Source organism: Carcharhinus amblyrhynchos, chromosome 13 (assembly GCF_965287045.1).
Source record: "Carcharhinus amblyrhynchos chromosome 13, sCarAmb.v2.hapA, whole genome shotgun sequence".
Taxonomy (NCBI): domain Eukaryota; kingdom Metazoa; phylum Chordata; class Chondrichthyes; order Carcharhiniformes; family Carcharhinidae; genus Carcharhinus; species Carcharhinus amblyrhynchos.
Genome location: NC_137336.1, coordinates 79,715,700 through 79,787,788, shown reverse-complemented (window position 1 = coordinate 79,787,788; position 72,089 = coordinate 79,715,700). Strand labels below are relative to the sequence as shown.

The 72,089-nt window shown below is 43.5% G+C and overlaps 4 protein-coding genes across 6 annotated transcripts in view; 2 read left to right on the top strand and 2 right to left on the bottom strand.

Moving 5' to 3' along the window:
• LOC145352014 (uncharacterized) overlaps nucleotides 1-1,302 on the top strand; it is a gene marked incomplete at its 5' end in the record, with an annotated part of 3,098 nt that extends 1,796 nt beyond the window's left edge. Inside the window, one exon of the mRNA XM_080201889.1 lies at nucleotides 1-1,302. This exon is cut by the window's left edge and continues 1,796 nt beyond it.
• Nucleotides 1,303-4,572: 3,270 nt separating this feature from the next.
• LOC145352010 (uncharacterized) lies at nucleotides 4,573-13,321 on the bottom strand. 2 transcript variants are annotated; one of them, XM_080201880.1, is made up of 3 exons: nucleotides 13,236-13,321; nucleotides 7,878-8,034; nucleotides 4,573-7,323 (listed from the first exon to the last, which is right to left on the bottom strand). In XM_080201880.1, the coding sequence occupies exon 3, from the start codon at nucleotides 6,971-6,973 to the stop codon at nucleotides 5,567-5,569; it is 1,407 nt and encodes a 468-aa protein (XP_080058006.1). In that variant the 5' UTR covers nucleotides 6,974-7,323; nucleotides 7,878-8,034; nucleotides 13,236-13,321; the 3' UTR covers nucleotides 4,573-5,566. The 2 variants fall into 2 exon arrangements, with proteins under 2 accessions (XP_080058006.1, XP_080058007.1); XM_080201881.1 differs by lacking the exon at nucleotides 7,878-8,034 and having other exon boundaries at nucleotides 13,236-13,307.
• A 23,807-nt stretch (nucleotides 13,322-37,128) lies between these two features.
• On the top strand, nucleotides 37,129-65,297 carry LOC145351390 (uncharacterized). Its single transcript, XM_080201000.1, is given in 4 exon segments — nucleotides 37,129-38,868; nucleotides 47,343-47,391; nucleotides 59,719-59,846; nucleotides 61,170-65,297. Coding segments are annotated over 4 exon segments (2,037 nt in total). The 5' UTR covers nucleotides 37,129-37,945; the 3' UTR covers nucleotides 62,107-65,297.
• On the bottom strand, nucleotides 51,570-59,825 carry LOC145352012 (uncharacterized). 2 transcript variants are annotated; one of them, XM_080201883.1, is made up of 3 exons: nucleotides 59,717-59,825; nucleotides 59,501-59,597; nucleotides 51,570-56,504 (listed from the first exon to the last, which is right to left on the bottom strand). In XM_080201883.1, exon 3 carries the CDS (start codon nucleotides 56,152-56,154, stop codon nucleotides 55,252-55,254), a length of 903 nt encoding a protein of 300 aa, XP_080058009.1. In that variant the 5' UTR covers nucleotides 56,155-56,504; nucleotides 59,501-59,597; nucleotides 59,717-59,825; the 3' UTR covers nucleotides 51,570-55,251. The 2 variants fall into 2 exon arrangements, with proteins under 2 accessions (XP_080058009.1, XP_080058010.1); XM_080201884.1 differs by lacking the exon at nucleotides 59,501-59,597.
• Nucleotides 65,298-72,089: the final 6,792 nt, after the last annotated feature.

Genomic DNA, 72,089 nt, shown 5'->3' with positions numbered 1-72,089 from the left:
TGGAATCAAACCGGCATTTAGTCCACCAAAGTTTGCCTCCCTGAAGTTGGCAGATGCTGAAGTTTTGTTTTTATTCCTTCATGGGACATGGGTGTCACTGGCTGGCCAGCATTTGCCCATCCCACATTGCCTGAGGGCATTGAGATTCAACCATATTACTGTGGATCTGGAGTCACATGTAAGAACATAAGAACATAAGAAATAGGAGCAGGAGTAGGCCATCCAGCCCTTCGAGCCTGCCCCGCCATTCAATAAGATCATGGCTGATCTATCACTGCTCAGTTCCACTTTCCCGCCCTCTCCCCATTATTATTTCCTTCCCTAAATGACATTACTGAACCCAGATGGGTTTTTCCGACAATTGATGATGGTTTCATGGTCATCAGTAGATTCTTAATTCCAGCTATTTTTTATTGAATTTGAAGTCCATCGTCTGCTATAGTCCCCAGAATATTAGTTGAGTTTTTGGATTAATAGTCTAGCTGCTAGGCCACTGCCTCCCCACAATGTTGAAGTACTCACCAACAGAACAGAAGGGTCGAACATTACTGTGAACTGCACTTACAGGGGACAGACATCTCCCAGATGCTCTCTCTCAGCTTCCTGTCATCGTTGTGTTACATAAGGAAATCTGATCACTCGAGCTTGAAAGGCCGCGGATTGTTTAGCAAACAGAAGGACTCCCAGCATGGATGGAATTCCAGCTGAATTGCTCAAGCAGACCTTCAGGACATCCTGCTCCTCTGGGCGATAGGATCCATTTCACCGGGCATGCATGATGCAAAGATCATCAGCGTATTATAAACCAAGGTGACACAGGAGATTACAACAATTACAGAGGCATCTCACACTCGAGCATCACAGGGAAGAGCTTCACTGTGGCAATGCTAAATGAGTTCATCCACTTGGACACAGAATGTATCTAGAAACAAAGTGGGGTATCTGTGCTCACAGATCTACAGTGGACATGACCTTGATACACCAGCTGCAAGAGAGTTGTACAGTTGTTATTTAATCTAAATGCTGACTACTTCTCCAGAGGAAAGTATAATTACTGGACAAAAGCAATTTTTTATGAATTACAATGTATTTATATGATTGTTAGTGATAATGAAAAGTTTGATTCCCTGAATGTAAGCTTCAGCATTGAACTTATGATTCAGAGATCACAACCTATTAGAAGCTCCATCCACTTTAACTCTTCCATTGAGAAGATTAAAACTTATCTGTAAAAGTTCACCTTTTTTTGTTTTATTATAGTCATTTGGAAAGATACCTGAAGGGAGTGAAAAAAAACAAAAATTGGACCAAGCGGAGAAAAATGTCATAAGATCTGGAAAAAACAATGTTTAAAATGGTGTTTAAAAACTGGGGAACCTTTGAAATTCAGACATGAATTTACAACATGTATTTACAACATGCTGATAATTTCAAATTGTGTGAAATCATCTGCAGTGAGGAGTTGGTGGGGAGGGGAGGGGCGGTGCAGACTGCTGGTGGGAGGAGGGTGATGATCAGTGGTCATGGAAATGATCCAGAGGGGGATGATCCACTGTAGGAAGAATGATGTTTTGTGGGGGGTGTAATCTGTTTATAGCTACCATACTTACTGGAAATGTCTTTACGTGTATTCTTAGGGACTGCTCAAAGGTTCATGTTGCTAATTCTGACAATTTTGTTAGCTCTAATTATGGACATAATGTAAACAAGGCATTGGGCAAACAAGCTGCTAGCTGGGTCAACAAGAGATCAGTTTGTCATAAGTCAATCGGAACATTCCTTTCCTAAGGTTGGGAGATCTGTAAGAAATAAGGTCCAATAATCTTGTAAAATCTTCAGAAATTTATTGAATATTATAGGAATTTCTCTCTCTGGGTTGACAAACATTTCTGCCAATCACAAATCTATAACACAGACTCTGAGACAAGAAAAAGCTTATCGGATGATGGATTTCATGACCCTGTATGTAAACCAGTTATCTGAATAAAGGTTAAACAGAATGTCCCAACAAGTAATAAACTTGGAAATTAATTCATAGATTTTTGATGGAAATAGGAAGGATTACTTTGAATGCCTGTCCCTTGCTAATGAACAATTGAATAAGTGATAGTGATTGACGCAAGACCCCCCAAAATAAAGTATCTGATAGGGCTTTTGAGACAGAAAATCATTTCAAAGACCTTTTCACAGTGATCTATGCTGGCTTCAGCCAAACATGGTGGCCCAAGGAGACTGAGAAAAGTTAAAGCTGCCATGCCCAGCCTCGGAGATAATCTTTATATTTCTATTTTTCCGATCTGGGTCCAGTAAACCATTCCAAGGAGACAGAAAACTCCATCCAGGGAGATTGAGATCCCTTCCCTCTGTCCAGTTATCCAATCAGGGACCAGTGAACTGTGTGTGCGTGTTCTGGGTCATATGTCTTTTCTCACTATTTAACTGACGTCTGATAATCGAAACTGCAGCTTCTTAATAAAATTCTTTCAAATTATCAATGAATTGAAACCTCTTTTTGCTCCCACACTAAAATCTAATACTTGTCTATGAACAAATTGTAGGCATGAAAATCAAAATAATGTTGAGGTGCTAGTTGTGGCTCAATTGGCACATTTCTATCTCTGTGTCCGGAGATTGTGTGTTTAAATCCACATCCAGAAACATGAGTGTTTCATCCAGGTTGATATTCCGATGCAATACTGAGGGAGCACTGCACTGTCACAGGTCCCATCTTCCAACTGAAACTTTCAACTTTGGCCCCAGTCTCCCCACAGTTGAGTGTAAAGTTTCCTGTGAGTTATTACAAAGAGCAGAGAAGTTCTGTGTGTCCTGCTCAGTACTTATCCCTCAACAAACATCACTGAACAGATTCTCTGGTCACAATCACATTTCTATTTGTGGGAATTTGCTGCATTATTTGATGACTGCATTTTCTACATTACAACAGTGACTAACTTCAAATGAGTCTCACTGGCTGTGAAGCACTTTGGGATATCCTGAAAGGCTCCACATAAATACAAGTCTTCCATTCACAAAGGAGAAAAGACCCAAAAAATGGAACAATCAGTATTAGGATATCAGTCAGTCTCCTCTCAGACACAAAATGATTTCATCAACCGTCAAAATGAACATGGTTCAGTCCTGAATGTGATTAACAGCAACAAAAGCAGCACAGTGAAACTCCTGCAGTCACTTGTGAAGTCACTGGTCCCTCATCAGGGTAGATGTTAGGTTAAATCACTTTTCACACACTGAGCACATAATCATTCTCTGTGTGAGTGCACTGGTGTTTCAGCAGATCAGTTAAACTTTTTTTCAGTGTGAACAAGCTGATACAAAATGAGTGCACTTAAACGAGTGAATCCCTTGCCACACACACAGCAACTGAATAGCCTATTTTTATTAATTAAAGGATGTGAGTTTCACTGGCAAGGCCAGTATTTATTACTCATCCCTAATTGGCTTGGGAAGGTGGTGGTGATCTGCCTTCATCAATCGCTGCTGTCCATGTGCTGCAGGTACACCTAGCAGGCTGCAGGAAGAAAAGATTTCCAAGATCTTGACCCAGTGATAGTGAAGGGACAGTAATATATTTTCAAATCCGGCTTGGAGGGGAGCTTCCAGGTGTATTTCAATGCATCTTCCACGCTTGTTCTTTTAGTTGGTTGTGGGTTTGGGAGATGCTGTAAGAGCCTTGGTGAGTTGCTGTATTGTGTGTTGTAGATGGAACACTCTGCTGCTAGTGTGTGTTGGTGGAGGGAGTGAATGTTTGTGTAAGGGACACAGTCAAGTGGGCTGCTTTGCCCTAGATGGTAACAAGCAAATAGAGAATATTCCATCACACTTCTGACATATGCCTTGCAGATGATAGAAAAGCTTTGGGAGTGAGGACATTACTCAGCACAGGATTCAAATGCTCTGACCTACTCATGTAGACAGATTTTTTAGCGCAGCGGGACGGGAGATTATCACATTAGCTGATTCGGGGGGGTTCATTCATGCATTCCCGCCACGAAAGCATCTCCCATCACCAGATTTCCAGAGGCATCAACTCCATGCCGGAAATTGGCGGAAATTATTTACATACTCATTTGAATTTCATTTATATGAAATTAGCAGGCCTGGGACTAAAATCTCCAGCCCCACTAGCATCACACCCTTATCAGAGTGGCTCAGTCCAGCAGGTTTTTACAGTAGCTTCCTACTAACACAAAACAAGCACCCCGACTCTCCTGGAGTGAAAAAGGGGGGCAATCGAGGCCCCGCAGAGAGTTGGTTAGCAAGGGGGGTGCCCCTGGATATTGGCAACCTGGCAATGCCCTTCTGGGCCCACTGACACACCCCAAGGGGTAAAATGCCAATGCCCAAGGGACACCTTGGCACTACCCAATGAACATGGGGCAGTGCCAAGGGGTGGTGCCAATAGAGGAGTGGGATCCATGGGGTGGAGCCTAATGGGGTGATCGATGTGACTGGGGGTTCCCACTGACCTAGAAATGGTCAGGGTGAGAGGAGGGGGGGGGTTGGGGGGAGACGGGAATGGAGGGGGACAGCGGGAAGGGGGGGGGGCAGCAAACAGGTCGTGGGGAAGCTTGGAGGGTCAGCAATGCGAGCATTGCGGGGCTGGCCAGCATTTGGGCAGCCAGCAGTGCGGGGCCACTGCACAAGTGCTGATCCCTATGCTGTCAGACTTCTGAATGGGAATAGTCCTGGCCCACAGCTTTATTATGATATACACACTCATGACCTTTGGAGTGCAGAGTGTGGGAGATTCTTCTCTGAACTCCCACTGAAAAAAAAAGCGTGAATTACCACATGGTTTTCACGCAAATTAGACACTTAGAATTTTTTTTGAGAGAATTCCAGCCATTATTTTTTACAACTATTCCCGTTCAGTCTCTGGTGAGTCGTAACTCATAGGATATTGATAACCTGTCCTGAGTATGAGTTGGTTTATGGCTCAGCAGATTCCCTGTACTTTTCAAACACTTCCCACAGTCAGAGCATTGAAACTGTCTCTTATCAGTGTGAAGAAGTTGATGTTTACAGAGCCGCAACAATTGACTGAATCCCTTCCATCTATATGGAGCTGGTGAACGGCTTCTTCTCAGTGTGAATACGCTGGTGTGTCATCAGTTCATTTCTGTTTGTAAATGTCTTCTCACAGTTTGAACATTTACATGGTCTCTTAGCAGAATGAATAGTTTTGAGACTTCTCAGATACCACAGAAAGCAGTTCAGGCCAAAACATGTTTTCATGGAGATAGATGTAGCTCTTGGGACAAAAAAGATCAAAGGGTATGGGGGCGGGGAAGGCAGGATCAGGTATTCAATTGGATGACCAGCCATGATTATTACGAATGGTAGAGCAGTCTTGAGGCCTATTTCTTCTCCTATTTCTATGTTTCTATGATAGAATAGCATGTAAATCCCTTCCTACACGCAGAGCAGGTGAATGGACCCTCCTGAGTGTGAATACTTTGGTGTTGACTGAGGTGAGACAAAGCAATGATTTCCTTCCCACACAGAGTAACTCAACAGTTTTTCTCCAGTGTGAACATGCTTGTGTTCAGTGGGGGTGGAAAACTGCTTGAACCTCTTGCCACACTGAAAGAAGATGAATGATCTCCCCAGTGTGAACGCGTAGATGTTCAGTGAGGTGGGAAGCACATGTGAATCCCTTCCCACACATGGAGCAGGTGAAGGGTCTTTCCCCAGTGTGAACACGTAGATGCTCAGTGAGGTGGAAGGCACAAGTGAATCCCCTCCCACATACGGGGCAAGTAAAGGGCCTCTCCCCAGTGTGAACACGCTTGTGTTCAGTGAGGTGGGAAGCACAAGTGAATGCCTTCCCACACATGGAGCAGGTGAAGGGCCTCTCCCCAGTGTGAAGACGTAGATGTTCTGTGAGGTGGGAAGCACAAGTGAATTCCTTCCCACACACAGGGCAAGTAAAGGGCCTCTCCCCAGTGTGAACGCGTAAATGTTCGGTGAGGTGGGATAATTGCCTGAAATTTTTCTCGCACTGAGAGCAACTGAATGGTCTCTCCTCAATGTGAACTTGTTGGTGTTGAATTAAACCCTCATTGCTCTTGAAACACTTCCCACAGACAAAGCATTTAAAAGGTCTCTCCTCAGAGTGGACTTGTTGGTGTTGAGTTAAACCCTCGTTGCTCTTAAAACACTTCCCACAGAGAGAGCATTTAAAAGGTCTCTCTTCAGAGTGAACTTGTTGATGTTGAATCAAACCCTCACAGTTCTTAAAGCTCTTCTCACACTGAGAGCAACTGAATGGTCTCTCCTCAGAGTGAACCTGTTGATGTTGAATTAAACCTGCATTGCTCTTAAAACACTTTACACAAAGAGAGCATTTAAAAGGTCTCTCTTCACTGTGAACTTGCTGGTGTTGGATCAAACCTCCAGAACTCTTAAAGCTCTCCCTACAGACAGAGCATTTGAAAGGTCTTTCCTCAGTGTGGACTTGCTGGTGTTGAATTAAACCCCCAGAACTCTTAAAACTCTCCCTACACACATAGCACTTGAAAGGTCTGTCCTCAGTGTGAACGTGCTGGTGTTGAATTAAACCCCCAGAACTCTTAAAACCCTTCCCACAGACAGAGCATTGAAAAGGTCTCTCCTCAGAATGAACTTGCTGGTGTTGAACGAAACCCTCATTACTCTTAAAGCTCTTTTCACAATCAGAACATTTGAAAGGTCTCTCCTCGGTGTGAACTTGCTGGTGTTGAATTAGCCCCCCATTGCTCTTAAAGCTTTTCTCACAGTCAGAGCATTTGAAAGGCCTCTCCTCAGTGTGAACTTGCTGGTGTGACACTAGGTTAAATGACCGAGCAAATCCTTTACCACACACAGAGCAGGTAAATGGTTTCTCTACAGTGTGAGTGCGTCGATGCATTTTCAGTCGAGATGGGGACCTGAATCCCTTCCCACAGTCCCAACATTTCCATGGTTTCTCCATGGTGTGGGTGATCTTGTGTTTCTCCAGGTCTGATGATCAATTGAATCCTTGTCCACACAAAAACGTTGGTATGATTTCACCAGGCTGTGAGTGGTTTCAGGCTAACTGGTAGAAGTGCTTTCCAAAGTCACTGCTCTGGAACAGTCTGTGTGTGTGTGTGTGTGTGTGTGTGTGTGTGTGTCAGACTTTTTCAATCACGCTGATGTTGGAAAACCTCTTGCAGATAAAATACTCTCCTTCCACATTTAAAGGTTGATGACATTCTGGTGCTGATGGACCAAGAAACACTGTCAGATCTTGATGTGCTTTTCGTTTGAGTTTGCGATCTGGAATTCCTCTCATTCCACAACCTGGAAAGGAAATTTACACAAGTTTTCACTGTCAGTACAGGATAGAAATTCAAAACAGACAATTCTAGCTCCTATGGAATATTGTTTCCCTCTTAAAACTGGAAATGAGAAAATGGCTGAGGCATTGAACAGGTATTTTGTGTCCGTCTTCATACTGGAAGACACAAATAACATGCCAAAAAGTGATGACATGAATGCTATGGCAGGTGAGAACCTAGAAACTATCATTATCACGAAAGAGGTAGTGTTGGGCAAGTTAATGGGGCTAAAGGTAGATAAGTCTCCTGGTCCTGATGGAATGCATCCCAAGGTACTAAAAGAGTTGGCGGGAGAAATAGCAAATGCACGAGTGGTAAGTTACCAAAATTCACTGGACTCTGGGGTGGTTCCCGCAGATTGGAAAACAGCAAATGTGACGCCACTGTTTTAAAAATGGAGGTAGACAAAAAGGCAGGTAACTTTAGGCCAGTTAGCTTAACTTCAGTAGTAGGGAAAATGCTTCAATCTATTGTCAAGGAAGAAATAGCGAGACATCTGGATGTAAATTGTCTTACCGGTAAGACGCAGCACAGGTTCATGAAGGAAAGGTCATGTTTGACTAACTTGGTGGAATTCTTTGAGAACATATGTGCAGCGGACAATGGGGAACCTGTGGAAGTGGTGTATCTGGATTTCCAGAAGGCATTTGACAAGGTGCCGCATCAAAGACTGCTGCATAACATAAAGGTGCACAGTGTTACAGGTAATGTATTTGCATGGATTGGTTAACCTCCAGAAGACAAAGAGTACGGGTAAATGGGTGTTTTTCTGGTTGGCGATCAGTGACTACTAGTGTGCCTCCAGGATTAGTGTTGGGACTGCAATTGTTTATGATTTACATAGATGATTTGGATTTGGGGACCAAGCGTAGTGTGTCAAAAATCGCAGAGCAAAATGTGCAGAGGATGCTGAAAGTCTACAAAGGATATAGATAGTCTAAGTGAGTGGGTGAGGGTCTGGCAGATGGAATACAATGTTGGTAAATGTGAGGTCATCCATTTTGGTAAGAATAACAGCAAAATGCACTATTATTTAAATGGTAAAAAATTGCAGCATGTTGCTGTGTAGAGAAACCTGGGTGTCCTTGTGCAGGAATCACAAGGAGTTGGTTTGCAGGTACAGCAGGAAATTAAAAAGACAAATGGAATTTTTTCCTTTATTGCTTGAGGGATGGAGTTTGAAAACAATGAGATTATATTGCAGCTGCATAAGGTGCTGGTGAGGCCACACCTGGAGTACTGTGTACAGTTTTGGTCTCCTTACCTGAGAAAGGATATACTGGCACAGGAGGAGGTTCAGAGGAGATTCACTAGATTGATTCTGGAGTTGAGAGGGTTGGTTTATGAGGAGAGACTAAGTGGACTGGGGCTATACTCATTGGAATTCAGAAGAATGAGGGGTGATCTTATAGAAACATATAAGATTATTATGGGAATAGATAAGATAGAAGCAGGGAAATTGTTTCCACTGGGGGCACAGCCTCAAAACATGGGGAAGCAGACTTAGGACTGAGTTGAGGGGGAACTTCTTCACACAAAGGGCTGTGAATCTATGGAATTCCGTGCCCAGTGAAACAGTTGAGGCTACCTCATTGAATGTTTTTAAGGCAAGGATAGATACATTTTTGAACAGTAAAGGAATGAACGGTTACGGTGAGCAGGTGGGTAAGTGGAGCTGAGTCCACGAAAAGATCAGCAATGGTCTTGTTGAATGGCGGCACAAGCTCGAGAGACCAGATGGCCGACTCCTGCTACTAGTTCTTATGTTCTAAGATGCATGGGGTTCATGGTGACTTGGCCACTTGGATTCAGAATTGGCTTGCGCATAGTAGAGTGCGGTGGTGGAAGGGTGTTTTTCTGGTTGGAGGTCTGTGGCTAGTGGTGTTCTGCAGGGATCCATACTGGGACCTCTGCTGTTTCTGATATACATAAATGACCTGGGATGAAAACATAAATGGGTGGATTAGTAAATTTGCAGATGACACAAAGATAGGTGTAGTTATGGATAGTGTAGAAGGTTGTCAAAGGATACAGCAGGATATAGATCAGATGCAGATATAGCTGGAGAAATGGCAGATAGAGTTTAATCTGTGCAAATGTGAGGTGTTGCACTTTGGGAGATCAAATGTCAGGAACCTGAACAGCACTGATGTACTGAAGGGTCGTGCGGTTCCTCAAATAGAAGTAGATGGGGTGGTAAAGAGGGCATATGGCATGCTTGTCTTTATTGGTTGGGCAGTGGGTCAGGATGTCATGTCGCAGTTTTATACAACTTTGATTAGCCCACACTTAAGATTATTGCATTCAATTCTGGTCGCCACATTGCAGGAAGGATGTGGAGGCTTCAGAGGGGGTGCAGAAGAAGTTTACTAGGATGCTGTCTGGATTAGAGGAACGAGCCATAAGGAGAGGCTGGACAAACTAGGATTGTTTTCTCTGGAGCAGTGGAGGCTGAGGGGAGACCTGATTTAAGTTTATAAAATTATGAGAGGCACAGATAGGGTTGACAGTCAGAATTTCTTTCCCAGAGTTGAAAGGTCTAGTTCTAGGGGACGTGCACTTAAGGCAAGTGGGGGAAGGTTCAAAGGAGATGTGAGGGACCAGTTTTTTTACACAAAGGGTGGTAAATATCTGGAATGCACTGCCAGGGATGGTGGTGGAGACAGATACAATGGGGACATTTAAGGAGCTTTTAGATAAGCATATGAATAGGCAAGGAACAGAGGGATATGATGTGAACTAGTGGATCCACTCTGTCTGCCGCTCCCTCTGAAAATTCGAGGATGGAAGGTCAGAGGCTCTAGAGGAGTAACAACATAGAACAGTACAACACAGGAACAGGCTTTCTTGCCCACAATATTGTGCCAAACATGACGCCAAATGGTGGATTGTTTATCCAGAAATGCACAAAGTCCACTATCAATGACAGGCAGAAGGGATTAATTTAATTTGTCATCATCGTTGGCACAACATCGTGGGCCAAAGGGCCTGCTGCTGTGCTGTACTATTCAATATTCAAACTCCCCTACAGCCTGGCCTTGCATCCGGGGATTTTCAGACGGAGCTGCAGGCAGAGTGGATCCATTGGTTCACATCATTCAAAATTCCAGAGACACATGAGACTCTGAAACCCTGCTCACTCCCTCTTCCCTCACCAAGATGGCCACCCATGTGACCCGCTCACTGAATTAGCCGAGCCTTCCTCTCGCAAGATGGCGGCGAGTTGCTTGGGTAACCCTGGCCCACAACACCAGGTTAAAGTCCAACAGGTTTATTTGGTAGCAGAAGCTACTCGCTTTCGGAGTGCAGCCCCTTCATCAAGTAAGTGGGAGTTCTGTTCACAAACAGGGCATATATAGATACAAACTCAATTTACAAAATAATGGTTGGAATGTGAGTCTTTACAGATAATCAAGTCTTAAAGATACAGGCGATGTGAATGGAGAGAGGGATAAGCACAGGTTAAAGACATGTGTATTGTCTCCAGCTTGGACAGTTAGTGAGATGTTGAGAGCCCAGGCAAGTTGTGGGGGTTACAGATAGTGTGACATGAACCCAAGATCCCGGTTGAGGTTGCCCTCTTGTGTGCAAAACTTGGCTATCGGTCTCTGCTCAGTGACTCTGTGTTGTCGTGTGTCGTGAAGGCCGCCTTGGAGAACGCTTACCCGAAGGTCAGAGACCGAATGCCCATGACTGCTGAAGAGTTCCCCAACAGGAAGAGAACACTCTTGCCTGGTGATTGTTGAGTGGTGTTCATTCATCCATTGTTGTAGCATCTGCATGGTCTCCTCAAGGTACTATGCATCAGGTAGACAATATCCTGAGACGCTGCAGGAAACAATGTTGGCCGAGTTGCAAGACTATGTACTGTGTAATTGGTGGATGGTGTTCTCAACTGAGATGATGGCATCCGTGTTGATGATCCAGCATTTCTTGCAGAGATTGCTGTGGCAGGGTTGTGTGGTGTCATGGTCACTGTTCTCCTGAAGGCTGGGTAGTTTTCTGCGGACAATTGTTTGTTTGAGGTTGTGCGGTTGTTTGAAGACAAGAAGTGGGGTGTGGGGATGACCTTAGCGAGACATTTCTCTTCGTCAATGACATGTTGAAAGCTCCGGAGAAGATGTCGGAGCCTCTCCGCTCCGGGGAAGTACTGGACAACGAAGGGTACTCTGTCCATCGTGTCCCCTGCTAATCTTCTGAGGAGGTCGGTGCGGTTTTTTGCTGTGCCATGTCGGAACTGTCGATCAATAAGTCGAGCTCCATATTCTGTTCTCATGAGGGTATCTTTCAGTGTCTGGAGGTGTCTGTTGCAATCCTCCTCATCTGAGCAGATCCTCTGCTTATGGAGGGCTTGTCCGTAGGGGATGGCTTCTTTAACATGGTTCAAACAAGACCTCTTCACCGCACAGGACCTTCAACCAATGCTATACACTCGATACATCAATGACATTTTCTTCCTTTGGACTCATGGTGAACAATCACTGAAACAACTACATCAACAAGTTCCATCCCACCTTCAGACTCACCATGGACTACTCTCTGGAATTGTTTGCATTCTTGAACATATGCATCTCCATCAAGGGCAGTTGCATCAGCATTTCACTGTACCAGAATCCCACGGATAAACTCATGATACTCCACTTCTCCAGCATCCACCCTAAACACGTTAAAAGAAGCCATCCCCTATAGACAAGCTCTCCGTATATACAGGATCTGCTCAGATGAGGATGATCGTAACAGACACTGAAAGATGCCCTCATAAGAAGAGAATATGGCACCTGACTCATCAACCTCCTCAAAAGACAAACACGGGACACAGCGAACAGAGTACCCTTCATCATCCAGTGCTTCCCCAGAGCAGAGAAGCTACGACATCTTCTCCAGAGCCTTCAACATGTCATTGATGAAGACAAACATCTCGCCAAGGCCATTCCCACACCGCCACTTCTTGCCTTCAGGTGAACAGTGACTATGACACCACACAACTCTGCCACAGCAACCTCTGCAGGACGTGCCATATCATTGACACGGATACTATCATCTCACACGAGAAACCATCTACCAGGTACACGGTCCATATGCTTGCAACTCGGCCAACATTGTCTCCCTGATACGCTGCAGAAAAGCATGTCCTGAGGCATGGTATATTGGGGAGACCATACAGACACTACAACAACGGATGAATGAACACCGCTTGTCAATCACCAGTCAACAGTGTTGTCTTGTTGAAGAAGACTTCAGCAGTCACGGGCATTTAGCCTCTGATGTTCAGGTAAGCGTGCTCCAAAGCGGCTTTCACGACACACAACAACGCGGAGTCACTGAGCAGAGGCTGATAGCCAAGTTCCGCACACACGAAGGCGACCTCGACCGGGATCTGGGGCTCATGTCTCACTATCTGTAAACCCCCACGACTTGCGTGGGCTTGCAAAATCTCGCTGGCTGGAGACCGTACACATCTCTTTCACCTGTCTCTCCACTCACATTGTCTGTACCTTTAAGACTTGATGAGCTGCAAAGACTTGCCTTCCAATCGTTATTTTGTAAATTGAGTTTGGGTCCTTACATGCCCTGTTTGTGAACTGAAAACCCACTCGCTTGATGAAGGAGCAGCGCTCCCAAAGCTTGTGCTACCGAATAAACCTGTTGGACTTCAACCTGGTGCTGTGAGACTTCTTGCTGGGTTCACCCCCCCCAGTCCAACACCGGCATCTCCACATCAGCCCCCGGCCCATCAGGGAGAAGAGGCCCCGCCTCTCCGGTTCTCCCTGATTCCCAGCCGCAAAATGGCGGACAATGAGTCCGCTCCCCGGGACCTGTCACCGCGGGGGTAAACGCGGAGCCTACAGCCTCTTATTCGGAGCCTCGGCTTACCCCAGAAGTTTGTAAAGTTCCCGGGACGCCCGCCGTTTCCATCCCTACCCCGGGCTCACAATCAGCTCCCGCCTCCCGAACCGTCCGCTCGCCTCCAATTTCCAACATCAATGACACTGCGCATGGTCAGAGCGCACACCGCGTCCGCACCTGCGCACTGGCGTCCTGTGTTCACTGATAGGGGGCTTTCTGCAGCGCCGAGTATTCTGGGTAAATAATCCACCATTGGTGACATAAAATTTACTGGCGTCACAATCGCCATCAGGGCCGGAGCATAAATAGATAGATCATGTATAAATTCGAAAAAGGTTACCTTCATCTCTGATGCAATCTGTGCAATTCACTATCCATCCCCAATCGGAATCATGCCCAGTAAGATGATCCACAAGAAACAGCCTTTGTACCACTGGTATTCATAAATTAGAGTCGCAACCTGTCCTAGGGAATAAGTAACTGTCAAATTTTGCAGCTGATAGCATAAGATTCAAAATGGCGCCAAAGATTGCCAACTCCTTGTGAGCTGTCCCTAGCATGCTGTCTAGATCTATCTTGTTCTACGCTTTGAAAACTGAACTATAACTCTTTGAAAATCTTCTAATAATGTTTTATTTAAATTTCTTCTTCACCCAAGATATGACTGTAACACTATATTCTGCACCCTGTCATTTCGTTCTCCCATATGTGCTCTACGAACAGTATGTTTTGTCTATATAACGTACAAAAAAATCAATATTTTTTCACTGTATTCCAATACATGCGACACTAATAAATCAAATCAAATAATAGTGTATGGTTAATGAATGATGCGGAGGAATGATATTAATCGTCAAGCATTGTCACCTGACGATTAATCCAGAGACCCAGAGCAATGTCCTGAGGACCCAGGTTCCAGTATCACCTTGGCAGATGGTGGCGTTTTTATTCAAATCAGCCTTATGATGACTATGTTGATGTCCTATAACCGATAAAATTAGAGGTGCAAACGAAATAAATTTTTGAAATACAGCAAGACTGTATGTCTGGTCAGTGATTTGGCAAATGATAACGTGCAAAATGATGCCCTTTGGTAGGAAAGGTACAAAAATACAACAAGAAAGTTAACAAGAATTTAGAAATAGTGAAATTATACAATTTGTATAGTTCTGTTCTATAAAAAAGGACAGAGAAGACTGGGTGAAATTGTGGAAAATATTTGCAAGGGTGATATCAGAATTGAGAGTTTGTTCTTATTCTGAAAGATTGGAGTTTCGTTTAAGATTTCAAAAATTGATTTTTCTTATAATTTCCACTAATGAGAAAATCAAGAGGTAGGATTATATGATCGTAACCAATAAATCCAAAAGGGAACTAAGGAGAAAATTCTGTACTCTGAGACTTGCTAGAATGGCTGCAGCTTTCGTCTAACATCGAATACTGGATAGGCAGAACTTTCTTCCAATTAAATATTGGGAAGAGGGAAACAACTGTCTTAGACCCTGCTACAGATTCAATCCCTAATTGTAATAGCGTGGCACTTCAGTCTTCATCAAGGCACTTAAGGCTCAATTAGGAACAAGAAGTACTTATTAATAAAGGTAAATTTATTACAGTGGGATGCACCCAGTCTGGCTACTCTGGTCCTTACAGGCTTACTGCGTGGTTTTGGATGTATTCTGCCCCAGAGAAGACTCCACCCTCTGGGGTGATCACCAGCTCTCGGTCCCCATTGATCTCTCGAATCAGGTAGCCCACTTCTGCTGTGCTGCCTTAAAGAGACAGACAGAACAATTACTATATCCCTCTCTTCGTTTTTGTACAGTCTTCGAAATCAATTTATTCAAAGCCACATACGAAATAAAACATTATACGCACAAGTTAGACATTTGTAAATCGATGTAGTGATTGTTCAATTGAGGCTCATTTTTATAATAAAACTTCTACTAGTAGACTTAACTACGCACAGCTGTAAATATAGTCTTGCATGGCCTCTTCAACTATTCATATATAGTCTTGTATTGTCCTTTCCAAATTCTGTACTGGACTGTGCACTGACCATGGGCTGCAAACTTCACTATGTGGACGGTGCCCCTTCTAATCCTTAATCCTTTTCTCTGTTGAGCATCTTACTCTACCATGCATGCATGCACCATTATCACATGCAACACAGTCAAATACCTTGGCAGATCACTCACAATCTCGGTCTGCCACTAAATGGTTGTGGTACTCTATTTCTGTTACTTAGGTCATAAACTACACTACAGTACAGAAGGAGGCTATTCGAGTCTGCAGCACAACAATCTCACCCAGGTCCTATCCCTGCAACCCACATATTTGTCACGTTAATTCCTCTGGCCTACACATCCCAGGACACTAACGGCCAATGCACCCAACCTGCACATTTTTGGACTGTGGAAGGAAATTGGAACAACTGGAGGAAACCTAAGCAGACACAGGGAGAACGTGCAGACTCCACACAGACAATAACCCAAGCCTAGATTCAAACCCTGGTTCCTGGAGCAGCAGTGCTAACCACTGTAGCACCGTGCCTCCCCACCACATGCCAACATTCCTTCTCTTAGACTAGGGTCGCAAACATTTACCTCATTTTTTAACTTCTGTAGCTCTCAGTTAAGTTTATCCAACTCTTTTGTCAGAAACAATACCAGATAGAGGGAGACTCAAAGTTGGATCCGTGAGCAATGCGAGACCTCAGCAGAGGAAATTAAGCCCTCAAAGAGGAGGCAATACTAGAACTCAGAGGAGGTAATGAGCCCAAAAGGAAGAGGCAACACCAGCCTCTGAGTAGGGCATAAAATACCCGGGAGGTGGGGATGGAAGGGGGAAGCACTACTTCTGGTGCGGCTTATCTTATTTTCTGACTGATTAAAACTTGATTGTTCACTGATAGTTTACGGTTAAAACTGCGAAGGAACTTCTCATTGCACTACAAAATTATGACCGAAACAAAATCTTGCTGCCTTTAGCCCTTCATTTAGTCATCCAGAGTCTTTTGTTGCACTCTTCCTGGGTTCCCTCCATGCACTTCCCCTCACACCCTCTCTCCTCCACTACATGCCAATATTCCCCCCTTATCCGGGTTTTTAGTGCTCCATCCTATCCTGGGTGTTTCAATGCTGCCCCCCACCCCCAACCCCCCGGGTATTTTATGCCCTACTCAGAGGCTGGTGTTGCCTCTTCCTTTCGGGCTAATTACCTCCTCGGAGTTCCAGCATTGCCTCCTCCTTGAGGGCTTAATTTCCTCTGTTGAGGTCTCGCATTGCTCACGGATCCAACTTTGAGTCTCCCTCTATCTGGTATTGTTTCTGATTTTCCTGTTCTTTGTCCTTTGTTACTTCTTGTGGATTTTGCATTAAATGCTCTGCAACATAAAATGCATTATTGCTTTAAGATTCGCAACTGCCACAACTGCTGCCTCTCTCTTTCTCGCTGTGCTTCCCCTAGACTTCAGCAGTTTTGATGGAAAGTACAGCTCCTCTTTCTCCAAATCTCTTTTAAACTGTTCACTTTTTTTTAGCTGGTTGAAATCTACTACACTAATTTCTGCAGTTTTCCGATTGTTGTTTCTTGTTGACTAGAGAGTATGTTTCCCCCTTCTTCTTCAAATGTCCATCTTGGTCACATTCAGCAGAAAGTATCCAGTTGGAACCATTATCTTCTTTTAAAAACCTCTGAACTTATTTTCTTTCTCTAAAGCAGGCAAACGATGTCTCTTGTTCCAGAACTTTATCTTTACTGCCTGCAGTCCCTCAGTCACTTCATATGCTCCTCTGGTTGTATACAATGTTCTGGAAATTGGCTGTTTTTGACCCAAGAAGTTTGATTTGGATCTTCAGTAGACACTTCTTCTCTTGGAACTAATTCTGCATCATTCTCACGTGGTATAGTAGCACAGGTACAATCAGTTGGCAACTGAGATTCAACTAAGTCTTCCATAGTAGTCTTCACATCACTAGAGACTAAAGAAGCTGGTACTCTGGAGATTCTGAGAAACCATTTCGGGATTACAACAATTGGTCAGCATGGCATGCCAAATGAGCATAAGAAATGGAATCTGTTTTTGCTAGTACCCATTTCTCACTCATGGCATAATTACATGATAATACTCAATCTCCTTATTGAAATGAACATTGCTTTGCCTGCAAATTTCATCCAGAAACTTGAAATTCTTGTTGATGGTCTATTAGCTGTGATATTTCTGAAGGCAATTCACAACCCAAATATAGTTCTCAACTTTCTCTTTATAAGTATTAATACAGGTGAACATGAGTAGCGTATCTATAAGTAGCCAAAAGAAAACTATTCACACAATGTAACAATGAACCATGTTATTTGGGAGTTTTTAAGGAATTAGTAACATGACTCAAATACAGAGCTAACGTCTGGAAACAGTCCAACTTTTCTTTCTTGTTATGCAGAGCTTGTGCTTGAAGACATTCCAGTGTTGCTTCTAAATTATTCAAGTGCTTTAGTTCACTGGACCTGTAATGAGAATATCATTCAGGTAGCATTGTAAGTCAGAGAGAGACCACTTAAAACGTGATCTATCAATCTTTGGAATAGGGCTGTTGTGGATCTTATCGTTGTGGTTTCCAATGGGGGTACCATAAGCATAGACATGGGTCAAGGGTGGAGTAGGAAAAACACATTGTTGGGATGGCAGCGCGCGCTCGTTGGGCCAAGGGGCCTGTTTCCCGTGTTGTGTTGTTCTTTGTTATTCCAATAGGCAATCTTTTATGATGAAAAAAGATCTTTATGAGTAATGATGGTTGAGTTTCACCTGCTACAGTCATCAGTGGATGTGTGCTTGTGAAAATTCAATCTTGCTGAATTTATATCCACCTGATAATCCAGTAGACAAATCTTCAGTATCTAAAGGAAGTGGATATTGACTAGCACACAACATTGGATTTATGATTGTTTAAAATCACCACACATACAAACTGAACTGATGGGTATGATGGAGTAGTCCAGTCAATCATTGTAACCAGCTCTAACGTGCTACAACAAATGTCTACAACAAAAATATATTTGTTACCAAATATTAACAATATTAAGTAAGTTTTTCTTTCCAAATTACAGCAATCAACTTGGCAACTCAAAACAAAACACATCTGATGTTCAGCCATCAGGTTCCACAGCATTTCAGTTAAAATGAATGTTGAAAGCAGTCATTTAAAAACAATGTCCCATCAAGAATTGATCATGATGCAACATTTTAATGTCACAATCTCTTCCATTTATGCACTTAAAATCACATCAGCTTGTTTTAAAGGAAGATGTTTCCACTTTTGTTGGCATGTACTCTCAGGAATTAAAGATAAAGCAGCGCAAGTATCAACCTAAGTTGTCCCCTTAACTTTGCAATCACCCAGAATCTATGTGATTCAACCTGTATGGATGACACATTCAGCTGAAGCTTTTCATCATATTTTCTACATTCTCTTCTTCACAGTCATAATTGTTTCCTTCCATGTTTTCAATTCTTGTTATAGAATACAACTTGTACTTCTTCTTAAAGGTACCCAGATTCTTCTTGTGAATATTCTTCATAAGAACATAAGAAATAGGAGCAGGAGTAGGCCATCTAGCCCTTCGAGCCTGCCCCGCCATTCAGTAAGATCATGGCTGATCTGTCGCTGCTCAGTTCCACTTTCCCGCCCTCTCCCCATAACCCTTAATCCCCTCACTTATCAAAAACCCATCAACCCGCGTCTTTAAAATATTTAGCAAGGCAGCCTCCACCACTTCAACGGGCAGAGAATTCCAGAGATTCACCACCCTTTGAGTGAAGAAGTTCCTCCTCAACTCCGTTCTAAACCGCCCCCTCTTTATCTTGGGGCTGTGCCCCCTAGTCCTACTGTCCTTTCTGAGCAGGAAGAGTCTCTCCACCTCTATCCTATCCATCCCATTCATCATCTTATATGTCTCAATGAGATCTCCCCTCATTCTTCTAAACTCTAACGAGTACAAGCCTAGTTTATTCAGCCTCTCCTCATAGCTCAACCCACTCAACTCCGGCATCAGCCTAGTAAACCGCCTCTGCACTCCCTCCAAGGCCGAAATATCCTTGCATAAGTGCGGCGCCCAAAACTGCACACAGTACTCCAGCTGCGGCCTCACCAATGCCCTATACAGCTGCAGCAAGACCTCCCTACTTTTATATTCAATCCCCCTCGCTATGAAGGCCAGCATCCCATTCGCCTTCCTGACCACCTGCTGCACCTGCAGGCTGGGTTTTTGCGACTAATGCACAAGGACCCTGAGGTCCCTCTGCACCGTCGCCTGCTGCAGTTTTTCGCCCCGTAAGTAATAGTGCTTCCTACCATTATTCCTACCAAAGTGGACCACCTCGCACTTGCCAACATTAAATTCCATTTGCCAGTTCCTGGCCCATTCGCCCAGCCTATCTAGATCTTGCTGCAGACTCTCCATACCCTCCGCGCAATTTGCCGTTCCACCAATCTTGGTGTCATCAGCAAATTTCGACACCATACACTCGGTTCCCTCCTCCAGATCATCTATATAAATGGTAAAAAGCTGAGGCCCCAGCACCGACCCCTGGGGCACTCCACTAGTCACCAACCGCCAATCCGAATAGCACCCATTGACCCCCACTCTCTGCCTCCTATTTGACAGCCAATCCTCTATCCACGCTAACACCCTACCCCCAACTCCATGCCCCCTTACCTTCTGCAATAACCTCTCGTGAGGTACCTTGTCAAACGCCTTCTGAAAATCAAGAAAGACCACATCCACTGGCTCTCCTCTATCCACCGCCCGAGACACATCCTCCTAGAACTCCAATAAATTTGTCAGACACGACTTCCCCTTAACGAAACCGTGCTGCGTCTGCTCCATCAAGCAACTCCCCTCAAGATGCCTCGCTATTTCCTCCTTGATGACGGATTCTAACATTTTACCTACAACAGACGTTAAACTAACTGGACTATAATTCCCTGCCTTTTGCCTGCCACCCTTCTTAAACAACGGCATAACATTAGCCGTTTTCCAATCTTCCGGCACTTCCCCAGAATCCAGCGACGTTTGGAAAATAACCACCAAGGCATCCACTATCACCTCCGCCATTTCTTTCAGAACCTTCGGATGCATTCCATCTGGTCCTGGGGACTTGTCCACAATCAGTCCCTCCAGTCTGTCGAGCACCGCCTCTCTAGTAACAGTAATGTCATTGAGACCCTCCTGTCCTACCACCTTTCCATCTCTAACACCCGGCAAATTATTCACGTCCTCCTCCGTGAAGACCGAAACAAAAAAGTTATTCAAGGCCTCAGCCATTTCCCCATCCCCTACCACTAAGTCCCCCCTCTCATCCTCTAAGGGTCCAACGTTCACCCTAGCCAGCCTCTTCCTTTTTATATATTTATAAAAACTCTTGCTATCCTTTTTTTATATTAAGCGCTAGCCTAGCTTCATAGTTTATCTTACCCTTCTTTATCAACTTCTTTGTCAATCTTTGTTGACTTTTAAACCTCTCCCAATCCTCTTCTCGCCCACTACTCTTAGCTACTCTAAACGCCTCCGCTTTTAATTTAACACTTCCCTTCACTTCCTTCGTTATCCATAGCTTATTACCTCTCCTCCTACGGTCCTTTTTAACCATCGGAATAAATTTCTGCTGAGTACCAAGAAAGGCTGGGCGAATGGGCCAGGAAATGGCAAATGGAATTTAATGTTGGCAAGTGTGAGGTGGTCCACTTTGGTAGGAAGAACTATTACTTACGGGGCGAAAAACTGCAGCAGGCGACGGTGCAGAGGGACCTCGGGGTCCTCGTGCATGAGTCGCAAAAACCCAGCTTGCAGGTGCAGCAGGTGGTCAGGAAGGCGAATGGGATGCTGGCCTTCATAGCGAGGGGGATTGAATATAAAAGTAGGGAGGTCTTGCTGCGGCTGTAGAGGGCATTGGTGAGGCCGCAGCTGGAGTACTGTGTGCAGTTTTGGGCGCCGCACCTGCGCAAAGATATTTTGGCCTTGGAGGGAGTGCAGAGGAGGTTTACTAGGCTGATACCGAGTTGAGGGGGTTGAGCTATGAGGAGAGGCCGAATAAACTAGGCTTGTACTCGTTAGAGTTTAGAAGAATGAGGGGAGATCTCATTGAGACGTATAAGATGATGAATGGGATGGATAGGATAGAGGTGGAGAGACTCTTCCCGCTCAAAAAAGACAGTAGGACTAGGGGGCACAGCCTCAAGATAAAAGGGGGGCGGTTTAGAACGGAGTTGAGGAGGAACTTCTTCACTCAAAGGGTGGTGAATCTCTGGAATTCTCTGCCCGTTGAAGTGACGGAGGCTGCCTTGCTAAATATTTTTAAGACGCGGGTTGATGGGTTTTTGATAAGAGAGGGGATTAAGGGTTATGGGGAGAAAGCGGGAAAGTGGAACTGAGCAGCGACAGATCAGCCATGATCTTATTGAATGGTGGGGCAGGCTCGAAGGGCTAGATGGCCTACTCCTGCTCCTATTTCTTATGTTCTTATGTTCTTAAGATCCTCCACTGCTCCTCAGCAGACCTACCTTCCAACGCACTCCCCCAGTCAACATTCGCCAATTCTTTCCTCATCCTACCGTACTCCCCTCTGTTCAAACAAAGGACGCGTGTCCGGGAACCCACTTTCTCCTCCTCCATCTGCACCAGAAACTCCACCATACAATGATCACTCTCCCCAAGAGGATCCTTCACCACAAGGTCCCTAATTCTACCCGCCTCATTACATAGCACCAGATCCAAGATAGCTCGCTCCCTCGTCGGCTCCAACACACACTGTTCAAGGAAACTATCCCGGCAGCATTCCAAGAACTCCTCCTCGAGCCCACCGCGTCCAACATGGGTCAACCAATCAATATGTAGATTGAAATCCCCCATAATTATCGCCGTTCCATTCTTGCACGCCGCACTTATTTGCACGTTAACAGCTCGACCCACCTCCAGATCATTATTCGGGGGCCTATAGACGACACCCACCAGCGTCTTCCTCCCTTTGCTGCTCCTAATCTCCACCCACAACGATTCCACTTTCTGCTCCTTGGCTCCAATATCATCCCTTGCTACCACCCTGATGCTATCCTTAATCAGCAGAGCTACGCCCCCCACTTTTTCCTCCTGCCTATCCTTACTAAACACTTGATACCCCTGGACATTCAGCTCCCAGTCCCTGTCACCTTGCGGCCATGTCTCTGTAATGGCCACCAGATCATATCCATTTGTGCTGATCTGCGCCACCAGCTCATCCACTTTATTCCGAATGCTTCGTGCATTCAGATAAAGTGCCTTCATCCCAGCCTTCACCTGGACCCTATTTGCCAGAACGCCACCAACCATACTCACGCCCCCTACTCCCTTTATTATTGGGACATCCTCGGCCTCTTCCCTTACCTGTACCCTCTCCTTAACTTTAGACCCCGTAATGTCACCTATCCTCGCACCCTCCCCCCTCTAATTAGTTTAAAGCCCTGTCTACAGTCCTATTTACACGATTCGCCAGGACTCTGGTCCCAGCACGGTTCAGACCAACCCCATCCCACCCGAACAGGTCCCACCTACCCCAATACTGGTGCCAATGCCCCATAAATTCAAACCCATTCCTCCCACACCAATCCCTGAGCCACCTATTCACTTCCTTAATCCTATCAACCCTATGCCCGTCTGCACTCGGTTCAGGCAGTAGTCCAGAGATGACCACCTTGTTGGTTCTACTTTTTAATTCTATTCCCAGATTTTCATACTCCCTCCCCAGATCCTCAGTTCGCATTTTGCCTACGTCGTTGGCACCCACATGTACTACAACGACCGGATTCTCACCCTCCCACTCCAGGTTCCTCTGCAGCCCAGATGTGACATCCCGGACCCGAGCACCACACACCCTTCTGTGCACTTTGTCATTGTGACAAAGGACAGAGTCAATACCCTTAACCCCACTGTCCCCAATTACGACTACGTTCCTTATCACCTTCTCTTTGCCTATATCCTGTGTCTGCATCACTGTACTGTTTGCAGTTTGCTCACCAACCTCACCTCCCTCATTCTTGTCCACACTGGAAGCAAGAACCTCAAACCTGTTATGCAGATTGAGAGGCTGAGGCATCCGGTCCCCACCCTCCTTCCTCTGGTCTCCACCCTCCTTCCTCCGCTCCCCGCCCTCCTTCCTCCGCTCCCCGCCCTCCTTCCTCCGCTCCCCGCCCTCCTTCCTCCTTCTTAGGGGAAGCTGCTCTAGCCCAACAAGCTTTAAAAATGTGACCCATTTTGCCACAATTGTTACATTGACTATCCTTGCTCTTATATTTGCTCACTGAATGGTGTATTTTGGCTCATCTCTGATACATACATTACTGTTTTAACATCTTATGTGCAGTTCCCCGCTTGTGCATCTTCATTCTTGCACCAAATTGTGAAGCTTGTTTAGGAGCCAGTTCCATTGACACTGCAATTTCTACTGCTGATTAAAGTCAAAGCATATTCAATAAGCAATCTTCCTTGCATAGCCTCATTTTGCAGACCACAAAATCAACGCTCTCAAAGAGTATCTTCTAATGTCTCAACAAACTTGTAATGTTGTCCCAGCCTATTGGTGGTGAACCCAAGATGGCTGGTACTGCCAAACTTTTAGTCAATAGATAGCTCACAAGGCACTTTTCTCTGTATAAAGATGCAATTTTATTCAAACCAGCGGGTGCCAGGAGTTCATCATAGGATTAATTAGCTCTGATGTAGAGCAGCAAAACCTCTCTTATGAATCTAACATATCCTATTAAAAGTCTATCAATTATAGATTTTTCTTATCAGTCATTCCCATCTTTCAGTAACTTTAAATCAATCATCTTCAAGATATACAGATCAACAATAATACTTGTCAAATACTTGTCAAAGATTCCACTCCTCAGTATAATGCACTTTATTAATCCATAAATCTGGAAGCTGATTTCTGTCTTGGCTGACTCATACCTTGTTTGCCTAGTAGTCTAAGATATTTGGCTGAGAATTAAAATGAATGTTCTTATCGGTTCCCTTAAAGGTCATTGTCTAAACAGACCAACTCATGATATCATGTATGGGCACCAGTCCATCTTTACTGAACAGTAAATTAACTCTATTCATGAAATATGATTAAGTGTTCTAAATGTTTTTTCCAGCTGAAATTTTAACTGACAAAATTTGCATATTTCCAAGACCCAAATATTGCCCTGAAAGATGGCTTTAGCCTAATGATTTTTACCATGATGCCAGCACTAAATTGCTTTTGACCAGCGTGAACAATATTCTTTAAAATCAACAAAACAGTTAAAATATCAGCATATGTGTTTTATAATCATCATCACTCATTTAAATCAATTGCTACATGCTATATGTGTAAATTGCTTCTTATTAGCTTATTTTAGAAATTATTGAACTGAATGCTGTTAGTTCTGTCAGTGCCTTAATGTTTACTGGTCTAAAATCTTATCACCCCTATTAGGGGTTCCACCTACCATGTCTTTTTAAGGTTGCCACAAACTGAGCAATATATTTGCCTTGTACTTGATTCCTTCCATGCAATGTGATCTGTTCCACAAAAATCAATGGTTTTCTAGAGTAATGCTCTTAAAGAATCTTTGTCAAGTCGTCATAAGTTTTGTTTCATGGCTTTGCTGGATGAACATTATAGTGAGGGGAGCTGATACAAGCAATGATTATGATTCTATGATTCCGCTATGAAGTAATTTGCTTGCAATTATATTCAATGTACTGAAAATGGTTGGCACAGGGAATCCATGATTCATTTTCTTCACTGAATGGATCCATGAATCCTAATAGACACCCTATATCTCTTGTAGACAATAGTAACTTGAGGCTGCTAAGTGTATCTTTTTTTTTACTGTCTTCCCAGTACTTCCCTTTTTACCCTGGGGACCAATGAATTGGTGTTTTCTTTTCAAATACCCCCAGTTATAGCAAAACATCCCTTTTGCCAGATACTGCATGGAATCTCACCCTTTGATCAGAATGCATCTTATTTAAAAACTACACAGAGAGCTTCCATGCTTTTTTCAATTGAATAATGAGTCTCCTGCTCTGCCAGTACACACTGCACTACGTGCATGGACCCTGCTTAAAGGATCCACCCAATACTTTTTTGGTAATAAATTATTTATATTTATTTTCCTTTCTTTCCTCACTTGGTGTCCCTTAACTGACGTCCCAGTCTGTAATCCTCTTGTTGATTTTCCCCACCCTACTGACATTTGGAGTTTAATGCGGAGAAGTGTGAGATAATCCATTTCGGTAGGAATAACAGATGTGTCGAGTATAGGGCTAACGGGAGGACTTTGAATAGAGTGGAGGAGCAGAGGGATCTAGGTGTATGTGTACATAGATCCCTGAAAGTTGGGAATCAAGTAGATAAGGTTGTTAAGAAGGCGTACGGTGTCTTGGCGTTTATTGGTAGGGGGATTGAATTTAGGAGTCGCAGCGTCATGTTGCAACTGTACACAACTCTGGTGCGGCCGCACTTGGAGTACTGTGTGCAGTTCTGGTCCCCACATTACAGGAAGGATGTGGAGGCTTTGGAGAGGGTGCAGAGGAGGTTTACCAGGATGTTGCCTGGTATGCAGGGGAGGTCCTATGAGGAGAGACTGAGGGATTTGGGGTTGTTTTCACTGGAAAGAAGGCGGCTAAGAGGGGATCTTATAGAAACATATAAGATGATTAGGGGTTTAGATAGGGTGGATGGTGATAGCCTGTTTCCTCGGATGGAGAAATCTAGCACGAGGGGGCATGGCTTTAAATTAAGGGGGGGTAGTTATAGGATGGATGTCAGGGGCAGGTTCTTTACCCAGAGGGTGGTGAGGGACTGGAATGCCCTGCCTGCTGCAGTTGTAAATGCGCCTAGTTTGGGGGCGTTTAAGAGATTGGTGGATAGGTTTATGGACGAAAAGGGATTGGTTTAGATTAGTGGGTCAATGTTTTTTTTTTAAAATAAGACTGGTCGGCGCAACATTGTGGGCCGAAGGGCCTGTTCCACGCTGTAATGTTCTATGTTCTATTTGAAGTGTAAGTACATGGTATTTCTTTCTCTATTTAGGACCTCTTCTTGATGCTCTCAGTGAAACGCAATCCCATTGTCATTGGCGACTTTCTTTTAATATGTTAACTGTAGTAGGGTTTGTGGGTATTACAAAAAGAAACACATGTGGTTTGCTCACGTAGATTCAAAACAACAACAACAACAACAACGTTACTCTGGGAGCTGTTCTCTCTGCAGAGTATAAAATGAAAACAAGCAGGAACCCATCAAATACCGAATGACATCACCATCATGTGGCTGGCTCTTAAAGCAATAACACAACCACTTAAATATGTAGCAAATTGTGTATTCATATGTTGGCTGTGCCAACACAATTTATCCACTTCATCACTAATATATAACAGCATAGCACTTCAGGCTCCTTCAAGACACCTCAGGCTTTATTAGGAACAAGAAGTTATTTATTAAAAAGAGAAACTTGGTACAAAGCACTTGTGCCCGAGGCCACCTTGGAGCAGCCTATTCAGCTGCTCCAGTCCTTACATGCTTACCAGCTAGCTTCAGAAGGTATTCTGCCAAAGAGAGGACACCAACCTCTGAGACTTTTGGTCTCTATAGGTCTCTCAAGTCAGTTGACCCTCTTCTGCTATTTTGTCTCAAATAGACAGACACCACAATCACTGGCATGTCTGACATTCAGTCTTGGATAAGCAGAACTTTCTTCCAATGAAATATTGAGGACAGGGAAAGAACTGTCTTCTGGTCCTGCCGCAGATTCAACTGCCTAATCGTTGACTCATCCCTCTCACTTGCAACACTCTGAGATTGAACTGGACCATTCACAATCTTGCCATCAGATTTCACCACAAGATGAACTTGTTACTACACATCAGAAATGGGGATGATGGCTGAACGCTGCATCATGTTCAGCACTATTAATGACATATACAATACTGAAGCAATCCGTGTCCAGTTGTAACAAGACCTGGACAATATCCAGTATTGGGCTGACAATTAACATTTACTTCACGTATGTGCTTATAAGAACATAAGAACATAAGAAATAGGAGCAGGAGTAGGCCATCTAGCCCTTCGAGCCTGCCCCGCCATTCAATAAGACCATGGCTGATCTGTCACTGCTCAGTTCCACTTTCCCGCCCTCTCCCCATAACCCTTAATCCCCTCTCTTATCAAAAACCCATCAACCCGCGTCTTAAAAATATTTAGCGAGGCAGCCTCCACCACTTCAACGGGCAGAGAATTCCAGAGATTCACCACCCTTTGAGTGAAGAAGTTCCTCCTCAACTCCGTTCTAAACCGCCCCCCTTTTATCTTGAGGCTGTGCCCCTAGTCCTACTGTCTTTTTTGAGCGGGAAGAGTCTCTCCACCTCTATCCTATCCATCCCATTCATCATCTTATACGTCTCAATGAGATCTCCCCTCATTCTTCTAAACTCTAACGAGTACAAGCCCAGTTTATTCAACCTCTCCTCATAGCTCAACCCCCTCAACTCCGGTATCAGCCTCGTAAACCTCCTCTGCACTCCCTCCAAGGCCAAAATATCTTTGCGTAATAGAGAATTTAACATCACCCTTTGACATTAAATTGCATTACCATCACTGAATCACGCATTGTCAACATTCTGCAGGTTATCATTGGCCAGATGTAAATCTGGACTAGCCATACACATACTGTTGTTGCAAAAGCATGTCGCAGACTGGGAATGAGCCAGTGAATAGCTTATCTCCTGATGCCCAAAGACTGGCCAAATACAAGGTACAAGACATGAGTATGCTGGATTCACAGTTGCCTAGACAAACACCACTTCAATAATAATGAACAAGCTTAATATCATCCATAATAAAGAGGTGTCTTTGATTTGCACCCTTTCCATACTCCCTCTACTGCTGATGCACTGTATTAGCAGTGTGTACATCGACATGATGCATTTCAGGAACTAAGTGCCTGAGACAGCACCAACCAACCCACAGTTGAGATAATCTAAAGTGAAAAAGCAGCAGATACCTGGGAACACCTCCAACTGGAAGTTCTACTCCAAGCCACACATCATCTTGACTTGGAAATATATCACTCTTCCTTTGTATTGCTGGATCAGAATCCTGAAACTCCCTCCCTAACAGCATTGACCGAAATAAATGTTAGTCGACAAGTAGTGATACCCATATCCCATGAACAAAACAAAAAAAAAGGATGAGAGCAAAAAAAAACTAATTTTGTGATGGCAAAGGTAGCAAAGGTGACATGTGAGAAAGCATTTTGTCCAGCAACTGGTTAAGATCTGGAATGCCCTGTTTGAGAATGTGGTGGATTCAAATTCAATCAAGATCTCCAAATGAGAATTGAATAATTATCTGAAAATCAAGAAAACAGAGCAATGGGAGAGGATGGATATAACTAAGTGGGTAGCTCTCACTGATGGGAAAAAACAAATATCCTGGTTCTGCATTGTTGAAATCATTGATGAATTCTATAACTAATGGCATTGCACATCCCATAATCCCCTGCACCCCAGAAACTGTTCTATCCAATTCCCCAGGCGTTGAGAATGCACATGCTCTTCTTGGCCACCTCGGGGCACTCTAGGCAGCTCCTTTTGATATGACTCTTCATCAGAGCTGCTGGTACAGGCTCTGATGATGGTCATCCAGACCCAAAACATTAGCTCTGTTGTCTCTCCAAAGCTGCTGTCAGACCTGCTGAGATTTTCCAACGTTTTCTGATTTTGTTTTGGGTTTCAGCATCCATAGTGCTTTGCTTTTAGCCTTTGTTGTGAGTCAGATTCAGTGGAAATGGAAGAAGAAATTGGGAAGCAGTGGCGGTGATAAGGGAAGGGTTGCAGCATCACTTTAATGGTCACCCCCCCCCCCACCCCACCGACCCCCCGACCCTCCCACCTAGATGCCCAGACCCTTCCCCCGGCTTGGGTTCATTTTGGAGCAGGATCATGGATTGTCCTGGGAAACAACAGCAAGAGGAGCTCAGAGGCCGGAGGAACAAAGGGAGCCATGAGTCCTGTCTCCAATCTGAGAGGGATGGAGGACTGGAACTAGAGTCAGTCAGGGGAGTCAGTGTAAACCCCTGGGAAATGATTCGGCTCTTTAAAGTTCAATGAGTGTTTATTTTTCCAACAAAGCTATTTAACATTTGCCACTTTGCAATGTATTCTTTGTCATCTCAATCAGGATGGGGCACTTCCCCAGGGCAGTACCCGAGGCCCAACCATCTTCAGCTCCTCCAACAATAATCATTCTTCCATCATAAATCAGACTTGGAAATATATCAGTATTCCTTCACTGTTGCTGTGACAAAATCTTGGAATTCCCTTCCTAACAGTATCAATGCCATATGTATTTCAGTAGTTTAACAAACTGGCTCGTCACTACATTTTCCAGGGCAATTGTGGATAGACAACAAACAGCGGCCTTGCCAGTGACATCCTCACCCAATGAAGTATAAAAAGGAAAGGAATGGTAATTGTCTGTGCTGATCTGTTATCCTGTATTAACTTCTGTATACTTTTTTGATAGGATATCTGAACGGGCAGATTTGCAGACAAGAAATTCAATACAAATATCACATCAAAATCTGATGGATTCACTTAGTGCACTAGGAGCTGGATATCACCGAATCTTTAAAATAGGAGAAATTCTTAACACAATTGCATAGCCTGAAAAAAAAAAGTTTTGCATCATATTCACAATGGAGGAAAAAATGTATGGGTGAAATTTCCACTGATTTTCCAAACGGGATACATTCAACAGCACCAGAGCCGTGTCAAAACTGTGGGAATGTGGGGAAATTGGGAAGGTATTTGGTTCCCGATCAAAGCTGGAAATTCATTGACACAGTCACACTGGAGAGAGGCCGTTCACCTGTGCCAAGTGTGGAAGCGATTCATTAATTCACCCAACTTTCTAAGGCACCAGCACATTCACACTGAAGAGAGCTCAGTTACCTGCTCTGTTTGTGGGAAGACAATCAGTCATTCGTCGACCAAAAGAGAAAACGTTGAAAAATCACAGCAGATCTGGCAGCATCTGTAAGGAGAGAACAGCACTGGTATTTTGAGTCCAGATGACCTTTTATCAAAGCTGAAAAAGCTTTGGTAACTGCTTTGACAAAGGATCATCTGGACTTGAAATGTCAGCTCTTTTCTCTGCTTACCAACGGTGCCAGATCTGCTGAGATTTTCCCAATTTTTCTCATTTGATTTCAGATTCCAGCATCTGCAGTAATTTGCTTTTAACCAGTCATTCATTGTGTTTTGTTTTGAGACAATAGCAAACTCAGTGAAGAGTCCATTCATCTGCTCCGTGTGACAGAAGCAATTCGCTCAGTCATCCTACTTGCTGACATATCAACACATTCATACTAGGGAGAGTTTATTCACCTGTTCCTTTGCAGGGATGGGTTTAATCGATTTCCCAGGTTTCTGAGGTATCAGCATCTTCACACTGGGGAAAATCCATACACCTGCTATATCTGTGGCAAGAGACTTAATTGACCATCAAAGATACTGACACGGGAGCAAATTCGCAATGGGGAGAGGCCATTCACCTGATTCATGTGTTGGAAGGGATTCACTAATTCATCTGACCTGCTGACACACCAGCGAGTTCACACTGGGGAGAGTCAAATTGCTTTGTTTGTGGGAAGAGATTCATCACCAAGTGGGATGGTGTGAACAATCCCCATCTACCATTACTCTCTTCCATCTGGCTGAACTGGTTCCCTCACTCAGCAATTTCTCCTTTAACTCATCTCATTTTCTCCAAATAAAAGGTGTGGCTATGGGCATCCACATGGGTCCCAGTTGTGCCTGTCTCTTTATGGGTTATGTGGAGCATTCCCTATTCCAGTCCTACTCTGCCCCCTCCCGCAATTCCTTTATTGGTACATGGATGACTATTTCGGTGCCACTCCATATTCTCATCTGGACCTGGAAAAATTTATCCAGTTTGCTTCCAATTTCCACGCCTCTAGCACCTTCACATAGTCCTTCTCTTACACTTCCCTTCCCTTCCTTGACCTCTCTGTCTCAATTTCTGGTGATAAGCTATCCACTAGTGTCCATTATAAGCCCACCAACTCCCACAACTACCTTGACTAAAGCTCTGCACTCCTCACCTCCTGTAAGGGCTCCATCCCAACCTCTCAGCTCCTTTATCTCCGCCGCATCTGTTCTGACGACTTCCCAAAATTGTGTTGCCACTATGTCTTCCTTCTTCTCAATCGTAGTTTTCCACCCATTGTGGTTGACAGAGCTCCGAACTGCACCCAACCCATCCCCCTGGCCAATGCTCTTACCCACTCCACTTCCGCCCAGAACCAGGTTAGGGTCCCCCGAGTCCTCACTTTTCATCTCGCATTTAAAGGATCATTCTCCACCATTTCTGCCAACTCAACACACCTTCCCCTCACCACCCCCACTCAGTATTTTGCAGGGACCATTCTCTCCAGGACACCCAGCTCCACTCCTATATCACACCTAACACCTCCACCCCTGCCCACAGCACCTTCCCATGCAATCGTAGACGGTATAACAACTTCCCCTTTGTTTCCCCTCTGCTCACTGTCTCAGTCCATAACACTCCTTTCAGGTGAAGCTTCACCTGCACATCCTTCAATCTGGTCAATTGCAACCGTATAACTCCCACTGTGGTCTATTGTACATCACAGGGAGTGGGTGATGGCTGGACATCTTCAGCCCATCCGCAAGCAGGACCCAGACCTCCTGTTGCTTGCCACTTCAACACATACCCTGCCCTCCTGATCACCCTGTCCATTTTTAGCCTTTTGCAATGTTTTAGTGAACTCCAACACAACCTGAATAAACAGAACCTCATCTTCCGATTGGACCCTTTATGATGAGTACACAAATAATTCAAGAGCTGACTTCAAAAAATAACTGAGCAGGTAGAAAATGTGCTTTGACCATTAGCACAAAGAGAGCACTCTGGTTTCAATAATTGAACCAGCAGAAGAGTTAGGATAGGTTAGATAGAAGATTAATAGTGTCATCATTCAGAACAACATTGACTATAGAAGAATAGCTGATTTCAAAGTCTATCAATGTAGAATGTAGAGGAGATATGCTTAATTATGTTTAAAAGGGATTAAATGTTTTCTATGTTAGAAATTATGTAAAAAATCGTCAACACACTGGTTAGCACTGAATCCTCACAGCGTCAGGGACATGGATTTGACTCTTGGTTTGGTTCGCTGTCTGCAGAGTCTGAACGCTCTCCCTGTGTCTGTGTGGGTTTCCTCCAGGTGCTCCAGTTTCCTCTTATAGTTGAAAAGACGTACTGGTCAGGTACATTGGCCATGCTATATTCAGTACATCTGAACAAGGGCTGGAGAGTGGTGATTAAAGGATTAACACAGTAGCTTCATTGCAGTGTTGATGTAAGCTTACTTGTGACACTAATAAATTAACTTTAAACTTAAAAAAAATAAGGATATGGATTGATATGGGGGTGGGGGGTGTGTGTGGTGGTATGGGTTGCAGTCTGAGTGGTGCGGTAGGGTGGTTTCCTGGATCAGTGTGTTAACTCAGGAAGTCTTAAAATCAGACTGACTGTATTTCAGAATTGTAACAAAAGCTGAGGATACTGGAAAAGCTCGGCAAGTCTGGCAGCATCCATAAGGAGAGAAAACGGAGTTAACATTTTGAGTCCCTTTGTCTCTTAACCTTAACTCTGCTTTCTTTGTAGATGCTGCCAGGCCTGTTGGGTTTTTCTATCACCCTCTGTTCCTGTTTCAGATTTGAACATCTGCAGTATTTTTTTCTTATTTCAGAACTGTTCCTACGATAGTAGCAATATCATTGCCATCTATTTGTCAGACAAATGGAATTCTCTGGTGTCTCAGTGGATGATATACACAAGGAATTTGAATTATTTGAAGGTTATAGTGTGGGGAACGGAAGAGGTCTGGAAAACAACATACACTTAATGTTATTACAAAGGAAATGAGCCTGGTTGTATAGATTTTACATAGCACTCACCCACAAACATATACACATGAAGACTACCGACCTGATCAGGTGGACAACAAAATGCCTCACACCAACCAACTTGACTAATTTTAGGGTAATGGCCACAATGTGATAGAAATTCAATTCAATATTATCCTGCAGGGACTGTAAGCAGTTCTGGCCATTCACTGCTTTCACTGAACCTTAATTTCAGATTAAGCAACAACAAAGCAACAATGAACAATCTATTGCCACCCTGGATAATCAGCCCCTGTGAGGGATGGTGTAAAATACAATTAATGTCCCAAGCTAATTACAGCTTCTATTTCTCTCGTGATATTAGAGATGATGCTAATTCACTTAAAGTTGATGCTCTGATAAAAGGTCAGGCCAAATAATGGAATGGATGAAAAAATGGCTACAAACGCTCTGTAAATCTAACCCTCTGATTTTTTTTTTGGCTTCTATTTTGCTTTCTGTTTTGGCTCAAGCTCCCTGAACATCTAACCCACTAATATTGGTTTTGTAGCCACCTTTCATTCAATTTTACTGCCTGGCTTTTCCTCCACACATGTTCACCTTGTGGATTATACGTATTGTTCTGAAAAACAAGCTGTTCACAAAGCGGAAACAGGGAGGAGCAGTTAAGAGTAGTTACTCAGGCTGGTTAAAGTTGGAAAGTGGGGTTCCACAGGAAGCAATGTTGGGACCACTATCATTCACAATCTACATAAACCATTGGATTCAGAAAGCAGAAAGCCAATTTTAAAATTTGGGAGCAGAAAGACAGTGTATCACAGTTAAGAATGTCTAATTCCCAAAATTTTGTAACACAGCTCATTAAATCTTTAATTCAATAAAAGACTAAACATTAACACAAGGAAATAATGAACTGATTTATTTATGAATTAATGATGATTAAACTGGGAGGTTCAGTTAATACTGAGGAAAACCGCAACAAAACCCTGTTATCTAAGAAACACACATCAATGAAACAGGGAACTCCTGGACACTCTCTGCAAGTCCTTCTTTACGTGGAAATCAAATGACTCTTCTATAATTGTTCCAGAAGCTAAAAAGATCTTGTGAACTTTTCCATGTGCTATTTTAATAGACATTGAACTAATTTTTAACTACATTTTCCTATGTTAAATGTGTACGTTAATACAAGTTGATGTTGATGTTAGTTTAAAGACTGTCACAAAAACACCTTAAAAACTTCACAGACCACTTTCAACTGGAGACTAAATGAACCAGTTTCAATCAGGACAGAGCAGTTTTACACCAATCTCTGATTTAACCGTCCATTTCCAATCTGCCTGACTCAGGTTGTACAACCACAATTACAAATGAGCTTCTGCTCTGTGTCTAGGAGCTTTGGAACACACTGGTTACAAAACAGAAATCATAAAGTTAGAGTTGCAGGGGGTTTGTATTTTTCATCCTTTTTTTTAGGCGTTGGACAACACAAGGCTGGCTTGAGTATCTTTGGAAGATGTACTGCACAGGAGTAATTGGGACCTATTTCTTGCACACCTGAAGATTAACACTAACTGGGACTTTGATGTCAGTGAAGAGAGATGAGAAAGACCAAAGTGCTGCTCATTCCTCTCAGTGTGACCCTGAAGGATTGTGTCCAAGTTCTGTTCCTGCTGCATGATCCTCCACTAAATTGTCCTTTTTGAGCTCTGGCCAGATGTTTAACATTCGGGTGGGAAAGATAAAAAATGAAATCAATAGGTTTAACAGGACGCTTGACGTGCTATTTGACATTTGGCTAGAATATTTAACAGTAGACCATTGATCTAGTTTATAAACATCAGCAGAAACAAGTTACGACTGTCAGAATGAAATAATTCAATTCTGAACATGATTGACAGCAAAACTAACCCCAGAATCCAACCCTCCACTCCCTTGTGAATTTGCTGATGTGTCAGCCAGGAGCATGAGTGAGTGAATCCCTTCCCTCACACAGAGCAGGTGAATGGCATCTCCCCAGTGTGAAGTTGCTAGTGTGTCATTAAATGTTTTTTTTTAACTTTTAAAGATCTTTTCACACTCAGAACATTTAAAGGGTCTCCCTGAGCAGCTTGAACAAGTCATGATGTGGGTATGCCGGCGTTGGACTGGCGTAAACACAGTGAGAAGTCTGACAACACCAGGTTTTAGTCCAACCTATTTATTTGATAATATACTCACAAGCTTTCGGGGTTAGCCCCTTCGTCAGGTGAATGGAGAGTTCTGGCCTCAGACAGAGCATATAAAGCACAGACAGTTTAGAGATTACTGATTAGAATGCGAATCTTTACACCTAACCTGCTGTTCAAGTCCTAAAGTGGCCGACAATGTGAGTGGAAGGAGCACTGATCACAGGTTACAGAGATGTGTATTGTCTCCAGACAGTACAGTAAGTGAGGTTTTGCAAACCCAGGCAAGTCACGGGGGTTACAGATAGTGCGACATGAACCCAAGATCCCTGTTGAGACCGTCCTCATGTGTGCGGAACTTGGCTATCAGTCTCTGTTCAGCGACAAAAACCCAGCTTGCAGGTGCAGCAGGTGGTCAGGAAGGCGAATGGGATGCTGGCCTTCATAGCGAGGGGGATTGAATATAAAAGTAGGGAGGTCTTGCTGCAGCTGTATAGGGCATTGGTGAGGCCGCAGCTGGAGTACTGTGTGCAGTTTTGGGCGCCGCACCTGCGCAAGGATATTTTGGCCCTGGAGGGAGTGCAGAGGAGGTTTACTAGGCTGATACCGGAGTTGAGGGGGTTGAGCTATGAGGAGAGGCTGAATAAACTAGGCTTGTACTCGTTAGAGTTTAGAAGAATGAGGGGAGATCTCATTGAGACGTATAAGATGATGAATGGGATGGATAGGATAGAGGTGGAGAGACTCTTCCCGCTCAAAAAAGACAGTAGGACTAGGGGGCACAGCCTCAAGATAAAGGGGAGGCGGTTTAGAACGGAGTTGAGGAGGAACTTCTTCACTCAAAGGGTGGTGAATCTCTGGAATTCTCTGCCCGTTGAAGTGGTGGAGGCTGCCTCGCTAAATATTTTTAAGAAGCGGGTTGATGGGTTCTTGATAAGAGAGGGGATTAAGGGTTATGGGGAGAGGGCGGGAATGTGGAACTGAGCCACAACAGATCAGCCATGATCTTATTGAATGGCGGGGCAGGCTCGAAGGGCTAGATGGCCTACTCCTGCTCCTATTTCTTATGTTCTTATGTGAAGGCCGCCTTGGAGAAAGCTTACCCGAAGGTCAGAGGCTGAATGCCCGTGACCACTGAAGTGTTCGCCAACAGGAAGGGAACAGTCTTGCCTGGTGACTGTCGAGCGATGTTCATTCATCCGTTGTCGTAGCGTCTGCATGGTCTCCCCAATGTACCATGCTTCGGGACATCCTTTCTTGCAACGTATCAGGTAGACAATGTTGGCCGAGTTGCAAGAGTATTTACCGTGTACCTGGTGGACGGTATTCTCACGTGCGATGAAGCCAGTGGTGGGATGAAAATATCCACAACGCGCATGTGCTCCTCATTCACTCCAATTGGCTGGAGCTGCCGCTGGGTCCCCTCTTTCTATTGGCCCTACCAGCTGTCAATCATCTGTCCGGCTCGGTATTCTGGCGCATGCGCAGTGCGGCCACTGGAGCAGGCGCAGGCTCAGAGTCTCGCGCCTGCGCACTGTCATTGATGGCCGTGGAGCCGGGAAGACGCTTCTTTGTGCGGAGGCGGCGGGTGGGAGGATTTGGAAACGTTCTGTGGGCTTCTCCCTCCTGGGAACAGGCCAGGTTAACGATCACCGTCCTGGTTCAGTCAGTGGAGGATGGTTCACATCAGAGGATGGCGGGTGCGGGGGTGGGGGGAGGGTGGGTTACACTTTGGGCTCAAATGAATGGGGACTGTGGGAGAGAAGGAGGAAACTTTGGGAGGTGGGCGCTGAGGATTCAGAAACACCCGCTGGAGGCCCCCCAGTCCTCCAATTACACCCACTGATTTTGTCAGTCTGCAGACAGGAGCTGGAGAACTGATCTGATATTTGATGTGATTTATTATTGCCATGTTTATCAGTGATGTTTATTACTGATGTTTATTGTTTCTTGCACACTGTGCATACCATACATGTAGAGAAAGATCAAATTAATATAAGGTAGAAATTATAAAAGTCCAATGGCAGCAAGGAAGAAGCTATTCTTGAGTCAATTGGTACGTGACTTCAGACTTTTGTATCTTTTTCCCAATGGAAGAAGGTGGAAGAGAGTATGCCCAGGATGTGTGGGGTCCTTGATGATGCTGGCTGCTTTTCTGATGCAGTGGGAAGTGTGGACAGAGTCAGTGGATGGGAAGCTGGTGTACATAATGAACTGTTCATCACCCACTGTAGTGAACCCAGGCAGAGGAGGAAACTGGAAGTGGAGGAAAAAGGTGCTACAGGTGTGATAGGGGTTCGCATATGAGAGGAGGGAAAATGTGTGGGACAGGATTTTATAGCTTTGGGGAACAAGAGAGAAATGTTTTCCGTAGTAACTAGACTTGTCTGTTTTTTTTTAATTCTATGCTTGAAATTAAGAATTTTGTCAACTCCTTTTTGCAGGAAGGGGAAGATTCATAACTGCAAAACTCAAATCAAACTTCTCTGTGTGTGGCAAAGCTTTCACTGATCAACATTCCTGGAGAGAAGTAAGGACAGTAGCACCATGGAGAAACCATGGAAATGTGAGGATTGTGGCAAAGGATTCAGTTATCCATCCCTGCTGGAAATCCATCGACGTGTTCACACTGGGGAGAAACCGTTCAGCTGTTCCGTGTGTGGGAAGGGATTTACTCAGTCAACCAAACTCATATCACACCAGCGAATTCACACTGAGGAGAGGCCATTCATCTGCCCTGTATGTGGAAAGGGATTTACTCAGACATCCTGCCTCATGTTACACCAGCGAATTCACACTGAGGAGAGGCCATTCAGCTGCACTCACTGTGAAAAAAGGTTCAGGTCTTCATCTGATCTCAATATACACCAGCGACTTCACACTGGGGAGAAGCCATTCACTTGTTCTGTGTGTGGGAAAGGATTCACTCATTCATCTGGCCTTAGGTCACACCAGAGAATTCACTCTGAAGTGAAGCCATTCAGCTGCACTTCCTGTGGAAAGAGATTCAGGCATTCATCCGCCCTTGTTGAACACCAGCGAGTTCACACTGGACAGAAGCCATTCACCTGCTCTGTGTGTGGGCAGGGATTTACTCAGTCTTCCAGTCTGCTGAGACACCAACGAGTTCACACTGGGGAGAGGCCGTTCACCTGCAATTCCTGTGGAAAGAGTTTTGGGCAGTCATCCACCCTCATTGCACACCAGCGAATTCACACTGGAGAGAGACCGTTCACCTGCTCTGTGTGTGGGAAGGGATTCACTGTAGCATCGGCCCTTGAGTCACACCAACAAATTCACACTCAGGAGAAGCCGTTCAGCTGTACTGACTGTGGAAAGAGTTTCAGGTGTTCATCTGCTCTCCTGGCACACCAGCGAGTTCACACCGGAGAGAGACCATTCAGCTGCTCTGTGTGTGGGAAGAGATTCACTCGCTCCTTCAACTTAGTGACACATGAGCGAGTTCATAAGTGACTGCAGGGATTGGATTCTGCTGTTATTGCTTTTGTCAATCCCATCCAGGATTGTTACTGAGACAATATTTTATTTGTTTCTGGTGATGTGAAGAACCATATAGCTGGCTAGAGTTCAAGATTCTGCAGATGTCACTGATTTTTGTGTTTGCAGCGTCCCTTTTTGGACACACTACCTTTGATTTTTGTTCCCTTTAATTCAAAATTTCTACTGCAAAGTAGGATCTGTTCCACAGGACTTGTGTGACACAAAAGTCATCACAATGTATAAAACAAAAGTCATGATGTGGATATGCCGGCGTTGGACTGGGGTAAACACAGTAAAAAATCTGACAACACCAGGTTTCAGTCCAACCGATTTATTTGATAGTAAACTCACTAGCTTTTGGGTTAGCCCCTTCGTCAGGTGAATGGAATGACAGAGGGGCTGACCCAAAAGCTAGTGAGTTTACTATCAAGTAAATCGGTTGGACTGAAACCTGGTGTTGTCAGACTTTTTACTGTAAAACAAAAGTGACAGAGGAGATGCCACAAAAGCTTTGTCCAACAAAACTCCTCCGTCTCATCCGCCCTCACAGTAACCTGCCTGTGTACAGTTCTAGCCCCACCATACTTCAGTATTTTCTTCTCCATATTCCACAACTTAGCCTTTCCTGTAGATATGGAAGGAATTTCCTTGACAACTGGGGCAGACAGCAAACTCCACAATCTGCCCAGACTGAAAGTGAAGACAGAAATACAGAATGTCTTTGTCAGAGAACCCCTCTAGCTGATGATCTCCTGTAGTTGTTTGTATAGAAATTCAGCCACATATACTCAAGGTTGTCTCTCTCATGCCTAAAACTTTTTCTCCCTTTCTATAAGAACCAAAGGAACCCTAGTTTTGGGGCAGAATGTTGAAAATTAAGGAATCTAATAATTCGGAGTGTGTTTTGTTGGGTGTAGGATTAAAACAGAGCAAACTATTTTTAAATGGGAATTGGTTTGGAGTACAGATTGGCTGAGGTGAAACCTAGCAATACCGTAAACAGATATTTATGTAAGAGAAGTAGGTAACAATAAAGCGTTGAGTTTCAGGAGTTAAAGCAAAAATGGTAAAAGTTCAAAAGAGAAGATGATGGTGAATTTCATACTGAAAGAGGTGAGCTCATTTAAACAATGTCACTAAAGAGAAATTCCTCAGATCGGTAGTTCCGATAAGGAAAGATCCAACCAAAACACGGTATATCAGTGGCAGAGTTTATCCTAAACAGAGAACTGGTCCAAGATCACAGTCATATACAAAATGTGTCTGAAGAAATTGAATTTAAACAGCTATTTTTTTTTTCTCTTTTTTTAAACCAGAAGCACTCCCACAAAAGATATTCATTCCAAGTGTGCTAACTATTGCTGAACTTTACTTATATAGTTTAAAAACTATAGGATGTTGTTTGGGGAGGTTCAGCTCTGAGGTTAAGAAAATAGATGGATTTGAACTGGGTCAATTTAAAGGTGTTGTGTACAACTATTAATGTAGTTAAATGTATATTTTTAGTTGCCTTTCTTGTGTGGTCTACTGTTTAATAAACATTTATTTTGTTTAATAATTACATGATTGGAACATTCTTCCCTGTTCTTCGCAACTTTCATCACATAATGAAAGCTACAGTTAGGAATCAGCATTCAAGTTTCCCTTCTGGATTTGGAATGCCTGAACATTTAACGTTAGCTGGATTTTTAACTGTGACTTCGAAAATTCTGCTGCTTTGGGTACACGATGACAGTCACTCTGCCACATAATGCAAAACTCAGTTCAAAGTTAGGAAAAGCAATTTCCTCCTTTAGCCAACTCATGAATCATGCCTGGAATAACATCAAGCTGACTCTCAGCACCAAGATGCTGGTTTAGGCCACAGAATGTGCCACAGAGCAGCAAAAATGAAAGTTTCCTTTCTTAATACCATATATTGTTTGTTTCACAGTTTTCATTTTCTGTAGCACATTCTGTGGCATCTCATAAAAGGTCAGAATTACAAGTGCAGCAATGCCCTCAAAAGACAAATGTGCCAAGTATGCTGGCAATCAAATCGAGGAATCATCTCAGAATAAAGGGGTGCCAATTTAAAATTGAGATGAAGAATTTCTTCCCTGAGGGCTGTGAGTCTTTGGAACTCCTTGACAAAAAGAACTGTGGCGGAAGAATCCATGTGTAGATTTAAGTGTTAAAGGAAAGGGCAGGAAAGTAGATGTGTGGAACGCTGGATGATCTATTCAATGAGAGGCTAAACGGGCTACTCTTGTTCCTATTTCTTATGATCTCATAGGCATCTTTGCTAGCTCCAAGAGTCATATTGAACTCGAAACATTCACTCTGCTTTTCTCTCTCCACAGATGCTGCTGGACCTGCTGAGTTTTTCCAGCATTTTCTGTTAGCCCATAAGTAATTACAGAAATAATGGGTGCATTGGTTGTAATTTAGAATTCTAGACAGGTACCAGAGGATTGGAAAATTGGCAATGTAATACCCCTGTTCAAAGAGGAAGGAAGAACATAGAACATTACAGCGTGGAACAGGCCCTTCGGCCCACAATGTTGCGCCGACCAGTCTTATTTTTAAAAAAAAACATTGACCCACTAATCTAAACCAATCCCTTTTCGTCCATAAACCTATCCACCAATCTCTTAAACGCCCCCAAACTAGGCGCATTTACAACTGCAGCAGGCAGGGCATTCCAGTCCCTCACCACCCTCTGGGTAAAGAACCTGCCCCTGACATCCGTCCTATAACTACCCCCCCTTAATTTAAAGCCATGCCCCCTCGTGCTAGCTTTCTCCATCCGAGGAAACAGGCTATCACCATCCACCCTATCTAAACCTCTAATCATCTTATATGTTTCTATAAGATCCCCTCTTAGCCGCCTTCTTTCCAGTGAAAACAACCCCAAATCCCTCAGTCTCTCCTCATAGGACCTCCCCTGCATACCAGGCAACATCCTGGTAAACCTCCTCTGCACCCTCTCCAAAGCCTCCACATCCTTCCTGTAATGTGGGGACCAGAACTGCACACAGTACTCCAAGTGCGGCCGCACCAGAGTTGTGTACAGTTGCAACATGACGCTGCGACTCCTAAATTCAATCCCCCTACCAATAAACGCCAAGACACCGTACGCCTTCTTAACAACCTTATCTACTTGATTCCCAACTTTCAGGGATCTATGTACACATACACCTAGATCCCTCTGCTCCTCCACTCTATTCAAAGTCCTCCCGTTAGCCCTATACTCAACACATCTGTTATTCCTACCGAAATGGATTACCTCACACTTCTCCGCATTAAACTCCATCCGCCACCTCGCGGCCCAGCTCTGCAACCTGTCCAAGTCACCCTGCAAACTTCGACACCCTTCCTCACAATCTACCACACCTCCGACTTTGGTGTCATCAGCAAACTTACTAATCCACCCAACTATACCCTCATCCAGATCATTAATAAAGATTACAAACAGCAGTGGCCCCAAAACAGATCCCTGAGGCACACCACTCGTAACCGAACTCCATGATGAATAATTACCATCAACCACCACCCTCTGTCTCCTATCTGCTAACCAATTCCTGATCCAAGTACCTAAATTACCACCAATCCCATACATCTGCATTTTCTGCAGAAGCATACCATGGTGAACCTTATCAAACGCCTTACTAAAATCCATATATGCCACATCTACTGCCTTACCCCTATCCACCTCTTTGGTCACCTTCTCAAAGAACTCAATAAGGTTAGTAAGGCACGACCTTCCCGCTACAAAACCATGCTGACTATCTCTAATCAATTCATTACTCTCCAAATAACTATAAATCCTATCCCTAATAACTCTTTCTAAAACCTTGCCCACTACAGAAGTAAGACTCACTGGTCTATAATTCTATAATTCCCAGGGAAGTCTCTGCTCCCCTTCTTAAACAATGGGACAACATTCGCTGTCCTCCAATCTTCCGGTACTATACCAGAGACCAACGACGACCTGAAGATCAGAGCCAGTGGAAGGTTTAAACGCAAGTAACTATAGGCCGATTATCAACATATATATTGCTGCAAACATGTTGGAATCAATTGTTAAGGAATAAATTGTGGCACATTTGGAAAATCATAATCTGAACAAGGAGAGTCAGCGTGCCTTCATGAAAGGGAAATCATGTATGACTATTAGAGTATTTTGAGGAAGTCACATACAGAGTGGCTATAGGGGAGCCAGCAGATGTGTTGTATTTGGACTTATAGAAGACATAAGATACCTCAGAAAAGGTTAAGTCACAAGATATGAACTCATGGTATTGCAGGTACTATATTGGTATGGATAGAAATTTGGCTAATGGGAAAGAAACACCTAGTGGGGTTAAGGGGTTCTTTTTTCAGGTTGGCAACATGTAATCAGTGGAGTTCCACAGGGACTCCATAGGGGCTGGGACCGCGAAAGGATTAATAATCATTCCAGTGTAAAAATCACATAAGTTGCTGAACTCAGTCACACAGTAAAACTGAAAAAACCAGAGGTCTCGATTAAAGCAGATCCAGGTAATAGTCAAGGACCATAAAACTCCCAATTACAAGGGAGGCTTCAGTCATACAATATACAATAGACTTCAATTGAATTGTGTGCAGCTTGTCAGTACCTGTAATAACAAGGAATAGTAGACTGGGAGGTTGATATACTATTGGTCAGACCAACAGCTATCATACTCATGTCCGGAGGGTGGTGGATAGTGAAAAAACACACACTTGCTTTGTGATATAATTAGGTAGACATGGACAAGTTGTAAATGGACAACTATACCCTTATATGTTATATAATTCAAATAGTTAATTATGAGTGGATATGGATAACTTCTGTACAAATGCACATCTCTGGTATGTGCTAATTACTTGTAATATAATCTAGAAGTATATCTGTTTGGGTCTGTATCCAGCGTTCTGGATTGTGCCAGCAGCTGGCTTACTGGAGCCCTTGCTATAGCTTGTAATAAACAACCAATTTTGGAACTCCAAAGTTCTTTGTCTGGTCACTTGAGAACAAGCTCAGTATGCCACTGACCATCCCAGCACCACAATAGATCATAACTGTTTATAATGTATATTAGTGGCTTGGAGGAAGGAAGCAAATGTATTGTAGCCAGATTTGCAGACAGCACAACAATAGGTGGAAAGGCAAGTTACTAGCCAGTTACAAACAGTTTACAGTAAGATATTAATACATTAAGTAAGTGGACAAAAAAGTTAGCAAATGGAGTATAATGTGGTAAAATGTGAGGCTCATTTTGGAAGGGAGAACAAAAGACCAGTGTTATTTAAATGGAGAAAAACAGCAGAAAGCTTTGACATAAAGGGACTTGAGGGTACTTGTGCATGAAACACAGAAAGCTAGCACCCAGGTACTGCAAGTAAACAGGAAGGCTAATGGAATGTTGACCTTTATTTCAAGGGGTTGGAATATAAAAGTAAAAGAAGTATTCCTATCATTGTATATGTTATTGGAAAGACCACATCTGGAGTACTATGAGCAGTTTTGGTCCCGTTAATTAAGGAAAAATATTTCAGTATGATGATCCCCGGTTAAACAAGTTAGGGACTTGATTCATTGGAATTTGGAAGAATGAGATATGATCTCATTGTAACTTATAGGATTCTGAAGGAGCTTGACAGGATAAATGCTGCAAAGTGTATTGGCTCATGAGAGAGTCAAGGACCAGTTGATATAGAACATAGAACAGTACAGCACAGTACAGGCCCTTCGGCTCTCAGTGTTGCGCCGAGCTGTGTCTAAACCCAAGATCAAGCTATCCCACTCCCTACAGTTCTGGTGTGCTCCATGTGCCTATCCAATAACCGCTTGAAAGTTCCTAAAGTGTCCGACTTTACTATCACAGCAGGCAGTCTATTCCACACCCCAACCACTCTCTGAGTGAAGAATCTACTTCAGACATCCCTCCTATATCTCCCACTATGAACCTTATAGTTACGCGCCCGAGTAAACAGTTCATCCACCCAAGGAAATAGTCTCTGCACATCCACTCTACCTATCCCCCTCATCATCTTATAAACCTCTATGAAGTCACCTCTCATCTTCCTCTGCTCTAAAGAGAAAAGCCGCAGCTCCCTCAATGTTCCCTCATAAGACTTACAAAACTTTTGCTGGTCAGTAAGGGATCAAACCTACGACCTTAGCACCATGCTCTAAACATCTGAGCTAACCGACCACTGCCTAACCTCAGAATTAAGAGGTGCTAATTTAAGACTGAGATGAGGGAGATTTTCTTTTTAAGGGCTGTGGGTTTTCGGTACTCCTTCCCATGCAGCTGTGGGGGCAAAGACGTTGCGTATATTTAATGTTCAGATAGATTATTCATCTGTGATGGATCAAGGGTTACAGGGAAAGGGCAGGGAAATGGACGCAAGAAATGTTGGATCAGCTATGATTGTATTGAATGGCAGCAGTTCAAGCTTGAGCTCTTGTTACTATTTCTTATGGTCTGAAGAGACTGCTGGCCTCTCTTAAGCGGTCTGTCCATGCCTGGGTGGTTCCAGTGAAAGAACTTGTCATATCCGGTTACTATCTTCCACCAGCAGTGAGTACCTCAGGGTACAGAGTGTTTCATCAACCCTGGTAAAAACATTCTGATTAGAAAAGATCTCTTAACTCATGTTGAGCCTTTGTTGCTGACTTGGGGCTTTTGTAGTTTGATTGGACAAGATGTTTGTGAGAATAAGAGAGAAAAATTAAGAGAGAAACTAGAATTGTCTGATCTGAATTTCTATTCTGGACTTACAATGATGACTCTTATAAACTCCAGTTACAGGATATCAGAGATGATTTGCTGACAGGAAACTCAAACCAAGCATTAAATCAAGATCTGTCAGTCACTTGATTCATCATGACCTGAATATCATTGGACTTTGAAGGTGGAAGTGGAAATGTTTGTCTGCTCAATCTGAGAGAGAATATTTTAAACATCGTTGTGACTGAGAAAAAAAAACAAGACACACACAAGACACCTGGCAAGAGTTTTCCAGACACTAATTGTGAAAAGAGCTTTCACCCGTTGCACAGCTTGAAAAAAAAATCACACCATTCACAGCAGGGAGAAATATAACAGGTGTTTTGTGTGTACGCAGTTGAGGCTTCAACAAGGTTCTCCAACTTGGAGAGCCAAAAGGATCTCTGCAGTACAGAGAAACCATGGAAGTGTGGTGGCTGTGGGAAAGGATTCAGTTGCCCATCCCAGCTGGAAGTTCATCAGTGCACTCACACTGAGTGAGAGCGTATACCTGCACCATGTGAGGGAGGGGATTCATTCTGTCGTCTCATCTTCGGTTACATCAGTGAGTCCAAATTGACGAGAGAACTTTTAAATGCTCTACTTGTGGGAAATGCTTTAAAATCCTTACAGGATCTAATTAAACACAAGCTTGTTCGCACTGACGAGAGACCATTTAACTGTGTGAGAAAAGATTAAGTCATCTCACCTCATTCAGCACTAGCAAGTTCATACTCTGGAGAGGCAATTCACCACTGTATGTGGGAAGAGATTAGTATGATCACCTCACTTACTTACAAATGAGCGAGTTCACAAGTGGCTGAGGATGTTGAATTTTAAAATTTAAAATTAAAATACTAAATGTAATGCCAAAAGTTTTAACTGTTACTCCACTGATCCTACAGTCACGTTTATAAGAACATAAGAACATAAGAAATAGGCGCAGGAGTAGGCCATCTAGCCCCTCGAGCCTGCCCCGCCATTCAATAAGATCATGGCTGATCTGTCGTGGCTCAGTTCCACATTCCCGCCCTCTCCCCATAATCCTTAATCCCCTCGCTTATCAAAAACCCATCAACCCGCGTCTTAAAAATATTTAGCGAGGCAGCCTCCACTACTTCAACGGGCAGAGAATTCCAGAGATTCACCACCCTTTGAGTGAAGAAGTTCCTCCTCAACTCCGTTCTAAACCGCCCCCCCTTTATCTTGAGGCTGTGCCCCCTAGTCCTACTGTCCTTTCTGATCGGGAAGAGTCTCTCCACCTCTATCCTACCCGTCCCATTCACCATCTTATACTTCTCAATGAGATCTCCCCTCATTCTTCTAAACTCTAACGAGTACAAGCCTAGTTTATTCAGCCTCTCCTCATAGCTCAAGCCCCTCAACTCCAGTATCAGCCTAGTAAACCTCCTCTGCACTCCCTCCAAGGCCAAAATATCCTTGCGTAAGTGCGGCAACCAAAACTGCACACAGTACTCCAGCTGCGGCCTCACCAGTGCCCTATACAGCTGCAGCAAGACCTCCCTACTTTTATATTCAATCCCCCTCGCTCTGAAGGCCAGCATCCCATTCGCCTTCCTGACCACCTGCTGCACCTGCAGGCTGGGTTTTTGCGACTCGTGCACAAGGACCCCGATCTTTGTGTTTATTATCTTTGTGTTTATTCTTATTGTTGGTTTCAGCATTCTGGATATCATTATAATTCGGTTGCCATTACTGAAAATAGTTATGGTGAGATTTCCACACATGTCCCTAGAGCATTAGTCTCGTCCTTTGGATTCCTAATGACTTTATCACAATGGCACCATCTCCCCAGGGAGATCACTCCAAAGGTGTGCAAGTCAGATTGATTGGCTATGCTAAATCGTCCTTTACAGTCGGGGGATTAGCAGGTTAAATACATGGGGTTACAGGGATAGGGCCTAGGTGGAATTAATGTCAGTGGGAACTTGTTGGGCCAAATGGCCTTCTTCTGCATTGCAGTGATTCTATGACTCCATGATCTCATCATGTGGGTATTGTTCCAGCTCCTACACTGCAGATTGGAGTCCCACCTGAGGACATGAGGGTCAAGGAGAGTGTGTTTATAATGTGGCCAAACAGGTTGAGTATCAATCTGCAAAATCCTTCCAAAACTAATGGCAGGCAGTAAGAGTAGGAGAATTCTTTGATGAGTGCTGCTGTTCAAAGTATAAGCCTCAGGCAACTAGTTATGCAACAGATGAGCATCTATTAGGTATGAAAAGAGATAAGAACCACCTCCCCATTATTAGATAAAAGCAAATTACTGTGGATGTTGGAATCTGAAACCAAAAGAGAAAATACTGGAAAATCTCTGCAGGTCTAGCAGCATCTGTAAGGAGAGAAAAGAGCTGATGTTTCGAATGAGGTGCAAGTGAAACGTTGCTTAACCTGGAATGAGTGTTTTGGACCTTGGATGGTAATCATGGAAGAGGTAAAGGGGCAGGAGTTACATTGTCTGCGATTGCATGGGAAGGTGCCATGTGTTATGGGACAGGTATATTTGTATTGTGGAGGAATGGACTAGATTGTCCCAGAGGGAACGGTCTCTGTGGAATGCTGACAGAGGGGGTGAAGGGACGATGTGTTTGATGGTGACGTCATGCTGGAGTAGACAAAAATGGCAGCGGATTATGCTTTGCATGCAGAGGTTGGTGGGGTGAAATGTAAGAATGGGAACTCTATCCTTGTTCTGGAGGGATGAAAAAGAGGGTGAGGGTCATGGCACGGGAAATAGACAGCATGCTGTTGAGGACTCTGTCAACAACTGTAGGTGAGAAGCCATGGTTGAGGAAAAAGCACATATTAGAAGCACTACTTTGGAGTGCTTAATGCAACGGAGGCGAAGGAGCTGAGAGTAGGGCATGAAGTCCTGACAGGGTGCCAAGCGCAAAGAGCTGTCGTCCAGATAGCTGTGGGAGTCAGTGAGCTTGTAATAGATATTGGTAGGTAGTCTACTGCCAGAAATAGAGACAGAAAGGTCAAGGCAGGGAAGGAATTGTCTGAGATGGACCAGGTAAAGTGATAGAGGGATGGAAACTGAAACCAAGGTTGATGCATGTTTCCAGGTCAATAGCATGAAGTGGCACTAAAATAGTCATCAATGTACTGGTAAAGGGATTGTGAGAGGGAATCCATTAGGCCTGGAACAAGGGACATCAATGTACTGGTAAAGGGATTGTGAGAGGGAATCCATTAGGCCTGGAACAAGGGACATTCCATATACCCCATAAAAAGACAAACACAGCTTGGATCCATGTGGGTACCCATTGCTACACCTTTGATTTGGAAAAAGTGGGGTGAGTTGACGGAGATGTTGTTGAGATAGAACGAGTCCAGCCAGGCAGGACAGAGTGGTGATGGATGGAAATTGTTCAGGCCTCTTTTCAGGAAAGAAGTGGAGCTCTCAGGGCATTCTGATGTGGGATGGAGGTGTAGAGAGATTGCATATCCATGGCGAATAGGAAGTGGTTAGGGCCTGCGAACTGGAAGGTGTGAATATGATGCAGAGCATCAGAGGGATCCTGCATATAGATGGGCTGGGAATGGACCAGAGGAGTAAGAATGGAGTCAAGATAAGAGGAAATAACTTTGGTGGAGCAGGAGCATGCTGACGCAATGGGCCTATGAGGATGGTCCTTTTTGTGGAATTTGGGAAGTAGGTAGAAGCAGGCTGTCTGGAATTGGGAAATTATAAGGTTGGGGGGGGGGGGGGGGGGGGTGGTGGTGGCGGGGGGGAGAGGGGCGGTGCGGCATCTGGAGGAAATAAGGCTGGTAACAGTGTTGGAGATAATGGCTTGATGATTAGTGGTGTGGTCATGGTCCACGGGGAGATAGGTGCTCAGCCTGTGAAGTCGAGGTCAGTATGCTGGTCAATAACAGCACCCCTTTGTCAGCAGGTTTGATGACAAAGTTGGGGTTGGACCTGAGGGGATGAAGAGTGGAAAGTTCAGAAGGAGATTGGAATGAGTGTGGCAGGGGAGACTCTTGCCCAAAGAAGTGGGCACAGAGACAAAAGTGACGAAAAAAATGTTCAACATCTTGTTGAGGTGGGGATATTAGGGTACAAAGTTGAGTCCTTTGCTGAGGAGGCTCAGCCTCAGAGAGGGGAATGACGGAGGGGTATGGTGAACATCTAGTCTGGGCTGTGGCTAGAAAAGATGGGGTTCGAAGGATTGGAACTGGTGGAGACTTAGGGTGCGAAATGGTGTTGATGAGTTGTTGAAGCTTGCATTCCTTAACATCTGCAAGAAACAAGTTTCTTATGTTGTCGAATGATGCAAAGGATGAAATGAAACTGAGGACAGGGACAGCTCTGAGAGAAATAGTACGTAGAAAAGAGCTGATATAGAAATACATCAGCTCTTTTCTGTCCTTACAGATTCCGCCAGACCTGCTGAGATTTTCCAGCATTTTCTCTTTCGGTTCCCCATTATTACATTTTCAATTATCATGACAATAGGTGATCAAATAAATTCATTAATCATTTAATTAGCACGGTAGAATAGTTCTTAGCACTGCTACCGCTCACTGCCAGAGATTCAGGTTCCATTCCGGCCTTGGGTGAATGTGGAATTTGCACATTCTCATAGTGTCTGCGTGAGTTTTGTCCGGGTTCTCCAGTTTCTTCCCACAGTCCAAAGATGTGCAGGTTACGTTGATTGGATGTGCTAAATTGCTCCTTAGTGTCCAAAGATGTGTAGATTAGAGATATTAGTGGGGTAAATACAAGGGGTTACAGAGACATGGCCTGGGTAAAATGCTCCTTTGGAGTGTTGGTGCAGACTCAATGGGCCGAATGGCCTCTTTCTGCACTGTAGAGATTATATGATGCCAAAGTGACCTACTGGATGTGGTTTATTAACAGAAAAGAGAATTCTGCAGCGATCGACTAGGACCCTGGTGTTTGCACAATTTATTTAAAAGTCAGAATCGGCGGCCTCTACCCATACGTAATTTACTTATTGGACTAAACTGTAGTAAGGGACTCTGCATAAAGAGGATTAGAGGGTCTTTACCAGATGGATAAATTCATCATTCAGAGGTGTAACACCTCTACTTGAACTCTCTACAAGTTTTTTTAACTTGACCAAAACACACAGGATTGGCATAATCCAAGATTTATGTTTACATGTTCTGTGCTTCAAGTCAATCTTTTTGCAAGCCATTTCCAAATGCAGGCAGAGCTCAAGTTGCATCATTAGATACACCATGATTGTGAGGACCTTTAGCTCTGCCTTGTGAAACTAGCTTAAACTGGCAACAAACTGGTGAGATGGGGGAGTTCCTATTACTGCAGGCAACACAGCCTCAAATTGAGGCAACAAAATGTGATTTTGGAAAAGGGGAATAGTCACTGTGAAATATATACAAGAAAGGACTGAATTAATAAAAGATGTTTGGCTAGGTATGATCCCATTGTTGCAAAACAATATGCAGTCAAATTTCCAAGAGTTCATTCAGCCCTCAGAGCATTTAACTGATAGCTGTGACCTGGAGTTAGTGAATCATCTGTAATACTGTGTTTATGTTGGGGTTTTAGTCCATCTACCAATGCCTACCTCGTACTGAGCCAGAGGATCAGCAGCTTTACAAGAATGGAGCTTTACAAGGAATGGAACATTTATCTTTGTTAAATATGTGCTTTCCCCTTTTTGGATAACAATTACGACAGTGTTCTGGGGAACAGATTGGAGACACAATACAGAGGTGTGGGAAAATCAACAGTGCTAATGTGAGGATTGTTAACATACTCGTGAAGGAGTTTAGAACGTTTTACTGTGGCTCAGACTCTGAATAAAACATTCTGTAGTTTATGCTGCTATGGGATGGTATTCGGTTGTCTGTGTTGAGCAATGAACACATGGATACAATCACAATGCAGAAAGATAGTTTACCAGCTTTACTGGGGGTGATGCACAGTCATCCAAGAGTAGGGAGCAGGAGAAAATGTTGTGAGCTTCTGTCCTGGACTGACAGTGGTGGATTCTGGAAACCCATTTTACAGGGGGTTAGAAGGAAAGAATTTGGAGAGAGGAAACTAAAATCTTTTCCTCTGTGATATATTACTGGAGATATGATGGTGAGTGTTTATAATCCCTGTCTCACTATACTGATAATTTAAGTGGATTGTAGATTGTGGTGTTAGCCTATATTGCCTCTCCTCACTCTTGCCCTTTTCCCTGCTCCCATTTCGTGGTTACAGGCTCCTGAGAGGATGTGAGACAGTTACTGGACTCAGAAATGCTGAGGGGTCCAGATCGGAGGAGATTCTGCAGATTGGGAAAAGTGTGATAGTGGAACGATTTGAAAACTGAAAAAGATTAGCATTTTAAAATTGAGGTGCTTAACCAAGAGCCTATGTGGGTCAGTGAGCACAGTGGTGAGAGTAGAATAAGATTTGAGTCAGAACAAGGACAGCAGAGTTTTCAATGATGTTTGGCTTATGGATTGTAGGCATGGGAGGCCAACCAAGAATGTGTCAGAATAGTTATGTTTAGAGGTAACAGTTGCAGGGATTTACATTTCAGAAACAGATGAGCTGAGACAGGGGAAAGTCAGGTAATGCGTAAACGGAAAGAGGTGGTCTCTTAGTGCAGATAGTAGTCAGAAACTCATCTGATGAAATATGACACCAAGGTTCTGAATTGTCTCATCTAGCCTCACAGTTGGTGAGAAGAGGGATGGAGCTGGTGGTCAGGGAGCGAAGTTTGTAACAAAGAGTAAAGGCAATGACTTCAGTCTTTCCAATATTTAATTGGAGGGAGTTTCTATTCACCTGTGTGAGTTGGAGGGGAAATTGGAGGTGAAATTGATGGTGTTTGCATGCACCTGGAAGTGTGGTCCTTCTAGCTGCTGGAGGTTGAGGGTTTGGGAGGTTCTGTAAAAGTTTTAGAAATATAAAACCCTTGTCCTTGACCCCCTCTGTCTCTCTCTCTCCCAAAATGTCCAGACTCTTGGCAGGTTCCCGTGTCTGAAGGACATTAGTGAACAAATTGGAAGTTTCAACATTCCAGCACTTTTCACAGTCACTTTGCCCGATGTCACAAATTACCAGCTTCATTCAGATCAATTTCATAACCTGCCTTTGTGTTTGTGTGGGTTCTCTCTCTCTCCCATTTTTCTGTTTTATATCAATTTCACTGGGTATTAGAAAGGGAAAATTTGCAGTCAAGAAACTCAAAGCCAACATTGCATCAGATCAATTCGGCAGATGGAGTATAATGTAGAAAACTCTTTTGACTGACTCCTGGGATGAAGTGATTTTCTTATGAGGAAAGATCCGTTGGATCTGTATGGAGGAATGAGAGCTGACCTTATTGAAACATATCAGGTTACAGATCTGATCACATCACGACTGAAATATATTAGTTTGTAAATATAGAGTTAAAAATCATTATCCACGGTGGAGAGAAACCACACATACGTTCTGACTGTGGATGAGACTTCAGCCAATCCTCTCGTCTGTCGAAACACAAATGGCCTCACTCCAGGGAAAATCATGGAAATGTAGGGACTGTGGGAAGAGATCTAATTACCCGTCCCGACTGGAAAATCATCAGTGCCGCCAGAGTGGGGAGAGGTCATTCACCGGTTTGGACTTTGGGAAGGGATTCACTGAGTCATCCAAACTGCTGACATATCAGAACGTTCAAAGGGCAGACCTTTTAAATGCCCAGAGGGCAGGAAGCGCTACAAAAGGAACCTGGCTTCCCATCAATGTGTTCAAATTGACAAGACTGTCCAGGTGCCCTCACTGTGGGGCTGGGTTCAGGTGATCAATTCACACTGGAGAAAGGGGGTTCACTTGTTCCAAGCAGACTTATTCAGTCATCCACCTGTAGACACACCAAGTTCACAAGCAGCTACTTAATATTAATATTAAGGAGGCTATAGCAGGGCACTTAAAAAAAAATAGAATGCAATCAGAGTCCAAACAGTTTTGTGTAAGGGAAATCGTCTTTGACTAATTTATTAGCGTTTGAGAAAGTAATGCGCACGTGGATAAAGGGAAAACTGTAGGTGTGGTGTACATGGATTTCCAAATAGCATTCGCTATAATGCGACATCAAAGTTTACTCCACAAAAAGAAAAGCTCATAGTACAGAGGGTATATTAACAGGAATAAAAGATGGGGAAACTAACAAGGAGCAAGAAGATCGTCAAAATAAATGGGTCATTTCTGGTTTACAACTATAACTATTGGAGTGCCACAGGAAACAGTACTAACACATCAATTATTCAAAATCTAATTGAATGGCTTCGAGGAAGGGACCAAAAGTATGGTTGCTAAATTTGCTGATGACACAAAGATAATTAGGAGAGTAAGTTGAAGGAGGACATAAGGAGGATGCAAAGGAACATGGATAGGTTGAGTGGGCAAAAATTTGGCAGATTGAATATAATGTGGAAAAATCAGTTGACTGATTCCTGGGATGCTGAGGAACAATAGACACATTGGATCTGATGGCAGAACGAGAGGTGATCTTACTGAAATATATCAGGTCCTGAGAGGTGCTCATAACGTGGATGTTGAGATGATGTTTCTCCTTTTGGGAGAAAGGAGAATTAGGGAAGTTAGGTAAGAATAAGGGTCCCCCATTTAATAGATGAGAAGAACTTCTTGATCTCAGAGTGCCTTAGTCTGAGGAATTCTCCTTTCTCAAACAGCATTGAATATTTTTAATCTGAATTAGATGGATTATTGATTAGCAAGGGAGTTATACAGTAATGTTGAGACCACAATCCTACTGAAACCACTGTCCTACGATTACTGAAAGGGCCCGTATCTATTAGAGTTGAGAAGGATAAGATGAGATCTGATCGAAATGTATAAAATTCTAACAGGGCTGGACAGACTGGATGCAGCAAGGATGTTTTACCCGACTGGGAAATCTAGAACCGGGGGACCCAGACTCAGGATATGGGGTAGATCATTTAGGACAAAGTAAGGCAAAAATTCTTCACTCAATCCAGTGAAATTCTTTACCACAGAAGGCTGTGGACACCAAGCCACTGAATGCATTCAAGAGAGATTGATGTTTTACAGATTTTGATGGCATCAAAGGTTATGGGGAGAAAGCCAGAATATGGCATTGACATTGAGGTGGAGACATGGTCATACTGAATGGTGGAGGAGGCTTGAAAGACCAAATGGCCCATTCCTGCTCCTAGTTTCAATGTTTTTATCAGATCAGCAAGGATCTTATCAATTAGCAGAGTTAGCTCGAGGAATTCAATGGCCAAATCCTGCTCTTAATTTGTTTGTTCATATAAGTACTTCAATTATTTTGAGATTATAAACTTAAACCTGCTGTTTCACTTTGTCAGGAGCAAATAATATTTATACATCAATCTTACTGACAATATATTTCCAGCATTCACTGTTGTTCTTGTGACTCTAAACCCAGTTTTAAAAGAACTTTTGTGTCTAGGAGCTTTGATTCATGGAAGAGATGGGCTGGGGCACATTTCTAACATGGCTGGGGATTAACCCATATGTTTAGCTTTGGATGTAATGAACTGCAGTAATAACAGCATCGAGCCATCACTTACGAACTTGCTGGTGTCTCAGCAAATGGGATTAATCAATGAATCCTTTTCCACACATGGAGCAGGTGAATGGCCTCTCCCCTGTGTGAACTCACTGGTGTTACAGCAGTCTGAATGTCCAACAGAATCATTCTCACACACGGAGCAAATGAATGACCTCTCCCCAGTGTGAGTGCCCTGGTGTCTCAGCAAATCATTGCTGCTTTTAAACCTCTCCTCACAGTCAGAACATTGAAAAGTTCCCGTCTCAGTGTGAACTCGCTGGTGTCTCAGGAGATTGGATGAATGAGTGAATCCCCTCCCACACTCTGAACAGATGAATGGCCTCTCCCCAGTGTGAACTCGCTGGTGTATCATGAGGTCAGATGATGTCCTGAATCCAATCCCACACTGAGAGCATCTGAACGGTCTCTCGTCAGTGTGAACACGTTGATGGCGAATCAGTTCCCTGGAACTTTTATAGCACTTTTCACAATTGGGGCATTTATAGGGTCTCTCATCAGTGTGAACTCCCTGGTGTTTCAGCAGAGTGGAGGAATCAGCAAATCCCTTCCCACACTTGGAGCAGGTGAACGGCCTCTCCCCAGTGTGAACCCGTTGGTGTGTCAGTAAGTTGGAAGAACTGGTGAATCCCTTCCCACAGTGGGAGCAGGTGAATGGTTTCTCTCCAGTGTGAATCCGCTGGTGTTTCAGCAATGTGGGGGACCTGGTGAATCCCTTTCCACATTCAGAGCATGTGAACGGCCTCTCGCCACTGTGATTTCTCCGGTGTGTATGTAAGCTGGATAACTGAGTAAATCCCTTCCCACACTCAGTGCAGTTGAATGGTCTCTCCCCAGTGTGAATACGTCGATGAATTTCTAGATCAGATGGGTAATTGAAACCCTTCCCACAGTCTGCACATTTCCACGGTTTCTCCATGGGTGTCCCTGTGCAGGCTGTACAATTAATTAAAGCTTCGTAGTCACACAGAGAACATGTGAAACAGTTTCTCTTCACTATGAGTGATGTGATGGATTTCAGATTATGTAACTGGTTAAAGCTCTTTACGCAGTCAGTCACTGGAACACTCTCCTTCGACTGCACGCATCTCTGCTTTTCCAGTCACACTTTGGTTTGAAATCTTTTCCCGCAGACAGAACAGACAGACCTTTCTCCTTCCACATTCAAACGCTGATGATATTCAGGTCATGATGAACAAAGAGACTCTGCTCAGTCTTGATGTGATCTTGGTTTGAATTTCTTGTCTGCCAATCCTCATCTAACAATGTCTGTAAAAGGAATTTAGAACAGTTATCACTGTAAGTAAAAGATATAAATTCAGAGCAAATAATTCTAGTTGCTACAAAACATTTTTTTTCCTCAAAGCTATTAATCTCTATCCCACACACTCTCTCTTTTCCCTGTGAAAGATGTAGTAAGTTCCTCCCCCCCCCACTTCCAGTTTTGTCCCTCTTCTCGTCTGGCTGGATTCATTTCGTGGATATGCCGGCGTTGGACTGGGGTAAACATAGTAAAAAGTCTGACAACACCAGGTTTAAGTCCAACCGATTTATTTGATAGTAAACTCACTAGCTTTCGAGGTTTCCCTCTTCTTCAGGTGAATGGAGAATTCTGGCCTCAGACAGAGCATATAAAGCACAGACACATCTCCCTCACTCAAATGGTAACCAGTGGCCTGAATAGCCTGGTGCTAAGCTAAGCTGCCCTGACTCTATTTTACTTAGGCAGTCCTTGAGCAAACTATCCATCGATGTGGAGATAATTCGCAGAACAGATAGGAAACTTACACAACTTTAAAACAAAACCAGAATCAAACAATTCAACCTGAGACGTAAAGCTCCAATATGCAGATGCCTGATTTGTATTTTAAACCTATCTAGCTACCTTTACTAAAAGCAAATTATTGTGGATGCTGAAATTTGAAACCAAAAGAGAAAATGCAGGGAAATCTCAGCAGGTCTGGCAGCATCTGCAATGATCTGGAGGAGGGAACCGAGTGTAGGGTGTCGAAATTTGCTGATGACACCAAGATTGGGGGAAAGGCAAATTGTGCGGAGGGTGTGGAGAGTCTGCAGAAGGATCTAGATAGGCTGGGCGAATGGGCCAGGAAATGGCAAATGGAATTTAATGTTGGCAAGTGTGAGGTGGTCCACTTTGGTAGGAAGAATGGTAGGAAGGACTATTACTTACGTGGCGAAAAACTGCAGCAGGCGACGGTGCAGAGGGACCTCGGGGTCCTTGTGCATGAGTCGCAAAAACCCAGCCTGCAGGTGCAGCAGGTGGTCAGGAAGGCAAATGGGATGCTGGCCTTCATAGCGAGGGGGATTGAATATAAAAGTAGGGAGGTCTTGCTGCAGCTGTATAGGGCATTGGTGAGGCCGCAGCTGGAGTACTGTGTGCAGTTTTGGGCGCCGCACCTGCGCAAGGATATTTTGGCCTTGGAGGGAGTGCAGAGGAGGTTTACTAGGCTGATACCGGAGTTGAGGGGGTTGAGCTATGAGGAGAGGCTGAATAAACTAGGCTTGTACTCGTTAGAGTTTAGAAGAATGAGGGGAGATCTCATTGAGACGTATAAGATGATGAATGGGATGGATAGGATAGAGGTGGAGAGACTCTTCCCGCTCAAAAAAGACAGTAGGACTAGGGGGCACAGCCTCAAGATAAAGGGGGGGCGGTTTAGAACGGAGTTGAGGAGGAACTTCTTCACTCAAAGGGTGGTGAATCTCTGGAATTCTCTGCCCGTTGAAGTGGTGGAGGCTGCCTCGCTAAATATTTTTAAGAAGCGGGTTGATGGGTTTTTGATAAGAGAGGGGATTAAGGGTTATGGGGAGAGGGCGGGAAAGTGGAACTGAGCCACGACAGATCAGCCATGATCTTATTGAATGGCGGGGCAGGCGCAAAGGGCCAGATGGCCTACTCCTGCTCCTATTTCTTATGAGAGAAAAGAGCTGATGTTTCGAGTTCAGATGACCTTTTGTCAAGGCTACCTTGACTCCCCAAACCTTAATCTTCTTGCCTCACAAATAATCTCAGTTTGCAACTTTTCGACTGACCAAATCTTGACAGAGTTCCAGATTCCAGTATATTTTCTGGAAGTGATTTCTGATATTTCTTGTGAACATCCCAGTTTCAGCTACACAACTAAATGTCAATCATTTGCAGAGACGGACTGACAATGAAACACTCCGTGCCTAGGCAAAGGGCCCCGCCAATAGGGGGTGCCTGTGCTAATGGGAGATTGTTTTCCCCACCTTGTGCTTTCTAATGCTATTGTTATCTAAACACACGGCTGTGCCTCTGGATACAAAGTGCTCAAACCCAATCATTTCAAATAATATGTCTTTGCACAACTTGGCTCTCTTCTATAACAAACTTCTTTGAAAAATTGAGATTCACACTATTTTTGTTTCAGGAAAAAAAATTAAATAATTATATTTAAAGTAGGAAAGAATAGCATTTAAGTTTAGAGATTCACATTAACACAATACAAAATGGATTCAGTGTTTTCAAAACATGATTTCTCTTGGCACCTTATATTGTAACCTGGCTCAAATTTACACAGATGATTGAGTTACTTTCTAGGAAGCTTTTCAAACTACATGCGGCACAGTGGTTTGTACTGCTACCTCAGTCAATGGTAGCCATGATGTGGAGATGCTGGCATTGGACTGGGGTAAGAAGTCTCACAACTTTAACCTGGTGTTGTGAGACTTCTTACTGTGCCTCACAGTGCCAGGGACTCGGGTTCAATACCGGTCTGTCTTTGTGGAGTTTGCACATTCTTCCTGCGTGTGTGAGTTTCCTCCAGATGCTTTAGTTTTCCCCTACTCCAAACATGTGTGTGTGTTAGGTTGATTGGCCATGATAAATTGTCCCTTAGTTTGAGCAGGATTTGCAGGGTAAGTACGTGGGGTTATGGGTATAGGGTTTTGGTTAGTGCAGGCTCGATAAGTGCACTGTAAGAATTCTATGCATAATCACAATTTGCAATGATAAGTAAACACTGAACTAAGTAAACAACTTATATCAATTCATGATTTGATTTCTTATTGTCATATGTCCCAAGATATAGTAAAGCTCTTTCCACAGTGAGATACAGTGAAAAGTATTGAGAGTGAACAAGGCTGGGCTTGACAACATTCAGGTCCCCAGAAATGTTTTGAAGTTATTTATTAGCGTTGCAAGTAGGCTCAGATGAAGCTACTGTGAAAATGAAGGTGGGCGCAGAGTCCCACAGAGTGTAAGCCCGCCACTTCACTCTTACCTTGTTAGGCAACATTTTTTTTTAAAATGCTGTGGATGCTGTAAATCTGAAGTAAAAAACATAAAGTTCCGGAAATCCTCAGCAGGTTTGGCAGCTTCTGTGGAGAGAAACAGAGTTAACATTTCCAATCCAACATCATTATTTTTGGGAATCGAGTGTTTCCATCATTCTAATTTAATTTTAAAGTCTAATTGGTGTAAATATTATTGTTCTTACAGATATCCAACGTAACTCTGATTTCAGACCCTCCTCTGAACAGTTTACAAACTGAGCTCCATCTTACTGTCCATTCCTTCACTCAAAACCCGGAGAGAAAGTCACAAGATGGCGGCCGCCGGTTGCCTGGGTAACCCGGGCCTGTCGCCGGGGAGGAAACACCGCCCATCCCCTCTTCCCTTACCAAGATGGCCGCCACAGTTCCTCTCCCCCTGAACAAACACAGCTTTCCTTCTCCAAAATGGCGCACGGTTAGCAGCCTCCCAGTGCGCAGGTGCGGGTGTGTGTCGGGGGTGAGCATGCTCAGTATCAGTCAGGGCGCGGGGAGCTCAGAGAGGGGTGGTCAGTGCGGCTGGAGTGGCAGTTTTATCAGCTGCTGAGGTAGGCCTGAGGCCCCGAGTAGGAGGCCGTGTTTACCCCGTGGTGTAGGGGAAGGTTTTGTGGAGGCGATTATCAGGCTGGTTTAGTTAGTGAAGCTTTTAAATGCAGAGTCTGGTCTCGGATCCCACATTGGGTGGTTGTACTCAAAACATTTTACTTAATTATTTATCTACTAAGAAATTAATTGATTTGTTTAAAATAGCATCTGTGAAAAAGACTAAAATGGCAATAACCTGATGTAATTCTAATAGGAATTTTAACATTACTGACTGACAAAAGAACATAAAATTCTGGGGAAGAATCAATCCTAAAATGTTTCAATTTACCCCCTATTGTCAGATTTCAGTTACTATTTTGAAATTTAATTGAAAATGTCTGTCCAGTAGCAAATGGCAAAATTAGTGATACAAGGCTGCACTTAGAATCATCTCTCATCTTTTGTGACTGTCACTGTCTTTGTGTCTCTGCAGGAAGTATTTGCCCTGGTTTTGTGTCACAAATAAATGCAGCTTTTCCCAGAAACAGCCCAGAGTAACAATCACCATAATCTTTAAGCAACGAGCAGAGCAGAGTGACCATTGTGGGAATGCAACAAAGAGTGGGTGTGACTTCATGGTTTCGCAGGTAGGAGAGAATTATTGACTCATTCATTTTATTTTCACTCTACATACAGGCTGGAGAACTGAATTCAGCCAAAGTGGTGGTGGTGGAGCTTTAGGGGAATTAGGAGTGGAGACACTAAATCGTGGTGATGGTGTGATGAATTCAGATTTCAGCCCGGTGAGGAGGGAGATTGTGTGTGATGGGGATTTATTGAATATGTGAGTAGAAAAAATTTCCCATGGAAAGTATAATTGTTCTGAATTAGTTTTGTGAACTCCTTTTCTAGGGTGTTAGAAGAGGTGGATTTACAGACTGGAATCTGAAACTAAACTTCACATCAAAATTGAACAGTGCCACTCGATTCATCATGACCTAACATCATTGGCTTTTGACAGTAGAAGGAGAAATATTTTTGTGTTCTGCTTGTGCAAAAAAGTCATAATTCAATGTGACTGGGAAAAATACCAAGACCCACAGTTATAGTGAAAGTGTTCTACTGTATTTACTATGGAAAGAGCTTTAACCAGTTATTCTGTATGAATAGTAATCACGACATCCACAGTAGGGAGAAGCCAGATACATATACTGTGTGCGGATGAGGCTTTAATTGATCATCCAGACTGGAGAGAGTCAAGGACACTGGCAGCATGGAGAAACCGTGGCAATGTGGAGACTGTGGGAAAGGATTCAATTATCCATCCCAACTGGAAAACCATCGACGCAGTCACACTGGGGAAAGGCCATTCATCTGCTCCATGTGCGGGAAGGGATTTACTCAGTCGTTCTGCCTCCAGTCACATCAAAGGGCTCACACTGAGGAGAGACCATTCAGTTGCACCTATTGTGGGAAAAGGTTCAGGTGTTCATCTAACCTCACTGCACACCAGCGAATTCACACTGGAGAGAGACCATTCACCTGCTCCATTTGTGGGAAAGGATTCACTCAGTCAACTACTCTGCTAACACATCAGCGAGTTCACACAGGGGAGAGGCCATTCACCTGTGCCGTGTGTGAGAAGGGATTTATTAATTCATCCCAGTTGTTGAAACACCAGCGGGTTCACACTGGGGAGAGACCGTTCACCTGCTCCAAGTGTGGGAAAGGATTTGCTCAGTTAAACAATCTGCTGAGACATCAGCGAAGCCACACTGGAGAGCGGCCATTCATATGCTCTGTGTGTGGGAATGGATTTACTCACTCATGTAACCTGCTGACACACCAACGAATTCACACTGGGGAGAGACCGTACACTTGCTCTGTGTGTGGAAAGGGATTCACTCGGTCATCTCATCTGGTGACACATCAGCGAATTCACACTGGGGAAAAGCCATTCACCTGTTCCATGTGTGGGAAGGGATTCACTCAGTCACAACATTTGCTGACACACCAGCGGATTCATAAGTGATTGCGGGCATTGCATTTCCCTGTTATTTCTGCTGTTACTCATATCCAGGAAAGATAGTCTGACAATATTTAGTTTATTCCTTCTATTATTAACTGTCCAGAGTTTAATATTCCAGATACATTGCTATTTTAAGAATGGCCATGTTGCTTTTTAGAAGCACCATCTGTGATCCTTCCTGTTAATTCAAGAACTCCCAGAGAAACTTGTTGACAAAATTCTGAATTTTACTTCAATCCCAAATTGATCTTCGGTACACCATTCAGTCTGTAAAAAAAATTAACATTTCCAACTAGGAAGTACTGATTAATTCTTGTTTGCCATTCTTTAGTGACTTGTATATTATTTACAGTGACACCATCATTATAAATTAAAACAAAATAATGAAATATTTTACAACTGTGAAAAAAAATGCAGACAGTATTGGGATTTGGGTCAATGAGGTATGAACAGGAAAATACCACTGGTAATGATAGAGATGACAGAAGTATTAAATAATTATTTTGCCTCATTGTTTCCAGGGGATAGAACAGGTCAAACTGACATTGAAAGATAAGATGAGTAGTGAGATAAGTGCATCTTAAGAATATATTGAGCAAACTAGTCAAACTCAAATAGGATAGAGTGGTCCGGAAGGATTGAAATCATTTAAAAAATAATAATTTAGGGAAAAGCTAGAAGAGAAATTACCACATATGTTCAATGATTCATTAAAAATGTATAGAGCCTGAAGACTGGCAGAAAGCAAATGTAATTTCTAAATTTAAATAGAAAATGCCCTGGCAATACTAAATCACAGTAAGTAGTCTCACAACACCAGGTTAAAGTCCAATGGGTATATTTGGTAGCCTGTTGGACTTTAACCTGGTGTTGTGAGACTACTTACTATGCTTATCCCAGTCCAATGCTGGCATCTCCACATCAATACTAAATCAGTCAGTTTCACATCGGCTGTGGGACAACAATGGAATTCTTATTAAAGGAGAGAATAGAAGAAAATATAATAACAGCATGGATTTCAAAAGGGAAAATCTTGTCTGACCAGCCTTTTGAGAAGATAGAGAGAGTAGATGGTGACGGTGCATTAGATGGGATTTATCTGGATTTTCATAGCCTTTGATAGAATGCCAGCAATAGATTAATGAATAAGTTCAGAGAATGTGGAGTCAGAGGCAAGAGGCAGACTGGATTTAAAAAAAAACATATTTTATGGGATGCGTGTGTCACTCGCTTGGTCAGCATTTACTGCCCATCCCTAATTGCCCTTGACAGGACACTTAAGACATTGACATGGATCTGGAGTCAGACCAGATCGCCAGGGGCGATCGTATCTGGGCCTCGTAATTTGGTCAAACCAGATGGAGAGGCCGTGCAGGAAGCCGAGCCAATTGGGAGCAAGGGTGTGCATCTTAGGATGGATAGGAACCTCAGTTGGAGCCAGGGAGGAAGAAAGAATAGACTTGATTATTACTTCTGCCGGACCCTTGTCTTGTGTGTACATATTTTATTTATAGTTAATGAATTGTTTCTTGTTGAAGACACAATCAGTCATCTTCGAATATACCACACTGGTGATGAGGAAGTCAGTCACTGGGTGATCACAGTGCGTAGTTAGCAGGGGAGTGGAATGATTTTCAAAGCTGGAAGAAACAGGTACAGATACCCTAAAAATGCCTTTAAGCGGGACATTTGAGCCGTTTGGTAGTTGAGAACTGGGGTAACGTATCGAAGGATCTGTTATTTCTTTATAGCTATATGGAAGCTTGCCTGTGTAGAAATTACATAGCTTTCATTCCAGTTGGAAGGGTCATTTACAGGCATGGTACAGACTGAAGAAGGCAAGACAGAACGCACAAAAAACACAATGGTTAGTTTAACACTGTTAAAGCAACTGGCTGAGGAGCTCAACAATGGATTCAAATCTTATACTTTCAACCAGGTCCAGCTCAACCCATAGATGTAGCCTTGATAGTCAGCGGCAGATCCCTTAAAATGGAGGTCGACATTAGAGCTGCAGCCACTGACTTAAGGAACAAACATTTAGATACCTCCAGAAAGGTCTACAACCCTTGAGCGTGAGAATTCAGAAGCCATTTGGTCTACGTATACAGGAAAGATGCTGCAGAGAGTAGGGTCATTTCAGTAAATATATACTATTAGAAACCAAACAGCACAATTACCTATTCTTGTGATTGAGGATCACACATTTTGTTACATCAGTTGAGATTGTATGAAACAGATACAATCGGACTGGCTGGAGGTATTGAATATTCAGAATGAAGGTTTTCAAGAACTGCTATGCAGATATTCTGATATTTTCCAGAAGGAACTGGGACCAATAAAAGGGGCTAAGGCCAAAATTTATTTGAACCCCAAGGTAGCACCCAAATTCTTTCAACCTACCAATGCTGTACGCACTCCATCATAAAATAGAAGTGGAGATAAGAAGAGGATTTGGGCTTTGTAAAACCTGTACAGTTCTCTGAATGGGTTGCACCCATAATCCCTAATTTGAAGCCACATCAGACTGTGGGAATTAGAAATTAATTGTAAACTGAGGAGCTCGAGATAGATATCCCATTCTGAAAATTGAGGACCATTGTGCAAAATTGGCAGGGGGCTTTAAACACACCAAGTTAGATCTCAGTCAGCACTAGCGGTAGCTGGAGTTGATGACTCCGAGAAGTTGGTTACCATCAATATCCACTGTTGGGGGGGTGGTGAGAGAATAAAAATGACAACGATTGAGGTTTAAATATGATTGTGGAGTGAGGTTTAAGAATCTACAATTAGTAAGAAAATTATTAAAAAAAGGTTGCTGATTGATTCATTACAGAAAACCAGCTTCCTCAAAGTTACAAAGGTTAGCACCTTAGCAGAATTTTGTACTTCTAGAACTGTACGGATTAATCTTTTAGCAATAACAATGACAAAGTTTTGGAGCCAGACAGCAAGAAATAGCAGCGGGTAAGCTTACCATGATAAGTTAGAAGTCGCTGCGATATGGACAAGGTTAAATGTGCCTGTTTGGTAAAATCTACGTGTGTTGTTAGATTGAAATTTAAACAATGTCTGTGTGTGTGTGAAGCAAGGTATAAATGTATGCAGCCTTCATGTAAACATTAGAATCAGTTTCTGAATCTGAAGTAATGCTCTCCCTGCATATATGTTTGAATAAAGGAAGATGATCCTAACCTGTTCTGAGTCTCCTGTGACACTGATAAACTTTAATCACAAGTAGGCTTACATTACCATTTCAATGAAGCTACTGTGAAAATCCCCAAGTTGCCACACTCTGGTGCCTATTTGGGTACACTCATGGAGAATTTAATATGGCTGACACACCTAACCAGAATGTCTTTTCGACTGTGGGAAGAAACTGGAGCACCCGAAGGAAACCCATGGGGAGAACGTACAGACTCCGCACACCACTGACCCAAGCTGGGAATCGAACCTGGTTCCTTGGCACTATGAGGTATCAGTGTTAACCATTGTGCCACCCCAGCTTGTAAGAAATAAGTGATAACAATATAGTATGGTTGGCAAGATACTGGCATCCAAGGGCCAGTTTTGTAAAGAGGGTGAGTATATTATCTACCATCCATAGTAAGTGCAGTAAGCTCACCCGGGAACAGTTTGGTCGAGTATTAGAAGAATCAAATTAATACCTGTAAATATATATTAAAAAATTTGTTAATGGGAGATAAAGGGGTTAATAAAGGAGGACTTGAATCAGACTAGATTCCTCATTGCCAGAAAGACAGAAATAAGTTTGCAAACAGTGAGTGCAGAGAATGGTTGTGCAGAAGTAGGTTTGCAGAATTGATCGCTCAGAAGAGAGGTTAAAAAAAAATGAAATGTTAATGGTGGAGGAAAAGGCCTCAGTCCTGACTGGGGGCAGAGGGTTCAATGACAAAATTTGTAGCAGAACAATGGCCAAAAATCATGAAAATGCAGAAGGAGAGGTGGAATCCAGATGGGACCCTGGGGAACAAAAAAGCTGCTGGTTAGGTCAGAAGAAGGATAGCAAAAGGGATTACTGATTATTACTGCATTAAATCTACAAATATATAAACAATGCTAAAATTTGGCAGTAATGTAGTGAGCACTGTCAGTTCAATTACAGCTTTGGGTGACTACCTGTGTGGAGTTTGCATGTTCTCCCTGTGTCTGCATGGGTTTCCTCCAGGTGTTCCAATTTAAAGTTTATTTTTTAATGTCACATGTAGGTAACATTAACACTGCAATGAAGTTACTGTAAAAATTCCCTATTGCCACACTCCAGCACCTGTTCAGATACACTAGGAAGAATCTAGCATGGCCAATGTAGCTAACCAGCACATCTTTTGGACTTATGGGAGGAAACCAGAGCACCCGGAAGAAACCCACGCAGACGTGGGAAAACCGTGCAGACTCTGCATCGATAGTGACCCAAGCCAGAAGTGAACCTGGGTCTCGGCACTGTAAGGCAGCAGTGCTAATCCTGCCATTGTACCGCTGTGGATGTTTTCTCCCACAGTCCAAAATATGCAGGTTAGGCGGACTAGCCATACTAAAAGATAGCCCCTTAGTGTCAGGGTGGTTTGCAGGGTAAGTGCATGGGGTTACAGGGATAGGACCTGGGTGGGATTGTTGTTGGAGCAGGCTCGATGGGCTAAGTCCCCTCCTTTCTAGGATTCTATGCGTTCTATTGCTCTAAACAAGAGCATGGTGGCACAATGATTAGCAGTACTGTCTCACAGCACCAGGGACCTGAGTTCAATTGCAGCCTTGGGTAACTGTTTGTGTGGAATGTGCACATTCTCTCCATCTCTGCGCGGTTTCCTCCAGGTGCTCTGATTTCCTCCCACAGTCTAAAGATATGCAGCTTAGGTGCACATTGCCCCTTATCGTAGGCTAGGAGGATTAGTGGATCAAATGCATGCGGTTAGGAAATAGGGTGGGACGTGGACCTGAGTAAGATGCTCTGTTAGAGAGTCAGTGCAGACTCAATGGGCCAAATGGCCTCCTTTTGCACTGTTGTGACTCTTTGAGGAAAAGGAGGACAGCCCAGTAATTACATAGAATCACTATAGTGCAAAGGGAGGCATGGTTAGTAAGTTTGCGGATGACACTAAGATTGGTGGCATAGTGGACAGTGAAGAAAGTTATCTTCAATTGCAACGGGATCTTGATCAATTGGGCCAGTGGGCTGATGAATGGCAGTTGGAGTTTAATTTAGACATGTGAGGTGATGCATTTTGATAGATTGAACCAGGACACGACTTAATTAATGGTAGGGGTTGGGGAGAGTTATAGAACAAAGATCTCGGGGTACATGTTCATACTCCTTGAAAGTGGAGTTGCAGGTGGACAGAGTGGTGAAGGAAGCATTCAGCATGCTTGGTTTCGTTGGTTAGAATATTGAATACAGGAGTTGGGACGTCTTGTTGAAGTTTTACAAGAAATTGGTAAGGCCACACTTGGAATATTATGTGCAATTCTGGTTACCTTATTATAGAAAGGATATTATTAAACTAGAAAGAGTGCTGAAAAGTTACTAGAATGCTATGGGGCTTGATGGATTGAGTTATAAGGAGAGGCTGACTAAACTGGGACTTTTTTCTTTGAAGCGTAGGAGGCTGAGAGGTGATCTTATAGAGATCTATAAAATTATGAGGGGCACAGATCAGCTAGATAGTCAATATCTTTTCCCAAAGGTAAGGGAGTCTAAAACCAGAGGGCATAGGTTTAAGGTGAGAGGGGAGAGATACAGAAGTGTTCAGAGGGTGTGAGTGTCTGGAACAAGCTGCCAGAGGCAGTAGTAGAAGCGGGTACAATTTTGTCTTTTAAAAAGCATTTAGATAGTTACATGGGTAAGATGGGTAAAGACGGATATGGGCCAAATGCAGGCAATTGAGATTAGCTTACTGGCTTTAAAGAAAAAGGATGGCATGAATAAGTTGGACCAAAGCACCTGTTTCCATGCTGTAAACCTCTATGACTCTATGAGGCCATTTGGTCCATCGAGCCTGCACCAACAAATATCCCACCGAGATCCTATCTCTGTAACCCCACATATTTACCCTCCTAGTTCCTCTGACATGAAGGGGCAATTTATCATGGCCAGTCAACCTAACCTGCATTGCACATCTTTGGAGTGTGAGAGGAAACCAGAGTATCTGGAGAAAATCCACAGGGAGAACATGTGAACTCCACACAGATAGTGACCCAAGGTTGGAATCAAACCTGGCGCTGTGAGATAGTAGTGCTAACCACTGTGCCATCAAAGTATCAATACCCTTATATTGGGCATTGATATTAGTGATGAGGAAAACACAAAGGAGCAGCTAGTTAATCCTGGCATGGGGGCCCTCCCACTTCCATATACTATCTACTACTCAGCCAGAGGAGGCAAAGGTAACTCCATGGGTCCCACAGCAGTGACAACAAGGAACACTGCTGAAAGTTAAATGCGTAGGCTTAAGGGCGAGGAAACAGACCTTGAGGGGATAACCATAGATGGTGGCAAACAATGCTGATTAAGAAACTACCCAGATTTAAATCCTGAAACTCAAGAGTTTTGGACTACATTACACAAAATTCAGGGGTTTCTCTCAATGCATCTCAATGACATACACATCCTTGTAAAGACAAAATGCCCTGTGATTTCTGGGTACAATTGCCCACTGCAATGAGAACTTGGGACTGCATTGACAGGGGAGGGTGGAATTCTTCAAGGGTAAAATACCTACTAGACACATTCGAGAGAGCAGTGAGGAGAGTTTTGAGCGCAGGGGAAAGTGGTTACGTATAAAGTCAGTTGTTCAGAAGAATGGGGAATCAGTAATGGAAAATAGGAAGTATATGTACGGTTCTCAGGACAGCCTGTGAGGGATGGTGAAATCTTTGTGAAAATGTTGAAGGAAGAGTTTGGTTTGGAACATCAAAGATTATTAGAATGGGTCACGCATTGGGTTTTCCTGCATGGGTATTATGCAATAGACTACAGAATTAGAGTCACAGGGTAATAGAGTTGTGCCACTTGTGATTCCAGGGAAAAATGTTTAAGATGCGGTGGTCAGGGACTGACGAATAGCAATTCATCACACCCATATTCGAGACCAGAACACCACTCTCTGCCCACCACCCCCCCCCACCAAGGAACTAATATCCCAATAAACAGGAGACACAGGAAGTAATAAGATACATAATAAAGTCCTGAGAGAGATAGAAACATAAGACAGGCACAATCCACCAACTCGGCCTTCTGTCCCATCTGGAAAATGAATGGAACTTACAGATTGACCATTGATTACGCAGCCCTGAATGAAATAACATTAGGCAACAACCAATAGACCTAGTCTGACTACAATATTTAATAGCTTAAGGGAGACCATATAATATTTTCGGTACAAAATATTACAGACAGATTCTGGGTAATGACCTTAGATGAATAACTCCAGACTCAATTTGCTTTCACAGTGTTAGATGCACCTGCTGGAGGACTGGTTGCAACTAAAGTGATTTATTAACAGATCTTGTTTTACAGAATTAACTCTGACCGACTAGTAAGGACTGGAAAGGTTTTCGCTTAGCTACAGAGCGTTAGCAGCTATATTGATTCTCATAGGACTGACAGTCATTGTCACAAGTGTGGGAGGCATAACCACTTGCCCAACATCACCACCAAGACTCTGGTGTACCACAAACTGTGCAGAATGCAATGTGCAATATAGAATCCTGAAAGTGCCAGTAGGAGAACTAATGATTTTACAGTGCAGCCTGGGCTCACTCCACGTCAGTGGGGGAGTATCACAACATATGACACTGAAGAAGCAAATTGTGGGTTTAATGCCACAGCCAGTTACACAATGGAAACTTTATGGGCTACAAACAAATCAATTCGTAATGTATTCATGGGTGATGGGTGATGGGTGATACGTGATACGTATTACCACAACAGTAAGACAACAGGAACTCCAGTACAGTGGCAATTGGGTGTGCCCATATTCAACAAATCAGTCTGTTTACACCCACAAGCACCCGCAAAAGTGGGGGAAATAGAACTGGTTGAAATATATAAGAGAAGCAGCTGATATTCAAGTTGTGGAAAATATTAAGGATAACCTGAAACAACACTTGAAACAATTCTCTTATACAATCCCACCAGAACACCTGACGTAGATTCAGATGCAAATTCAACAAGTGTACAGAACATACTATATACTCCAGCAACAAACCAGAGCTTTAGGAAATGACATAGAACAAATAGATTCCTCTACGTGGTGCAACGATCTAAATGCTTTTTAAAAGATAAAATCGTACCCACTTCTACTACGACCTCTGGCAGCTTGTTCCTGACACTCACCACCCTCTGTGTGAAAAAAATTGCCCCTCTGGACACTTTTGCATCTTTCCCCTCATCTTAAACCTATGCCCGCTAGTTTTAGACTCCCCTACCTTTGGGAAAAGATATTGACTATCTACCTTGTCTATGCCCCTCATTATTTTATAGACCTCTATAAGGTCACCTCTCAGCCTCCTACGCTCCAGAGAAAAAAAGTCACAGTCTACTCAGCCTCTCCTTATAACTCAATCCATCAAGTCTCATTAGCATCCTAGTAAATCTTTTATGCATTCTTTCTAGTTTAATAATATCCTTTCTATAATTGGGTGACCAGAATTGCACACAGTATTCCAAATGTGGCCTTACCAATGTTTTGTACAACTTCAACAAGCCATCCCAACTCTTGTATTCAATGTTCTGACCAATAAAACCAAGCATACCGAATGCCTTCTTCACCACTCTGTCCACTTGTGACTCCACTTTCAAGGAGCTATGAACCCTAAATCTCTTTATTCTGTAACCCTCCCCAACGACCTACCATCAACTGAGCAAGTCCTGCCGTGGTTTAATCTACCAAAATGCATCACCTCGTATTTGTCTAAATTAAACTCCATCTGCCATTCGTCAGCCCACTGGCTCAATTGATCAAGATCCCGTTGCAATTGGAGATAACTTTCTTCACTGTCACTATGCCACCAATCCTGGTGTCATCTGCAAACTTACTAACCATGCCCTCTATTTTCTCATCCAAATCATTGATATAAATGACAAATAACAGTGGGCCCAGCACTGATTCCTGAGGTACACTGCTGGTCACAGGCCTCCAGTTTGAAAAACAACTCTGTACAACCACCCTCTGGCTTCCATCAAGAAGCCAATTTTGTATACAATTAGATACCTCACTTTGGATCCCGTGAGATTTAACTTTATGCAACAACCTACCATGCGGTATCTTGTCAAAGGCCTTGCTAAAGTCCACATAGACAACATCAACTCCACTGGTCTCATCTACCTTCTTGTTAACTTTTCAAAAAACTCAATTACATTTATGAGACATGATTTTCCACTCACAAAGCCATGCTGAACGTCCCTAATCAGTCCTTGCATCTCTAAATGCCTGTAGATTCGGTCTCCCTAAATACTTTCCAACAATTTACCCACCACAGATATGAGGCTAACTGGCCTGGAGTTCCCAGGCTTTTCCCTGCAGCCCTTTTTAAACAAAGGCACAACATTTTCCACTCCCTAATCTTCAGGCACCTCACCCATGACTATTGATGATTCAAATATCTCAGCTAGGGGACTCGCCCGCAATTTCCTCCCTAGCCTCCCACAACGTCCTGGGATATACTTCATCAGGGGATTTATCTACCATGAGATCCAGCACTTCCTTCTCTTTAATATGTACACTCCTCAAGACATCACTATTTATTTCCCCAAGTTCCCTAACATCTGTGCTTTTCTCAAGTTAATACTATTGAGAAAAGTTGAGATTTCCCTGCAGGGCCCAGAAGTCTCCAGAGGATTTGACATTGTGTTTGGATATATTTTCAATTGGGTGTCCCTAAGGTGTTATCATGTCTGTATGCAAATACATAATGATGTTTATTTTCATTCATAGGTGATCAGAGACCTTTCAGTTGATCTCTTTGAGGGA

Coding starts and splice junctions, on each gene's coding strand:
- LOC145352012 (XM_080201883.1), bottom strand. CDS start 56,154: ATGGAGAAACCGTGGAAATGTGCAGACTGTGGGAAGGGTTTCAATTAC.
- LOC145352010 (XM_080201880.1), bottom strand. CDS start 6,973: ATGGAGAAACCATGGAAATGTTGGGACTGTGGGAAGGGATTCAGGTCC.